The sequence below is a fragment of the Phodopus roborovskii genome, unplaced genomic scaffold (assembly GCF_943737965.1).
Source record: "Phodopus roborovskii unplaced genomic scaffold, PHOROB, whole genome shotgun sequence".
NCBI classification, from domain to species: Eukaryota; Metazoa; Chordata; class Mammalia; order Rodentia; family Cricetidae; genus Phodopus; species Phodopus roborovskii.
In genome coordinates this window covers 1-67,741 of record NW_026126552.1, presented here as the reverse complement: position 1 = coordinate 67,741, position 67,741 = coordinate 1, and the positions used below count along the sequence as shown (strand labels likewise).

The following is a 67,741-nucleotide window of genomic DNA, read 5'->3' as shown; positions in this document are numbered from 1 at the left end:
AGTCAACCTGATCTGTATAATGGGTTCTAGACCAGCCAGAACTATAGTCAAACCCCTGTCTCAAATACTTCCTGGCCTTTTTGCTTCAACTTCCACATTACAATTTTTGCATGACTTAAACAATCATGCATGTTGATTAATAGTGTTGCACATTAGGCCATATACTCAGTAGATACGAAGGAACACCATTGAATTCATCAGTGGTTATAAACTGCATTTCCTTTATAATTCTCTGTTCTCTGGCAGGCTTCTTTGCCAGGACAGGTTCCTTAGATTTGACTGGCTCTTTCGATCCAGATCGGATTTGTCAATCCTACAGAGTAGACATAAACACACATACACACATGGGTAATTGATAGGAGTGTTCTCCACACCATACTTTTTTTTCTTCAACCTGGTTTAATAATTTTTATAATATGACTTTTTTTTTAGTAGCCCCTACCCATTGGTAATGAATATCAAAATTGTAGAAAGAGACTGAGAAAATTAAATTCTGCTTAAATCTTCAGAGTATGTCTATATTCACTTATACACCCAAAACCATGTCATTCACAAAATATGCATTACACACCTTCACCAGTATTTGTTCCCATTTAGCTTCTCCAAAGTTAACATATGCCAAAGCTAGACTAAACTCCAACCAGCTTCCTTCTTTAATTCCCTAGTTCAAGAGCTAGAAACAGCAGCCATCTTTAAACCCTATCCTGGTGTATTCTGTTAGTTGTTACTATTAGCCACTACCTAGCCCAGACTCTTACAGCAAGTGGGTCTAGAAACAGGTTGTGTGTTTTAGACTAACTGCCAAGGCAAGAAGAGACATCTGTTCCAACAGTGGCTGAAATGTTTCAAGAAAGACAACAGATCAGAAATCTATGGGTTCAACACAAAATCAGTTAAGAGAATTCCCCAGAAAAGAGAGCAGCAGGGACCAGACCCAGAACACAGCAATTGTGAAGAAACATGGGCTGTCAATAAATCTGAAACACTATCTTGGCTGTGTAGTATAATTATGAGTAAGTACAAATAAGCAAACAGTGAGTGGTGCATACTGTGAATGCTAATGTGACCTCCATCACTAAACTGGCCAACTCTTCCATGTACACAATTTCTTTTCTCATGTTCTATTCCTGATCATGTGATAAGTATGCTGATAAACTCCTGAATGTCAAGCTCACTGTATCCTCAATAAACATCTTCAACATGATGACTCCCGATACTGACTCACTGTATCAACCAAAACATCTTTAACCTATTTCAAACTGCTTTGACCTAGCCCTGGACAACCAAGGCTGTGGCCTACAAGTCTGTTCATGGCCATTCCTCTGGATATCCAATGTCCATCTCCACTCCTATATTCCTGACTAATAACTTAGGAGACCTGCTTTCCCTAATATTTACTTGCTGACTTTCCTTGTGATCTATTCTGTGAGAAATCCTACAACATTCTGGTGGGAATGAGCCTTTATACCTTCTAGGAAGGTCTGCATCACAGAGTGTTTTATGGTACTGGTATTATACTGTTTCTAAATTTGACTCCTTACATACAGGATGCCTGACTATTCTTCAGTTTTACATATACTACTATAATCACTTTTCTATACGATACACTAAAAATTAAGTTGACCATAGGAATATTTGTACATATTGAAAACACCTTTTAGAAACACAATTTTGGTGTCAGGATTGGAGAGGCTGAGGCAGGCACAGCCATGGGAACTCTAAAAAAAAAAAAAAAAGATCTCATTTCAGAGCCAGGCAATGGGAACAAGGAAATGAAAAGACCACCTGAGAGACATGCTGGACACAGCTGAAGTAGCTAGAGATCAAAGCCCTGTCCCCCAAGGCAATTAAAAAAGCAAAAACAAAAAACAAAACAAACAAGTAAAGGCGATTTGGATTGGATACATATACAGGCAATAAAGAGAGTTTTCTAGATTCAGCCTTGGACCTGGGTTTGAGACAAACAGCTCTTCATCAAAGATTTCAGGCAGGCCACCAGGAGAACACTTCCAGATTAAGTTAAGACAAAGAACTGGACATTTCGGAGCACACAATACCAGAGTCAGGAGGTTTTATCTTTCATGGGAAGGGGAGGGGGAGAAGGAAGGCAGCCACATCAGGAGCACAGGACTACAGCCAGGAAGCTTGGGGAGCAGCATGGACTAACACCAAGAAACAAAGTGTGCAATCGAGGAACACAGACATGGAACCAGAGGACAAACTCTAAAACCTTCAAGTCATCGTTTGTACAAGAGTAGTAGCAGAGATAGCTAAAAGCCAGGCATGAGGGCCTCTGGGAGAATGGCAAGTGTAAAGCTGATGGTTCACTGTGCCAAGCTTACCCTAAAGGCAGAGTGGTTTCCCTGGCTCCCAAAATTAATGGAGATACTACAGAGAGTCAAAATCTTGATGTTCGGAGGACATGAGACTGGTATATAGTGGAAGGAGACAGTGATGCTACTAAATACTCTATTCTCAAAGCAAAATGTTCTGGTCAAAACCCCAGAAAGTCTAAGATGAAGGGGGAATTATGTAGGGTGTGGAGGGTTGCAGGAGCCTTGCTTGGGAGAGGGACTGTTCCTCAGAGGTGTAGAGTGAGGAAACTGGAGAGACAGATTAAGTGTGGTTTGGACACCCAGTCAAGCCCTGACAAAAAATTCAAGTACATGACAGAAGACAACTGAGGTGTTTGTTTCCACACAAACAACTCCAGGCAACAAGAATCAGAATGTACTTACAAGCTCTGATGAAGCTGTCACTTTACACGGCAAATGGAATGGGAATGTGTTCTTGAGATACTCTACATCTTAGAAATCCTCTTCAAGAGATACACAGAACTCCCTAAGTTTCCAGAAATGCTTGTGAGCATGGCTTCCTCCTCTACACATGGCACATCCATATGCATGAGCAAGTCAATTTACAAGCCACACTCACAGTCCGTGTAAGTGCTGAGAACACAGAATGCAGTGGAAAGCACGAAATGCAGCAATGGAAATGAACAAAATAATAATGAAGGACTTAAGAGGCTGAGGTGTAACTCACTGCACCCCCATAGCAAATGCTTGAGCCCTAGGCTTGATCTCTCAACACAAAGAAAATAAGGGGTGGGAGTTGGGCATGAAGGGGAGACCTGCCATATATTTCCAGAGTTTCTAGAAGACAATATTTTCTATTGGGATTTTTTCTTTTTCAGAGAACAAGTACTATAATCAATCATAGTACAAGTGTAGAGATTGGGTTGAAGTTTAAGTCTTTCCAAATGCTTCAGCAGCAGGAAGCAACTAAGAAACAGATGAGATATCAATGCTTTTCAGTCCCCCAATAAACTGCTCTTATTGAGTTAGCTCATGTTTCCAATTGCTGCCTGACAAACACTGGCGAATAGCTGGAGTCCAACCCAGACAAAGAGATGTTTGTTTGGTGCAAGTATGTCTCTCTAGTCTCTCTCTCTCTAAATGTGTGTGTGTGTGTGTGTGTGTGTGTGTACAGTGTGAGGAGAATTATATATAATTCTGTGCTGTCTCTGTACCACGTGTATTGTTTTATTTAACTTCTACTAGAACATGGAAATTTAATGAACTCATGTAATTTTAATTCAGGGAAAAAATAGTCTATGTTTTGGGTTCTTGATACCTGGTCAGCCATAATGTGAATAGACTTCATGCTCTCAGAGTGATGAACACTCTCATGTAACCCTGCATATTCTGCACAGATGGAAACTGATAGAGACAATACTGTTTTCCATTTTGAACCTATGACATCTTTCATTTCAAAAACTAAATTATGCTCATGGCCACTCTTTATTTTAGGCTGGGGATAAGTAGTCCCTAGAGCTGAAAGTCTTCTCAGACTGTGGAGACTACAGGCTGAAGGACCTTGGAGGCTACCTCTTTCCATCCTCATTGAACACTACAATGGCGCCAACAAGACATAGCTTGGGTGATTCGATTGTTTACCTTGATAGAAAGTACACAAACTCCTATTGGTTGAAGTTAATTAGGAGCCTCATTTAGAACAAAAAGAGTTCAAGCTCTACTCAAATGAATTGTTATATTCTTTGATAGAGCCAAAACAGACAGAAAGCAGCTAAGAAATAGTCTTTTCAGTTTTCTGTTACCCTTTAAAAGAGGATAAGAGACCTCAAGAGGTAAATTGGCTTTCTCGGCCTGGAAGGGAGCACCCAGGGCACCCAAGGTAAAGAAACCTACTACCTCGCCAGCAGGTCTTCTCCACTCAGCATTCCTCCGGGCATCATTTGTTTACACTAAACCACCATAAAAAATTCTTTTAGAAACTTTCCTTCTAGTAAAAGTTCTATGCTATTGGCCATTAGCACAGAAAAGTTGGCATTCGGTAACCAAAATTCTTTTTAGACTAATTTTACAAAGGTGAGAATCTTGCAAACAAAGGATCCTTAAAATGATCTGGTGATTAGGAGTCTGTATTTACTGCCTTCAGTTTTCCAGTTAGGGAAGCATTAGCCTTAAGTGACTTGTTGTTTTAGTTCTGATTTTGAATTTTCAACTCAAGATTATTGAGAAATTCATTTACTGTAATGAATCCTCATCTCCTATCTTTACGCCAAGGTGGTCTTCAAGGAAGGTGCTTGGCCTGTTATAAAGAGGAAATGGGAAAACAAAGTATATAAACCAAAACAGGTACCTGCTCTGTATTTATGTTGGACTTAGATGTTTTGGTTTCTATCTCTGGTTGAAGGTTTTGAGGAGTAGAGATGGTGCAAATATGAACTCCAAGCTTTTCTTGCCTTAGTCTTGGAGCTCTATACAAAGCAGCACTTGGAGTAGTCTAAGCATGAGTTCATTGCCCTGGAGCTTCAAGGTTTTCAGGTCAATCTTTAATAATGTGTCCTCCGGCAGGGTAACAGCCTCTCTTGAGATTTTTTCATTTCTGTCACCCTGTGGTTTGAGGCCTCAGTTATTGGCTCTTGTCTTCAGTAAAGTCAAGGGTAGGTGGATCCCTGAGACCAGAACCTCCTCTCTAGCATTCTTTCACTTTTCAGTGGGATACTTGTCTTACCAAGTACCCCGATCTCACCCAGTGTCTGTGAGTCATTTCATGTCAGCTGGAAAACCTAACCTCTCCCCCTCACCAGATAACATACAGTTGCTTGTATTTCTGGTGTTTTGTTATAGTGAAAGGACTTGCCAAAAATAAAAGCAGCAGGAAACACTTTATGTACTTGCTTTTATCCTCCTTTCTTCCTTTTCTTTAAAATGAAAATTCGTCAGGCCTGGTGGCCCATACATGTAAGCCCTGCATGACAAAAGAAAGCCAGGGCAGGAGATTTTAAGCTGAGAGGCAGCCCAGGCTACCACCTGAAAACTGCATAGCCAACAAAACAGGAACTTGTCCTTTCCAGCCCCAAATATTTTTCTAGAACAGAGCTGTCAGTTCCAATTTCCTTTTAGTTTTGTTTTAAGCAGAGTGTTTTCTACTTGAGTCCTGGCTGCCCTAAAGATATGTCAATGCATTGGCTGATCTTGAACTCACTGAATTCACCTGTGCCTGCAAGTGCCTGCAAGGTGTTAGGATCACGGGTATGAATACTATATGATGAAAGACTTTTTTTTTAAATAAATGTGGCATATGAGTGGAGAGATACGAAGTGGGAATTGAGACCGAGAACCACCTGAGTGTTCAGGAGCTGGAGTCTTGGTCTCCCTGATGTAAAATATCAGAGAGGCTTGCTAGCAGCAATTAAGACTGAGAGCCATCATCCTACACAGCGTGTTCAAACTCTGGATGATTTGTTGAACCTCTTCCGAGATTGTGATTTCCCCTGAGAATAAAATGAGAGGCTTGTGTTGAGTTCACAGATAACTTTCTATAGAGTGTGAACCATGAGCCACAGTAGGATTTTTTCTTTTAATAGGAGTTTCCAAGTAAGGACTGAACAATTCGAAATTCTGGGAGATGTCGAACACATTTCATAAAAAGGTAAAATACATCACAAACTACAGCAAAATCTCTGATACTCAAAAGAGAAACAGCTCTGTCCACTGAAGAGGCTTTAAACTCTACTGGACAAAGCCAGGAAACTGATTTTAAAAAACATTTAGACTTCCCATTAAGATTATCTGTTTGACTTCCGCCTTAACAATTTTATTTCAACTATCTGTTCCACCATGATACAAGGACCATTCCTCTAAACATTAAATGCTGGTGACAGAGCACTGCTTCACTTTTTCCTTGATCTTTTCATTAAATTTTTAATTTATTGGTTCGTTTTATTTTATTTTTATTTCCAGTTAGCTCTAGAACCATGGATAATACATCCCCTTCAAAGCCTTACTCACAATTGGACTAATGTCCAGAAAAAAGTAGTAAAGTTAAATGTTCATCCATTATTTAATAATAGAGCTCCCAAATTTATTGAAACAAAATTCACTACACAAATCTAATTACCTTACTAGAAGACATTCACAACAAGAATAATCAAAGAAGTAAAGGTGTGTGCCCAAAGCAATTGATGGAGGTCCAATGTCAGCTTACGTTCTTATAGTGAGAATTTCTTAATATTGTCAATCTTCTCATTAGTAAGAGCAAAACTGTATTCTAGATCCCAGGAGGCAATCATTAAGCGTCTGGAATAAAACACATGAAAGCAGCTTTCTAAAAAAACGTTACAAAAATTAATTTCTATTCACTTTTCAAACTACAAATAGTAAACAACAACATTGTTTTGAAAAAAAACACAAATTCGAGGCATTTTTTTTTTTTTTTTTTTTTTTTTTTTTTTTGGTAACATGTCTTGGAGGCTCCTGCTGAATGTCCAGACACCATAAATAAACCAGAGCCACCATCTTCCTCCGGGCTGAATGTGGGAGTCGCGGCCTCACGTCTGGGCGTGAGATAAACGAAAATCCATAGCGAAAAGTCCTCGTAAGGGTGAGTGAAGATGCCGATCTGAGCAAGCGTGTCCAATCTTTTGACATTTGGCCGTCAGCGTCAAGTTCAGCCAGATCCAGGACAGCTGCGCCTGTTTGGAAGCCTAAGTGGGAAGACGGAGCCGATCCTCCGCGCCGCCGGTGCGCTCACATACCAAACGATGCTTCGGGCAGCTTCCGGGTCAAGGACCTCTTGGCGGTTCTGGGAGCGAAGACTCTCCACTACTGGCTGGAAGAGTGATCGCAAAGGAGCTACCGCAAAGACGCCAAACCATGAAAGAAGTGCTGCACGCACTAAAATTCAAATTGTCTGCGGGGTTGGCGCTAACGCAAGCTATATGACAACTTCTCGCTGCGCAGACTCAATTGCTGACGAGTTTCAACTCTACTCAGCGACGTCTGGGCGGGGCCTAGAGGGCGGGAAGCAGGGGAGCAGAACCTAGGACAGAGTTGGCTCGCTTCCAGTATGGAAGAGCTGCGTTTTGAATCTGGCTGGAGCTTGTTTTCCCAAACGAGCTGTTCCAGTAGTTCGAATTTGCACACAGTTCATCAGACAACCTTTACAAATATCAGTGACTGTGCGGAAATCTTGAGCTCGAGCCCGGTCAGAACATGTTTTTAAAATGCTCCGGTAAAAAGATTCCAAAAGCAGCCGGATTGAGTGAGAGCTCAAGAATTCTGCAGATATGGTGTTGCTGTTTACCTATAAGGTCAATATTTTAAAGCATTAAACATTTATGATATGAGATACTAGGAGGTAGGGGTTGAGTGGGGATGGGGAGGAAATTAAGAAGAATTAATTATAACCAGTAAGTATATATGAAATGACATTAAAATATTGCTACTTTACATTCTAAGTTTAATCTTCCTGCTGAAAAGGAAGAAAGTGTTCATAAGTTGAGGATACTAACTCCACAGTCGTCAAATACCCAAGTTCTTTCATCGCCTGGAACAGCACAACATCGGTCATCAAGCTTTTGTCCCAGGCAATGAGAGGGATGAGATAGGGGTGAGACTCACCCCAAACCCCCACCCTCACACCCCTGGCACCTTTAAGGTATTTTCCTGGATCTTGAAACTAGCAATGAGCATTATTGGTGTTAAGGAGCAGGAAAAGAAAAACAAGACCTAATGGCCTGCCAGTTACACTGTATGCAGACTTCTCAACAAGTGATGGAGTCTGAAGGAAGGCAAAGGAAAATCTTGCATGTCCCAACCTCGGACTGAAGATTCCTAGGGGAAAGAAGTAAAGCCACAACACCCTGAGAGGTTTCGACAAACAATGACCCAAAGGAGTGAGACCTGCACAGATATAGAGGCAAGATGTTGTGGTTGAATAGAAAAGTGTCCCACCCCCACTTTCATTCATGTTCATGAAGTTTAAATACTTACACTACCACTACTGGGTCTGAAGCTGGTAGCACTGTTGGGGAGAAATTTCAGAACCACATCTTTAGGGACAAAGCATCACTATGGGAAGTGGGTGACTTGGAGCAGTCACTGAGGTTTCTGAATGTATGATTTCTGCTTTTCTGGTCTGTGGAAGTGTGAAGGATTCCAGCTACTCACTCCTGCTTGGTGGCTTCTGTCAGGTATTATTCTTGTTATGTGGAAAGGATCTAAAACAACCACTTAATAAATGGTAGAATCCGAAAGCAGTAGTCTCTAATAGCGGTTAGGAAGTAGGACAACCCATGTGAGAGGCAATCAGGCAAAAAGAACATAAGATCACTGTTCTATGTCCTTTGAATCTACCACCACTTTAATCAGGGAAAGTGTAGCCCAGAATAAAGGTGGGTCTTCCAACTAGAGATGATTTGAGTTAGAATATTGCAGCCTATTCTAAAGAGCCTGTTCATAGGACAGGATCCAAAAACAATATGAGAAAACGCTGTCTTGAAAAACAAACAAAAAAATCGTAAGGTGTACCCAGTTTTGTTTGTTTAATTTTTGTTTCGTTTTGTTTATTCTGGAATTGATCCGATTGACAGCCAGAACAGTCATCAAAAGCTAATAAACTAAGTTGTCCAAAATCAAGAGATCTACACCCAGTTAAACGCTTTTTGCTGTTTAACCCCAATTTGAAGTATGTTTCCGTGTCTGTGTGAGTCTGTGCATTGACTCCACGTGCCAGGAAAAGCCAGAACAGGTTATCAGAGTCTCTGTTACAAAGAAAGCATTTAACTGGACTTGTACACATTCAGATGCTCAGTGCATTATCATCCACTATGAGGGGGGGTGGCATAACACAGGCAGACATGGTGACTGAGAGACCCACACATCTGGATCTGGAGGCAGCAGGAGGGGAGCAGGATTGGCCTTGGAATGGGCTTTTTGTGAAACACTTGGCCACCTCGAGTGACATACTAACTCCAACAAGACCACACTTCCTAATACTTTCCCAGCTAGTTGCAAATACCTGGTGACTAAGCATTCAAATGGCAGACCTACAGGGGAGCCATTCTCAGCCAAACCATCAGGATCCCACAGTCTGGAGGTTATAGGTTATTGCAAGGCACCAAACAAAGTCTGCAGAGATGTATTGAACTAACTGAACAAGACCACCATGGGTAGATAAAGTTTATTTGGGGAGCAAAACTGTGGGCTATCTCCAGAGTGAAGACAGCAGCTTGACAGAAGAAGCTAAAATGGGTTTTATGGGTTCCTTAAGGTTGAGGGCAGATCCCTCCTCTCTGGGAATTTTTCCTGTCTTGGTTAGTTCAGGGTCCCTGAGCCAAAGGCCTGCTGGAGGAATCTCTGCCTGCACACATCAAGCCGGGTTAGAGACATTAGATATCCTGTGTACAATGGCTGATGGCGCTAAAGGAAGCAATGGCCAAAGCTTGTGTATCTGATAAACAAGATTCCTGAGACACAAGATGTCCCAAAAGTCTTATAACAACTTCGACTGAAGCAGATCTATCTGAAAAGGAAAAATTCTCAATTGAGAAAATGGCTCCAGAAGATCCAGCTCATGAGAACCATTGTTGGGGATATTTAGTCACAACTATGAACAAAAGCTTGCATTTTGCTTTGAGTAAATAAAATTAACTTGTCAGGAGGTTGAGTTCTTAATTCATTGACAGAAAGTAACTGTAGAGCATCAGAAGGCATCTGGAATATATGGAGGAATACACTGAAGTAGTGGGATAGGATTTGTAGTGGAGTGTTTTTTTTTTTGTTTTGTTTTGTTTTGTTTTGTTTTGTTTGTTTTGTAAAAGAACCAACTAACTTTGGAGACACCAAACAGGAAGGGTTGTCAGTTTGCTATTCAACCTCTTTGAGCTAGCAGGTTTTCACTCTCAGCCTTTCAATTTCAAGTCTTATTTATAAATAGAATGATTGAGATTTAATTCTAAAGCTCTCAGGACAGCAGCAGCAGACCCAGTGCCTAGGGGAATAGGGAATTATTCTGGGCTACTGGGGAATACATTGTGAAAATTGTGTGTGTGTGTGTGTGTGTTTGTGATAGATAGGGCAAGATATTTCAGAGCAAAATGTGGTTGGGATAATTTAAAATAGGGAAAACACTAGAAACAAGCCAAGCTAAGGCCAGGCATTCACTGTTTAATAATAAGACTCTGTGTGTGATTTATTTGGAACAACACCCCCAAAAGCCCAAAGGTAAAACACCCAACACAATCAAAGAAGCATGTAGTTACTGCTTTTATTGTTTGAGGCATCTCCTTTAAGTCTTAGGGTTTTAAGACAGACATAGATGCCATCCATAGATGGAAAAACAGTTGAGCAACCACTGTCACTGTGAACTAACTATACAATGGAGATTATAACAAATGCATTGATTAGGCTGGGCATGCATGTGCATGCCTTTAATCTTAGCACTCAGGAAGCAGAGTTGTGGGGTGCAAGCCAGCCTGTTCTATAGTAAGTCCCAGGCGATTAAGTTATATGAGTGAACTAATATTCATCCCTATCCTATCTATCCATCTATCATCTATCTATCTGTCTATCATTCATATATCTTTCCCTATATTTGCTTAGTTATGTGATCTGTATTATTGGTAGTTCAAGCAAATAACCAAAAACAGAAATCTGCAAAGTTTCTTTAGGTTTTTTTTTAATTTTGCAAACTCTAAGAGGTTCTCAGGTCAGGAATAAGTATGAACCTATGTTAACTCTTGTTGCAGTTTTATTTAAAATATCATTTGAAAATTTTCACATACTGGAAACTCAGAGTCTCACGCAATAGTTGTGAAAAAAAAGATTATCAGAACCCACACAGTTGTTTGTGTGATCTTCTTTCCCAGTTGTTGTTATACAAAGATTAGTCACTGGATTGGTTCAATAAAAGACTGAGCCCAGCCAATAACTAGAGCAGGATGTTCAGACAGACAGAATTGCTGGGAAAGAAGAGATGCCTGGACATACAGAGCAAAATGAATGGGGTGAAAGTAGATGATGCTGACAAGCCTTGGGGCAGCAAATGAATGAAAAAAAATGGGTTAATTTAAGCTGTAAAAAGCTAGTTAGCTTCTTGCGCTTATTTATCAACATATTACACAATTAATAAGGATCCTTGTGTAATAATTTTAGGATCTGGAGGAACAGAAAAATCACCCTACACTTATTATGAAGTTAGCCAAGGAAAAACACCAATTTTAGGTGATCAGATTAAGTGAGAAATGGCAATCTCACACACACACACACACACACACACACACACACACAGAGAGAGAGAGAGAGAGAGAGAGAGAGAGAGAGACAGAGAGAGAAATTGAGAGGAGATTACAACAAATTTGTTGTATAGCTGGTCATTGCACCCCCTGTTTCTGCCCAGACCAGGGGTATTGTTTTCTTTCATAAGTTCCTTCCTTCCCCTGCTGCTCCCAAGAGCCTTTTCAAAAAGTCTATATTCATTTTCCAATTTACCAAAGTCAATAGCCCCCAGTAGACCAGCAGGCCAGAACTGGCTCCTGATCACTGGCAAAATGGATCAAGGCTTTTAATTTGGTCAGTAGATCTCAGCCAAATATTGGATATGAACTGATCCGGTACATAAAAAAAAAATGTGAGACTTTACCTGATGTAGAGGTGAATTTTTCTCTCCGTGGTCCTCAAATATTGTTTTCCTCCGGTGGCCCCTTGTACCCAAGCTGTTTGGTACTCAGTGGACCATCCTTTTCGGTGAGAGCAGAGTGTTGAGCTCAAGTGTCTGGGAAGATGACTGGTTGTCCCCGACTCTTAAGGTTAGCCTGGGCTGAGAGGCACTCTAAGCCCTGACCGCCCTAGTCTTCATCTAGGGCTAGAATACACGATTGGTCTCCGAGAACCATCTCACCATCAGGATTCCTGGGTCTCTTAGGGCAATCTTTGACCCAATGACCCTATTTTTGCAGTAGACACATTGGTCTCTCTACCTGGGGGCTTCCTTATATCTCCTTTTCTTTCCTGACTTCCTAGACAATGCTGCTATTATCACAAAGAACTCGGTGGCCAGGATTTTTAACTAAACTCTCTCCAGTTCATATGATCTCTTTCTTTTTCTCTTTCCTCTAGCTCTTTCTTTAATTTGTCCTCTCTTTTTCCTCACCGCTTTCTAAATCTTTCTTCTTTTTCTTAAGGTGTCTCTCTCTTATTCAAGATCTTTTCTGCTTCACTTTACAAGATCGTGTGAGCCACAATCTGGTAAATTATTCCAGCCTTTGCAGTTTGGTCCTGATGTCGGAACTAGCTGCCATATAAAACCATGGAAATTTTGCCTCTGTTTCGTTACTATCAGGATCAAAGAGGGTGTATATACTCATTGAAGCTTCTGCTTTTAGCCTCTCCAAAAATATGATCAGAGTTTCCTCCTGATCGTTGGGATTGTTGTCTTACCTGAGCCAAAATGGTAGGAGCTGGCGTCCCAGCAGAAGGCCCATTATGAGTAACTGGCGATAAGAAGACATGAGTGTCCCCTACCTGTGGGCGGTGTTAAAGTCTTAATCAGGATGATTTAAAGGAGAAAAAATTCCTCAATTTCATTAGGTAACTGTGCTTGGTCTCCCGTGGTCCCCCCAAGAGCGTTCTTCCAGGCTGGAAGAAGACACATTTGATTTTCTTCGAGGTGAGGAGGACCACCATAGAAGCTATTAATAATGTCAAGTAGGTTGATGGGTTATTATGGATTCAATTATGGGTTAGAGAGCTACAGGGTCTTTGAGAAGAGTTTGTTGGACTTGATGATGCCATAAAGGTCGGATGACGAAGGCCAGTATTGAGTGGCCTCAAACCCCAAATAAGCAAGCGGAAAGTTCTACCTTCCATGGCTGGTTCCCTTAAACCAAGAGTCAGACTGACTACCGGGGAGTCCCCTACAGTCCTCTTCTTCCCCATCAACCTGACTGATTGGTAAAAAGCGACTCTGTACCTCATTCAAATGATCTGATTATTTAAGGGGGTGGTTAAAGATTGCTCCCATATTTTCTTTAAAATATAGAATCAGACAGATGAACAAGACAGACAAAACATAATAGACAGCAGCACAAAACCAGACTTAGCGATGTTTTAAGTGATAAAACAAAAACAAATACTGAGATGGAGGCAGGAGGTTATGGAGTCCGATCTCTGACAAACATTCTTGAATCCACTCAGATTAGTTTTGCGAAGACAGAAAAATGGACTCCCCAATCCCTGGGGTGGCGGGGGAGAAGTCTGAGCCCGTCAGTTGGGGTGGCAAGAAGCTGGCTTACAAAAGCAGAAGCATGGTTACAGGGATTTCTTTCTTTCTTTTACTTATTTATTTATTTACTTATTTATTTTTTATAACCAAGTCCATTTATTAGAAAACAAACATTTATAGACAATATTTGGGAATTTAGGTTTGTGTTCTTTCAAAACTACTTCCTGCTGGTAAGGGGTGCTGTCATAGAGGATTCTAAGAAGATGCAGAAGTCCTGGCTGTAGTCTGCAGGTTGCTTTGTCCAGCTGTTTTGAATGGATTTACAAGGGATTTATTGGTTCATCTAAATGGCGATTGTAGCTTGGTTAACCAAGGACAAGAGTTGTTTGTGGGTTAGGCACAAAAATTCAAAGTTCATGACTATCTCAGCATTCTGAGTAAGTGCCGATAAAAATGCTTACAGGACCTTCTGTTTCCCGGGATATCATCTTGCTGACCTTGCTTTGGTCGAAGCTGCGGACCACAGATATCTGGTTTGGTGTCCAGATGAGAGGAACATCTGGTTCCTCCTGTACTTTCCTATAACTTGATCTTGGCAAGTTGGCAAAAACAGCTCGGAAGCGGGCAATATGCACATGGGGTCTGCTGTTGGCGAGGCAAAAGCAGATGGTTATGAGTTAGAGCGAGCCTGGTCTACACAACGAGTTAAGGACTGCCCAGAGATGAACCCTTTAGAAGCATTAAACAAAACAAAACGGAAAAATAAAACAAAAGGAAAATGAAGTCAGATCTGGCTGAAAAATATGAAGGCGAGAGGGTAAAAAGTGGACAACAACTTTGCGACACTGGCGGCGTTTACGGCTGTTTTATGCACGGGCCTGGCATCCCATTGATAAATGTCGAAGGGTAAAATAATTGGATGGAAGAATGAATGAGACATGATCATGAGCAGTAACGAAGTTATCCTGTCGGTGGCAACGGCACCCAACCTACCAGTCAACTATCAAGAAGGCCCACGCCCAGCGGCGCTTAAGCCCAAGCTGCCGCTCTGGTGCGCCTGAGCCCGCCCGACGCAGAGCGTAAACAAGCTGATGACGTCGCATCGCGCCGAAGCAAACGCGGAAGCCGTATTGCCCTCTGGCAGCCACAATACGGACTTTGACTGGGAGGTGGCGGCGCGCTCGGAGGATCTGCATTCTGGGCGCAGCCATACTCCCGGAACGTGCGCTGTTCGCTACACTTACCCGGACTCGATGATTCGGAATGGCGGCGCCTGGACGACGTTCGCCGCTGTCGGTGGGCGACCTGTTCATCACCGGCTGAGCGGTCGTCCCCAGGCGAAGGACCGAAGAGTGCAGTTACTGGCGAAGCGGGACGGGAGAGCAGATGGTTCGTGGGCGCCTTTACCACCGCCGCGAAAGCTGCCCAGGGGCTCGTTCGGTTCGCGGGAGTGCTGCCAGAGGTCCAGAGGCAGCTGCGCTTTTGCGAGCGGAGATATAAGTTGTGAGTGCCAGGCGACGGGGCAGGGGGCCGGCAGGGTTGGCAGCACCCTGCTGCCTGTTGGCGAGGCCCCATGGGTTTCTGCTGAGCTGAGCTGAGGAGGACTATGGCGAAAGGTCAACGGGTTTGAACGAACCGTCTGTGAGTTCTTTGATGAACCGTTATAGGGGGTCCACAGTATTCTCAGACAGCAGATTGCTTTATAACACACCCCACGTGAGGGTCTGAGTCAGAGAGATGATTTGGCCACATGAGTGTTACACGGGCTCATGGAGAACAAATCTGTGGGGGTAGAGGTGGGGGTGGGGTCTGTGAACAAACCCAGGCGGAGGCCAGGATGGGGACAGCAGCAGAATAGATCAAGTTGCTTCTGGGTGAACTCTTGAAGGTGACAATGCAGTAGTCAATGTTTGTGATGAAGCGGTGAGTGACTTGGATGCCCGTCAGTGAGGTAAATGTGAGGCCTGCGCAGTATAAGCCAAAGTAATGAGGCCCAGGTTTGATGATGAGGATCTGGGTGAACAGTGGTGAGAGGCACAGTGGGAAAGCTATGAGAGAGGGACGTCAAAAGGCAAAGTGGAACCTATAATTGAAATAGTGCAGAACCCAAGTAGGAATTAAGGAGTTGTCGTTGGGGGGTGGGTCTCACAGCAAGGAAGCGGTTCAGACCTCAGGCCTTGAGACCTTTAGGAGGACAGCAAGTCTGAGAATGGGGAGAATACTCCTGTCTACACATCTGCGCCAAACCAGACATCATTTTCTTCATGATGTGACCTAAGGAGAAGGCGGAGCTGGCGAGCGAGCTGATGCCTGTGAGGGTTGGGATCCTGAAGAAGTACACCCCTCATGTCTCTTCCACCTCCGTTATCTGGGTGGATGTGACAAAAGCTGCAATGAATGGTTCATGGGGACTACATCCGGATCACTGAGAGATGGCCAGGCCATCAAAGATGCATTATTAAAGCCAGGATTACGAGGGTGAGCCCAATGTCTGGGCGAGGGAAGGCAGGTGAGCCCAAGAGATGAAAAGAAGAGAGGAACCATAGTAGGAGGGATCATGGATAATCAAGGTGTCCTCTGTGGACTGCGTGATTGTTGGTCTCTGTGGTGAATTGGAATGCCATCAGCAGGTAAATCAATAATGGAGGACCCACAAGAAGGAAGGGGCAGCTCTCTCTTATAGCATGAGCAGGAAGAGAAGCTGAGGGTGGGAACAGAGAAGAAAGAAGGGTTCTGGGATCATTTCATATTCCTCCTGTAAATCCACTGGTCTTTCTCTTTGCCTCGCGAGGAAGGAAGGGACCCGGGGAAGCTGGAATTAGGTGCTCGGGCACAAGAAGTCCCGAGAAAGCGGGATTGCAGTGGCGGGCCGGCAGTGAAGCGGGCAGGCAGTGAGCCCCGGGACGAGGAGGGAGAGCGAAGAGGGCCTGCTTCTGGTCCCGGTTTGCAGCGCCGGGCAGGGAGGGAAGGGGGTTGGGACCATACTTGCTTTCAGGGCTCACTGCTTAGCTAAAAAATCCTCATTACAGCCCTTAGTGGTGGCTACACCTGTCCAGGTAAGAGTGGCCTAAGGTGGTTGGGGTAGCTGAGAAATTCTGCTCCGGCCTCCATTTGGGTTCTGATCTCTACTCTGACCAACACTGTTTCTGTATCTTGAGCAACAGCAGCAGCAGCAACAGCTAAAACAAATAAACTTGGTCAGCCACGTGTGTGGTGAGAGTTGAGGCGTGCCGGCCTTTAAGACTGTAGCCACTGTGACTTCTGCCGTGACTGGCAGAAAGTTCGGGGCCCCAGCAAGATCCGGCAAGTGCAGAAACAGCAGTGTCAGCTGAGCGAGGTGAGTATGGACAAACCAGGCAGATTCAGGTGGAGAGGCATGGCTGGGGAGGCTGAAATGGGACTACTTGAGCTATGGATGAAAAGATACAGGTGGGTGCAGGTCTTCCATTATATCCGAATGAGTGGGAGAGGACCTAACATGTTCAGGTGAATGCCACACCAGCCTGTAACTATGGCTGGCAGGGACATAGAATTTTTAGGTAGTCAAGCATGCCAGGATACAAGAGGTAAGGGCTGAGCATACTCTCTGAGGTGAGGAGGGGATAAAACTACATTTGGCGAAGGTCAGGCAAGGATGAGGTAGTTGGGGAGATGGGACAGGGTGATCCTCCACTTTCCTGGGGCTGACCCTGGGCAACCTCCCTCCTGCGCTAGGGAATTGCATTACAAGTACTTCCGGCCTCGGTGAGTCCAGCCCCCAGAGCGAAACCAGACATCTTGACAGGGCGGTCAGAATGATCCTGAGATTCTACCCGCAGCTCTACTTGATGGACGCCCTCAGAGCCCTGCAAGGCCCATGACCACCACCCCACTCAACAGCAGCCACAGCCATCTCCAGAAGCTGGGCAGCATCCTGCATTGTTGAAGATGAGGAGACAGTGTTGTCATCGATGAGTCAGAGCTAGAGACTACAGCAACTTTTGACCCACTTTCAGATGAGGACCTGCCATTGGACCCTGATCTGTACCAGGACTTCTGTGCCGGAGCCTTTGATGATCATGGCTAGTGAGTAGCAGGAACATCCTGGTCGGAAAATAGGATAAAAGTGAAGTCACAGCATGGGAAAAGCAGTGGAGGGCATAAGGCTGCTTTGAAGAAATGAGTAGGTAGGGGCTGTTGTCCTGAGTTGTCAGGTGGGTCAGTACATGCCATGCTGCAGCCCTGGATGGTGACCTTGAAAGTCCCCATTCCTGGACCACTGCACTGAGGAAACGGGCCGTGAAAAGTAGCTGCCGTGAAGCGTCGAGGAAAGTCTGAGAAGAAAGGTGATGGAGGAGAGAGATAGATTGTTAAAGGAGAAGGATGGGAGGCCAGGAAGAATGGAAAGTTAGGGGCTGAGGGAGGCAGAAAGGATGGGTGGAGAATGGAAGGCCGAAGGGAGCTAGCCTCCCTGCTGCCGCAAGACCATGACATGTCTTTCCCCTTAGAAGGAGGGGCGATATAAAGCGACATAGAACTGAAGCAGAAGCATAAAGACAAATGGAAACACCCAGAGAGGGCTGATGCAAAGGACCCTGCATCACTGCCACGAGGTGATCCTTCTGGGGGGCCCGACTGTGCGTGCTGCCCAGCCTGGTTCCAAATATTGCTCAGATGACTGTGGCATGAAGCTGGCGGCCAAGTGGAGGTTTTCCTGGGGCACTGAGAGTCAGGAAGTAGAACAAGAACATGACCCAGACTTTCTCTCCAGTTGGCGATCTATGTACTGTGCAATCAAAGCCCCATAGCCATATGAACCCACACCATTCAGTCACCATCTGCCACTTCCCCTGCCACTGCCCACTCATCATTGTACGGAGTTTCATTGTCACAACCCTTGCTCACCCCCACTTAAACTGCTTTTGGTGCTTCCTGCACCTCACTGTCTCCTGCAGCCGAATCCTGCAAGATCCTCCATGAAAGCGCTCATGACAGAGCCAAAGCCCCTGCATTGCCTGAAAAGCTCAGGCGAAAGCTCCTTGAGCAGCATCACTTGGCCAAACAGCACAGTGCCCTTGCTCGTCTTCAGAAAATGTTATGGATTCCACAGAGCTTGAAAGCCTGTATTCTTCGTGCTTTAAGCAGCAGGCTGGCGTGAGATGAGAGGAAGTAAAGATGTATAGCCATGCCATCAGCCTTGGAGCGGAACCAGAATGCCTTGCCCTGCTTGGCCTCATCTGTTCTTTCCCATATAGAACAATGAGAATGACAGTGACGACCTGGTCTGCAGATCTTCTGTGTCTCCTAAGGAGCATCCCATCCAGCCCCGTGTTATGCGCCACATAGGAGGCGTTGCTAAAGCGAGTCAGAGCCATTCTAAAGGAAGTGGATGGGGTGGAGATATCGAGAAATGACCCAAGGCCCACCAGATTGATACCATAGGAGTGAGTATCTTAAGGGGCACCCAAAGTCCTTTTATTTGTGCTCATCCTTCGAGTATGAAATGGAACATCCTTCGGTCCATGTGCCCCAGCATTGAAGGGTGAGTAAGGCGCCATATAGTGTTAGGAGAGATTGGTTAAGGCCGAGGAGTTGAAATGGGATTATGTGTGGAACTTGAAGTGGTCAAGGAGCTATTCAAAGGCTACCCTCCTGTTAATCTCTTTCTTAGACTACCATTTCTTCTGTAGCGTCTACAATCCCCAGAAATAAAACATACTGCTAAGCGGCTCAGGTGCTATGCCCTGTAAGGCACTCACGGGACCCCAAAGTAAGATTTTCCTTCAGTTGTCTGCATCCCTGCCCTACCCTGCCTCCAAGTCACACATCCATGTGTTCCTTTATCCTCCTTTTCTCCTCTTTTTTTTTTTTTTTTTTTTTCTGTGAACTTCATTTCACTCTCTTTCCCTGTTAGTCATCTCCAGGCCATCAGTGACCCCTCACTCTCTTTCAAATTCTCCATTCTTCCTCTTTGTCTCTACCCTTATTTTGCCCCACACTCCCAGGCACCTGCTGATGAGGTCTGTGAGTGTCCACTTGTGCGTGATGTCTTTGAGGCTCACAGGAGTGACTTCTGCCGCCTGCCTAGCGCCAGTGCAATAAGTCATTACTGCTGGGAGAAGCTCCAGTGACCTTGAAAGTGGACTTAGGCGCGTGCGGTGGTGGGTTTTATGGCAGCGTGACTGTGGTCAGCCTGAGCTCTGGCGCTGTGCTTCTCATGCCTCCTTCCTCTTCCTTGGCAGTGGTACAAGCTGGATGAGCTGTTTGAGCAGGGCGTATTACTTTGGGGCCATGACCAACTTGAGCAGGATTGCCATGATGCTGCACCAAGCGATCCCTTCACGACCCACTCACTGCCATGACTTCGATCTAGTGCTGACCGCTGAGCTTCACCCAGCCTAGAGCCCTCACCCTGCATTCCCAGTTAGGGGAGCGGCCCTGCGCATCTGGCTTTTTGTTCCTCCACTCATTTGTTTATTCCAGTAATCCTTAGTTATCCCTGTGCCCATCTACATTTTGACTTCATCTGTCCCTCTCCATATTTAGTGCTGGGGTGAGACTGTGGAGTTTACTCATCCTTGTCGATACCCATCCCCTAAGCAAACCGGGTTTGTTAATAAAAATTTTGAACAACCAACAAGGATAGCTCTTGACAGTCTTGTTCTTCTATTTTCAGTTGTAGGCCCAGCCCCTGGACAAGGTGGGATATCTGTCCTCAGGAGAGGCTATGGTAAATGAGCAGGCTGGGATGTTTGACAGACTCTTGCTCCCCCTAGGCTGTGGAGTGTGACCTGTTGAAATTCCAGGGGATCTGTACTCATGCTCCTGTCATGTCTTGTCATCATTATCTGTGCTCCTTTGTGTGTGTGTACATGCGTGGCAGGCATGGTGAAAACCATGTTTTTGGACCAGAGAGCATGTGTGTTCCACAGAACTTAGTTTCCCAGAGATCTCTGGCATTCTGCCCTATGCTTTGTTCCAGTGTGCAGCATCAAATTCTGTGTATTTGGGTTCTAAAGCTTATCTTTCTTGATTTTTATGCTTCTAACTAGCTCTTATAACACAAATTAACCAGTTTCTAAAAATCTACTTTCTGCCTCACTGAAGTTTAGGACTTCATTTCTGTACTGTCCATCCTGCTTGTTCTATCTCCTGGCAATTTCCATCCTTCTTCTGGGCATCACTCTGTGCCTAGAAATCATAACTATTGGCTGTTTAGCTCTTCATTAAATCAATCACATTGACACATCTTCACAATTTATTTAAAAATTATCCCACTACAAAAAACCCTCTTAAAGTCTGAGCTTTTTGTTGTTATTTTGTTTGTTTGGTTTTGTGAGCTGACAACCCAAAGAAAAACCAACTTCTACTGACAAACTTTCATTTTTTCTAGTAGGGAACTTAAAAATAACCTCTTCTTCTAAACTTTAACATATTTTCACTTCCCATTTTGAAGGTAATGCATTTTTAAAAAGTAGGTTGGTTTAATTTAACAGTTTTCATAATCCAATATCTTTCAGCAGCTATTGCTTGCTCATCAGCAATCAAGGCTAACAAATCAGTAAGGCACCATATAGGATCCAGACCCACTCTGTGTATATTCTAGCTTTGTGTGTCTTAATATAATAATAAAATATTATTTTATTCTTTCTTCAAAGACTACCTTATTATTTATAAACTTATTTTTTCTATGATTGCCTATACACGTTTTCTTCTTTAAGCTTATACATATTTTTTAAACACACTAACCTGTTTAGAGGTGTTTTTCCATCAGGATCTGTCTTTACGGAGTGTCAGCAGCATTCTCACTGTGTGAGACAAGAGTTAACTACCATGTCAAAGCCACCATGCAGCTCAGCTTAGTACATGGTGCTGGCATGTAGCACTGCCCAGCTGGCTGAACTCCACAGGCAATAGACAGGAGCCAGTCCCTAAAATATGTCCCACTGGGCCTGAGAGACCATGGTCATCAGGACTAAATGTCTGAATATGTGTTCCAAACTTTTCTTTAAGCTTTCTCAGTCTGTATTACAACGCTGTGTGTAATTCGTAAATGGATTAGGGGCAGGGGCTACAAACGGCTCAAAAATGAGATGGAAACTTAATTCCCAGCTCAGCTGTAGAGCTTAAACTTGTTTTGAAAATAGCTCTTAAATTAATCCATTTATATTCATCAATGTGCTGACATGTTGGCTAGTAGCCCAAACCCTCTCCTCCTACATATCTTTGCCCCCTCTACTTGTCTGACTGGTGACACCACCTTTCTTCTTAGGACCGCCTGTCCAGAGGCCCCACCTATACCTCCTGCCTATATGTGGCTATTTAGCTTTTTTATTACAAAGATCACAGTGACATGTCTTTACACAGTGTAATCAAATATCTTTTAGAAACAGAGAATGGCCTGCATACCCAATACCTTTGGTTCCCCCCTTCACCGAGTTGACCTGAGCATGGAAGGCAGAGGGAAGACTAGCCAGATAAAGTTAGTTTTGATCTATTATTTAAAGATAGTGTCTCAGTTTGGTGGCATCTGGGTGAGTACCCGATGTAGTTGTGGTCTCCCAAGCAGGTGTCTGAAGGCTGGAGAGAAGGATGATCTGGAACCAACAGGGTCAAATCCCCAGGGTCCCTTTTGTACACCTAAGAATGGTACTGCCTTCTCTCTGTGTGTATGTAGGCTGAGGGGAAAATACTGGGTCCAAAAAAACATTCGGGCAGAATGATGCATGGCTGGGGGGGGCTAGGGATCCTTGGTTATCAAATATCCAACCTTTTTGATGATCCCTACGAGTGTATGGCCCTACTATTTCCTTGGGGAGACAGCCTTAAGGAGAGCTAGGTTTTCCTTTTGTTTTGATGGTTTTCCTCCCACAACTAGGACGCCTTTAACATATAGAATGTGGCATGGACATGAAGGCTGGTGAAGAAATTTTCGGCCTTTGATGATATTTACCGAGCTACTAACCTTCTAGAGAGAAGCCTAGGAAAAGATCAAACAGTGCAGTCTTGTGAGCTTGAAGGTGCCCAGGGACAGGTCCTGGGTGAAAATATGCTGGGTGGTTACAGTAGGTCTTGCCCTTTGAGCCGATTCATTGTGAGACTGCCTCCCACCTGTAAACAAGTCAATGTCAGCCTCAGGCAAGAGAGAAGTTTCCCTACAAGGTGGAGATGGGGTCTGGGAAGAATATCCAGCAGATCCTCACAGGTGTTTAAGAGTACCTTCAGGTCACTCACTCAATCTAGTGTGCTGATACTGGAGATGAGACTTTGAACAGTTGTAACAGGAAATGGGGCTGATGGAGAAGCAGGCTCTGTTTAAGGAACATAGTCATTTGATGTTCATCAGTCGCATTGGTCCCTGGAAGAGGATCTCCATAAGAAGCAGTAAGCCATGGCCTGAGGTGGCTTCAGCTCCTTTGCCAATGGGGCTGGTAACTTAAATGACACACAGTTGGGGTGGCCATTCCGAACTAGGCATTCAGATAGGTAATACTGGGCCTCTGCTGGAGTCCATAGGTCTGGGTAAGCACACCCTTGTAATCCCAGAACTCATGAACAAAGGGAGGATGGAGTGGTTTTGTCACATCTGGTAAGGCCTGAGCTGGAGGCCGAATTAGAGTATCCTTATACCCCTAAAGGTTCAGTTTTCTATACTCAGTCCATTTTCATGGTTGGTAAGCTGTAGTGGTCAAACAAAGGCCTTGCTTTCTTGGCAAGACCAAAGATCCAAAGACAGCATGAACTTTTAACCCCCCAACCCCACCCCACACCCGAGTTAGCATAGCTGTTTTGATCTAGGGGGAATGGGGATCTGCGGGTGGGCCTTTTTGAGCTGCAGTGAGGTACTCTTTCCACTCAGAATTATATCTTGGGTAGGAAACCTTTGATGGGAGATGTCATTCTGTAAAGTATGTTTCTCTTATTGATTTAATGAATAAAGCACTGTTGGCCAGCCTGGGAGAAAACAAGGTCAATGGGATGGGGAGAAAGGAAGATTCAGGAAGTAGTAGGGGAGGAGATTCAACATGTGGAAGCTTGAGAAGAACAGAGTCCGGATCCTCTTTTGGTAAAGATGAGACCACATGGAAATACTCAGATTGATAGAAATGAGTTAGTGTTAAGGACAGAGCTAGCCAATAAGAAACACTAGCCTCAAAGCTAGGGAACAAAGTTGAATCTGAGGTGTAGTTACTGAACCCTTAGAGAAGGGAGGAAGACAAATCCTATTTGTTCTGTATACATGATGCCATGACTTACTTTTGAGATTAAGGATATAAAGTGCTGGCAGGCCCTTCAGTGGCATTTCAACGTACCCAACTGAAACTGCCCTATTGATTTTATTCTGTCTTTTCTTTATCCTCCATGCAAGCTAGCCTTTCCCTCATCCCCACCCCCACACACAGGTAAGAACTTGGGGCTGCTTGGCTGGTTTAGCTTGCAGCCCCAAAGACAGCTTCTGACACCTCCCAATAAATCTCTTGAGTGAGGATTGTTTCTGTGAATTGTGACTCAGTGTCCCTGGACTCTCCCTGACTGCTGAAACAACTTTGCCCTCAGAGCTGTAAAACTTCTTCCACTGGGCACCTCTTGTGCAGCAAGAATAATAAAATCCAGAGCAGATATTGGGACTAAAGCTGAAGAGCAGAAATGATAGCCAGCATGAGGATGCCTCACCTCCACCAGTACTTACCTGAAGGGGAGTGATCCTGTCCCTCAGATTGCATCTCCATACTGCGGTGCTCTCCACCAAACCTCTGACTGCAATGAGCTCCTGTCTCCCTCTGCCCAGGCCCATCATTCCCTGTCTCTGCCTCCCCAGGTGCCTGGGATTAAGAGTGTGATCTAGGCACAGGATCAAGGTGCCAGGCTGCTGTTTCTGGTTGGTGTCACGGTTCATTCACATATGTAGTCAGAGGTGTAGCCTCTGTCTCCTGAGTGCCAGGATTAAAGGTGTGTGCCACTGCCTGGCCTTTATGGCTGTGGCTAGCTTTGCCTCTGATTTTTAATTTATTTTATATAACAGTCCAATTAAATGAAAACAAACATTCAAAAAAATATTTGGGAATTTGGGCGTCATTTCTTTTAAAACTACTATGCTGGTAAAGCTGTCTTGGGGATTAGAAGAAAGATTCAGATATCACAAAACAGTCTGTGAGGCTGTTTGTCCAGCTTGTTTTGGTCATAGGATCAGCTTGTACTCTGTGCCAGGCGGTCTCGTAGTCAAACCGGTAGTCTGGAAGAGATCTACATCTTTTCATTTTCTATGAAACAAAAATAGAAATACTTTTCCCCAGTAACTTGTCCTTCAATTTAAATTTTGGAGTCAAACATTTTTTTTTTTAGTTTAATATATTTATTTTATATGTCGATCCGAGTTCCATCTCTATCCTTTCCTCACTCACTCCCTCCCCCCAGCCCTCTAGTCCCTCCCCTTCCCTCTCTTTTTACTGCCCTCTCTGCCCTCCACCTTAACTCTAAACACCACCCTCCCCCTCCATCCCCATCCCAATTTCATATGTAGAAAGTGCCACATCTGATTGGGGTCCTTGTAGATCTGACAGATCCTGTGATGGGGACGGGGAAACTCTCTCCTGTCTCTAGATTAAGGCAGTTATCCCTCCATGGGATATGTTGTAAAGTTCTTTGTAATGAGGGATACATCCTCTCAGCTCCATGTCTGAGGTCTCTTAGACTGCTCAGTCCTTCCTGGCTGAGACCCATAATGGGGGCTGAGTCAGTCCGATGCTGGCTTCCCAGCTATCAGTCTGGTATTCCTTCAAGCTCCTCCTTGGTTCAGGTAGAGCTGACTCTGTGTGTTTCTGTGGCCTGGTCTTGTCCTGTCTCTGTGCATCACAGGTTCTAAATCAGACTCAGTGTTTATGTATGGGTGGTTTGATCCTGTTTCCAACAGGCATTAGTTGAGGAGCTCCATGGAAAGTTAGTTGTTGATCTCACTCTCCAGGAAGGGCGGCACCATGATAGCCTTTCCACGTAAGCTCAACTTGTTGGTTAGGAACAGTCTGCATAGTTCTCCCGACCTAACTTTGTGTTCCAATTTTATCTTTAAATACAATATTGGCTCCCTCTCTTTTTATGTGCTCTCTCTCTCTCTCTCTTTCCCTGTCTTCCTATTCCCCTAACTCCAGGCTCAGCAATATTCATAATTGGCATATTTTCCTTTTCCTCCCCTCTGTTTTCTCCTACTTCTCTCTCTACATGAGCTGTCCTCCCCACTTCCACGTGACCTCTGAGACACTTAACCAATCCCAGTTCAATGAGGGACTTTATATGAATCTAATAGAATACACCTTATATCCTAGTTCATATGGTGATGTGAATTATAAGCTGGTGATCCTTTAGTCTGGGTCTAAAATCCATATATGGGTGAATATATGCTGTCAGATGATTTTCTTCTTTTGTGATTAGGTTACACTCATTCCAGCTTGTTTCTTCAAGTACCATCCCACTTTCATAAGAATTTCAAGATACAATTATTTTTTTAAGAAAGTAGTATTCCATTGTGTGGAAATGTGCCACATCTTCATGTAAAGTTCTTCAATTGAGGAGCATCTAGGTTGCTTCCAGGTTCTTGCTATTACAAATGGTGATGCTAAGAACATAGTTGAACAGATGTCTTTGTTGCATGGATGAAAATCCTTTGGGTATATGCCCTAAGAGGAATTGAGTCATGTGGTAAACTAATTCCTATTTTCCTGAGGAACAAGCCATACCAAGTCTCTCCAAAATGGCTGTATGAGTTTGCACACTCACCAGCAGTGGGAGAAGGTTTCCACTTTCTCCCCTGCATCCTCTCCAACATGAGTCATTTTCATTTCATCTAAGAAAGTCTTTCTTCAGTTTTTTAATTTTATTTTGTGGTGTTTGGTGTTTTGTTGACTAGTTTCTTTAGTTCTTTGTATATTTTGGAGAATCAGCCCTTTGTAGGATACCAGTTGGTAGAAATCTTTTTCCCAGTCTGTGGGCTGCAGTTTGAATCTTGTCCACTGTGTCTTTGCCTTACACAGCTATTGCAGTTTGAAGGTCCCATTTATTAATTGTTTCTCTCTGATCTCTGTGCCCATGCAATTATATTAAAGCTGGATGTCATATACAAATTTGTTCAAAGGTACTCTCTTTTTTCTCTTTTAAGAGGTTCAATGTGGCTGGATTGATGTTGAGGTCTTCAATCCCATTTGGACTTGAGAGTTTTGTGAATGGCAACAGACATGGGTCTGTCTTGAGTCTTGAACACACCATCATCCAATTTATTTGTCTGCACGGTTTCATTGAAGATGTGTCCTAAAAAAATTGTTAACATAATTTTAGCTGTTTTGTAAAATCAGGTGTTCCCATGGGTGTGGTGGAGGTTGATATCAGGTTTTCCAATTAGGTTCCATTGGTCTACCTATATGTTGCAATACAAATACCAGGCTGTTTTTAGAACTAAGCTCTGTAGTAAGAGACTTAAGAACCAGAATAGTGAGTGCCTCCTGAAGTTCTTTTATTGTATAGGGTTGTTTTAGCTATCCTGGGTCTTTTTTTTTCCATATAAAGTTGTTTTCTCCTTTAAAGTCAGTGAAGAATTATGGTGGAAGGATTTAATGAAGATTGCATTAATCTGTAGATACTTTTTAGCAAGATTGCCATTGCCTTCTGTTTGTTTTTCATCCAAGAGCACTTAGGAGAGATCTTTCCATTTTCCCAGTATCTTTTTTAATTTCTTTCTTTAAGAGCCACAAAGTTCTAACTTATTATATGGGTTTTTACTTGTTTGGTAAGCGTTACACCAAGATACTTTATGTTGCCTGTAGCTGTTGTAAGGGGTGATGTTTCTCTGATTTCTTTCTCCTCTTTTGTAAGTCTAAAAAAATTCATTTTTTGGTTTTGGAGTTTATCTTGTATCCTGCTAGTTTGCTGAAGGTGTTTATCAGCTGCAGGAGTTCCATAGTGAAGTTGATTAGGTGCAGCTTATGTAAACTATCCCATATCATCTGCAAATAGAACTGGTTTGACTTCTTATATGCTGATTTGGATCCCCTTGATCTCCTTTGTTGTCTTATGCATTAATGAGAACAGAGTACGATGTAGAAGAGAATATGGAGAGGGAGGAAGCCTAAATCTTGTTCCTGATTTAAGAGAAATTGGTTCAAGTTCTCTCAATTTAGGTTTGATGTTGGCAGTTGGTTTGCTGTATATTGCACATATATGTTTAGGTACGTTCCTGGTATCCCTGACCTCACCAAGACCTTTATCATGAAGAGTGTTGAATTTTTTATCAAAGAGCTTTTTCCCATTAAGGAGATAATCATGGTTTTCTTTTTCTGTTTGTTTATATGGTGGATTACATTGATAGATTTTAAGTATGTTAAACCATCCCTACATTTCAGGGATGAAGCCTACTGGTCATGGTGGATGATTTCTCTGATGTATTCTTGAATTCGGTTTGCCAGTATTTTATTGAGTATTTTTGCATCGATGTTTCATCAGGGATATTGGTCTGTGGTTTTCTTTCTTGGTTGTGTCTTTGGAGGTTTGGGTGCCAAAGTTATTGTGGCCTCACAAAAGAGTTTGGCAATAAATATTCTGTTTCTATCTTGTGGAACAGTTTGAGGAGAAGTAGTGTATAGTTACTTCTTGAATTTTGGTAGAATTCTGCACTGAATCCATCTTGCCCTGGACTTTTTTGGTTGGAAGGCTTTCAAAGTTGCTTCTATTTCATTGTGGGTTATAGGTCTATTTAAGTTGTTTGTCTGTTCTTGATTTAATTTTGGTAAGTGATGGTTGTCAAGAAACTTGTCCAGCTCCTTTGAATTTTTAATTTTTGTGGACACAGGTTTTCAAAGTATGACCTGAAAATTGTCTGGATTTCCTCTGTATCTGTTGTTATGTTTCCATTTCCTTTCTGATTTTGTTAATTTGCCTTTCTGTCTCGCTTTTTCGTTAATTTGGATAAAGGTTTGTCTGTCTTGTTGATTTTCTCAAAAAACCAACTCTTCGTAATTTTTAGTTTTTTCCTGGTTTCTATTTTGTTGATTTTAGCCCCTCAAGTTGATTATTTCCTGGCGTCTACTCCTACAGGGTGAATTCACTTCTCTCGTTCTAAGGCTTTCAGTTGCGGTCTTAATTCTCTTATGTGATTATCCTCTGTTTTTCTTCATGGGCACTTAGTGCAGTGAACTTCCCTCTGCATTTTCTTTCAAGGTGTCCCATAAGTTTGGGTATGTTGTATCTCATTCTCGTTGAATATTACAAGTCTTTGATTTTTTTTTTTATTTTTTCTTTGACCCAGAGTGGTGCAATTGCACTTGTTCAGTTTGCATGAGTTTGCTGGTTTTCTGCTATTTGTGTTGTTGTTAAATCCCAATTGTAAAGCATGGTGGTCTATAAGATACAGGGGACTATTCCTATTCTCTTGTATCTGTTGAGTTTGTTATGTCACCTAGTATGTGGTCGATTTTAGAGAAGGTTCTATGTGGGGCAGAGAAGAAGGTATATTCTTTTGTCTTTGGATGGAATGTTCTATAGATGTCTGTTAACCCCAGTTGAGACATAACTTCTGTTAATTCTGTTGTTTCTTTGTTGAGTTTCTGATTTGTGGTCTTGTCTAGTGTTTAGGTGGTGTAGGAAGTCTCCCACTATAAGTGTGTGAGGTTTTATATGGGCTTTGAGTTTTAGTAGTGTTTACTTTTACGAATGTGGGTGACTTTGTATTAGGGGCACAGATGTTCAGAGCTGAGACTTTGTGTTGATGGATTTCTCCTGATATGAATAGCAAATGACCGTCTTCATCTCTTTTGACTAATTTTGGTTTGAAGTCTAACTTGTTAGATATTGAGGATAGCTACACTTGCTTAGCTTCTTATTTCCATTTGATTGGAAAATCTTTCAGCCCTATACCCTGAGGGTAATGTCTATCTTTGAAGCTAAAGATGTGTTTCTTGTATGCAGCAGAAAGGTTGGATTCTGTCTTCGTATCCATTCTATTGTCCAGTGTCTTTTTATGGGTGAGTTAAGACCATTAATGTTGAGGGTGAGTAAGGACCATTGATTGTTGATGCTTGGTGCATTTAGGTTTGATGTTGGCAGTGGTATTGTGAATATATTAGTTCTGCTTCACCCTTGGTGTCTGGTGTAGTTGGATTATCTGTTGCCTACATTTTTCTAGGCATGGTGCCTTCCTAGGGTTGGAGTTTTCCTTCAATACTTTCTGTAGGGCTAGATTTGTGGATGCATATTGGGAAAAATCTGGTTTTGTCATTAAATATCTTGTTCTCTCCATCTATATTGATTGAGAGTTTTGCTGGATATAGTAGCCTAAGCTAGCATCCGTGTTCTCTTAATACTTGTAGAACATATATCCAGGACCTTCTGGCCTTAAGGGTTTCCATGGAGAAGTCAGGTGTAATTTTGATAGGTCTGCCTTTATATGTTACCTGTCCTTTTTCCTTTGCTGCTCTTAATATTCTTTCTTTATTCTGTATGCTAGGTGTTTTAGTTATTATATGTCAAGGCTTCTTTTTTCTTTGGTCCAGCCTATTTGGGGTTCGGTGTGCTTCTTGTGCTTTCATGGCCATGTCCTTCTTCAGATTTGGAAAGTTTTCTTGGGTATTTTGTTGAATATCTTTTCGGGACCTTTGAGCTGGGTTTCCTCACCTTCGATCTAAACCTATTATTCTTAGGTTTGGCCTTTTCATGGTGTCCCACATTTCCTGGATGTTTCATGTTAAGGATTTGTTGGATTTATGATTTTCTTTGGTCGATGTATCTATTTCTTCTAGTTTATCTTCTGTGCCTGAGATTCTCTCTTCCATCTCTTGAATTCTATTGGTTATGCTTGTGTCCGTCGTTGCCGATTTTTGCCCAGCTTTTCAATTTCCAGCATTCCTTCCACTTGTGTTGCCTTTATTTTCTCAATTTCAGTTTTCAAGTCTTAGGCAATTTCTCTTTACCTGTTAATTGCTTTTTCTTGGCTTTCTGTACTTTCCTTAAGGAATTTGTTCATTTCTTCCACTTTTTTGTTTGTTTTTTCCTCCATGTCTTTAGGGATTTTCTCCATCTTCTTTGAGGGCCTCTATCATTTTTATGAGGTAATTTTTAAATCAGTACCCTTCTTCTTCCTCTGCTTTGTTGTTGTGTTCCATTCTAGTTGGTCTAGATTCCTAGATTCTGGTGGTGTCATGCTTGTCTTTCTGTTCTTAGGTGTTCTCTTGTATTACCTTCATGCCTGCTTCTTCCAGTAGATGTTGGTGGTGTCTCCCCCCTCTCTCTATAGTACGGCCCCGTGAGCTTATGTGAGTCTGAGATTCAATGTTTGTGGCTCGCCTGTGGTCCAAGCTCTCTAGGAGGTTTCTCCGCAGACAGGGATCCAGGGATGGGGTCAAGGATGAGGATCCGAGAAGATGCCAGCAGGTACTCACAGTGGACCTCTGGCCAATAGCTCTGGCCAATGAACCGGCAGAAGAGGGCAGGGGGCTGAGCTGGAACTTGAGAACCCTTTTGCGGTGGTGGGATATCAGTGGAAACTGGCACTCTCCAGCTGAGACCTTGTTCTTTGGCAGAGGCCAGGATTTGGGGGTCAAGGATATTGCCCTTGCAAGAGCTCCAAGTGGACTAAAAAGAGATCTCTGGGAGGGGGCCGGGACTCCAGCAGAGGGACTGGGGGCGGGTCAGGGACCAAGCAGGTGGAAATGCGGTGGTCCGTGTGGATAGTCAGGTCTCCTTTGTTCAGAGGTTGCTCGGAGGAGTGTCCAAAGTAGGAGGCGGACTATTGACTCCACCCTCTGTCCCAGTGCTCAACCAGAGCGAGGGCAGGACTGTGGGTGGGTAGGGGCACAGCATAGGTGGGGGGTAGGCTGGCGGGTGGGGATGGGTGGGGGTGTATCAGAGCTCCAAGGGTGCTCACGATTGGGACTGGAGACAGGAGCAACATGGATCAGGGCTGCACTCTGATCTTGATGGAAGCTTAATTTGTTATCATAAACAAAACATCACCTTACTCCTGCTCTCCTCCCCCACCCGGTGACTGATAGGGTATTCAATATAAACAGGAGGGTGGTCTCAGCCATTCTCACTCCCCATCCTAGAAGGGCAGGAATAATAGGGTCAACAGCTTTAAGGAATCAGAGCCTTCAAATTCTAAGATCTCAAGTAGACCAAGATTTAGGCGACCTTTGAATCTCCATAGACCAGATAAAAAAACAAGTAGGTCCTGAGATGTTATTACAAAGAGGATAGGATGTTTTACTCTAAAGATCTTTGGTGAAAAACTGCTATTTTTAATGCTAATAACTCAGGAGTTGTGAAGGGGGACTGGTCCAGGTAAAACAAAATCTAGATCAGAGCTACCAGAGGAAGTCCTCAAACTGGTATCAATCAATCAATCAATCAATCAATCAATCAATCAATCAATCAATCAATTTTCTTCTGGTCCTTTGGCTCACTACCTAACTGCAGGACTATTCCTCTTGTTACCTCTTGATGTCACCATAGGCCTTGTATTATATCATGAACTTTCTAATTACATATACAAAAATCTATCACTGTGGTTAAGATGTTGGCTCTACCAGTCCAATATCAATATACAGCTCAACAATAGTATGAGTCAGTGATTTGATCCACATGATCCAGAGACAGTGGAGGATGCAGTGGCCTAAACAATTCATTTTACCCAAGATATGCCATCTGAGTACAGTCTATCAGCAGAATCTGGTGAGGATTCCCCAAATTCTAACTATTATAGTTTCTTTACCTGTTTTTAGTAATATGAACTGCTGGAAAAGATTAGCTGCTTGCACAGACTTCTGTAGCACTTCTGTGTGTATGAGACAAAGTACACATCACTATAAATTCTTCAGAAATGAAGTAGTGTGGTTTGCCAGTAAAGCTCCTCCCCTTTTAGCCTGGGCTGCAGTCTTTTATCCCAATGTGGAGTCGATGCTGAGGTCCATGGGCCAACCAAAGAGGGCCCCAAACTCAGTAGTATGCAAAAACAAAGAACATTTATTCTTTAGTGTAATTCAACATGCAGGGTCCACAATTGCACAAATGATGACCCTGGGGGCAGCAGCGACTTCATAAGCATAGCTGGGGGAATTTCAGGTTGGGACATATTAGCTATAATTGGTTAACCAGGCAGCAGTATATTATATTCCGGTATATTTTTGACTGTCGGGGTTTTAGTTTTTTTAATCATTGGGTATACTTGGCCAGTTTTGAGGGGGCTGTAAGGACTATCATTAGTGATCATTGCTTTGATATATTGTGGGGGCTGACCAGGAGCTCCTGCTGTCTGGGATGTTGTTGTGTTGTACCTGGGATGAGGGACCACCACAGAACCAGTATCGATGCAAACACACAGGGGCTTATTAAAAACTGACTAGAGCTTGGGCAGTCCAGCAGTACTCCCCAGAAGCAGGTGAGGGTGAGAACAGCCCCAAACCAGCACAGGAGTGAGCTTATAGAGGGGAAAACTCAAGAAAGCAAGGGGAGTGTAAACTTGGCATTTTCTGATTGGTTCATGGGGGATGCTTCCTAGGTTGATTGGCCCTGAGGTTAAGTAAGGATTTAGACATTTTGGTTAGAGCATTTGGTGACCATGATAAGATGTCTGTTTCCTCAGTTCAGGCTGATCCAGCGGGATGTGGGGGCCCTGGAACAGACTTTTAGCTATTTGTGGTTTTTCCAGCAACTGGGTTCACTGTCTGGCCATCAGCTTCTTAAGATAGTGTCCAGCCTAAAATGGCATTAATCTTGCCTGGTGGTGTTTGGCCTCTCAGTTGATTAATAGCCCTTTGTTTAAGAAACTGAATTTTAGACCTAGCTTGTAAAGCAATAGAAATTCAACAAATTGGATTTGATTGAGTCTGAATGGTCTTTCCTATTAGTTTGCAGTCCCCTAACACTACAACACAGCAGGGCTGAGGAGCCATTGGGTGGAGTGGAGCTTAAAGCAAAATAAGTTACCTTGGTCAGTTCACCATCTTATTGGCCATTGGAAGGTATGGGCAAGCTCTCACTTAAGTTTCCTCTCAAGTGACAGGTAATGCATCAAGCCCTCCTTCCTGGTTCCCAAGGAAGAAAACTAGTCGGATGTAGTGCCCCTGGGAAGTGCCAGGAAGTAGTGAGTACCAATCCTGAAGAAGGTAGTCACAGGAACAAAGTGTGTGTGTGTGTGTGTGTGTGTGTGTGTGTGTGTGTGTGTGTCCTAGGAAGGAAGTGGACAGACACTGTGAGGGAAATGAATAACTAAAACCTACGGGACTCGTGGCAAGAAGGGAAAACCAGTAAGAGACAAGTGCTTCTGCCAATAGATATAGATAACTCCCTGACTGAGTGCATTCTCCGCCCCCCCATTATCTTAAGGACAAGGCCACTGAGCCTGCTGGTCCTAGAGAAAAGAAACCCCCTAACTTTGCAGGTGTACTAAACAATCCCGCCTTTGTAAACACTTTGTACTCTATGAAATCTCTGTAACCTTGGAAACCTTATGGGCTGAGACTAGCAATCTCAAACCCATCCCCTTCCCTTTAAAAACACCACAATTATAAGGGGCACCTTACTCTTCTGATAGAGTGAGGTCCCAGCTGGTTTGGTTCTTAGCAATAAACCCTTTGGCTTTTACAGTCAGGAGTCCTTCCTTGGAGGTTGAGGAAACCGGTAGGGCACAACATTTGGGGGGCTTGTCTTGGATTTCCCCCAGCCTCCCAGGACCCCCTGACCCTGAAAGGTTGGCTCCTGGCCAGGGTGAGTGTTCTATGTCTGTCTGTCTAAAAATATATAGAGGAAGGCTCTCATTCTGGTCCAGCAGTGGACATCTGTATCTGTATACAGGTCAATGGCACCTCAGTGGACGCACTAAAAGGGGTCATAACTGGAGAATTTGGGGGACGCCTCAAGTTCTCATCTGGGCAGGGATCAGCCAAGAATTGGGTTAACCTGACATCTGAGGGTGAAGACCGGTCAAGGGACCTAGTCACCCTACTGGGGAGGCTACCTACCATCCATACTGTGTTTGGCATTATAGACCCTCTGATAAGCGGGGGAGTCAGGCCATCTGAATCCAAGAGAACCTAGTGTATATAAGTCTCTGTGGTGGGCCCTTTGTCTACTTATGGTGTTCATTTGTGTGGTGTATTTTTCCTTTGTCTTTCCCCTATGGACACTACTCCAGACAAAAATTAACATAGGACAGACTCCTTCCTCCTCTGTGTAAAATCATACAATTTCCTGCCGCATCCCCCGGAAGTTACAGCCCGGTGGCAATGCAGAATACCAGGGTAAACAGCACCCAGCCCCTCCCTCCCCTCGCAGTGCAAGCAATACAGGTACAGGGGGTGGTGGGGGGGGTGGGAGGTTGAGGGGGATGACTTTGATAAATATTTTTATGTCAACTAAAAAATTAAGACTAACAAAATAAATGGAATATAGATTTAATGACTATGTAAAGACTTGGTACAGTCTAATACAAAGAAGACAAAATATAGTAAAACAATGGATGTAAGTCAAATGGGGCTACAAATTCAGAGGTCCATAAAACACACCAAAGCAGCACAGAGAACATCAGAAGGAGCTTTAAAAGTATAACTCTACTTCTCTGGGCAATAAAAGATAAAACAAACAAACAAACAAACAAAGGATTGACCACCCCCCCAAATCATCATCATAATAGGAGGCTAGTAAACCCCAACAAAAGTCAACAGTTGAAAAAATGGAGGGTTCAGAGAGGCTCAAATTTTCTGGTATAAATGGTAAGCTTTGTTACAAATATAGAGTTAAAAACAAAAATGGTTTAAATATTTTTATTGTCTAATGCAAACAACAGTCATTTATGGATATAGCTTAAAATTTATCTCTGAGCTCTGGTCATTACATTCAGATAAAACTGTTTTATGTTTAAATCTGTTAAAAATTAAAACTAAAAGGTTAAAACTTGTAACACTGAGAATTGATACATAAATTTAACAGTCATCCAGGTAATAATGGTTTTAAAAACATAAAGGGTACTTTATTTTTGATATTATAAAAAAATATTAGTGACCCCCCCTTATAAATAAACTGTTGGTTATAGTCAAGGTTAAGTATTAATAATTAATAATGGAGATAAACCTTACTCAGTCACCTGTATATGTTTTCAAAGGTTAAGCTTAAAACAAGTAACCAAAAACAAAGTTGTCTGTTTAGATCTACCTAGGCAGACTTCTAATACCTACAGAGATCTACAGAATATGGCATTTACAATGTTAACTTAAAAGCTTATATCAGAGAATCCCAGATCCTGACAGTAACCTAAGGTCTCTAGAAAAGATTATGGGGTACCATGGATTGTGACAACACTGACCAGTGAGCAAGATGCTCAAATGTGATGCCTGCTGCCAGAGCCCAGGTTAGACTGTGGACAAGCTGCAGGGTACTGGAAAATTGATTGCCATGTCCCTCTTCCAGAGAGAGAGAGAGAGAGAGAGAGAGAGAGAGAGAGAGAGAGAGAGAGAGAGAGAGAAAGCCCTCTCACTTTATGGACCTGGTGAAGACTTACTTCTGCCCCCCAACTCTAGAGAGACTTGTTTATGGCTAACTGTATATGGACTGGTCCATTGTCATTTTTAAATAGATTCAAAAGTTACACAATTTATCCTTCTCAGATCTCTGATAGTATTGATGGCTGGGCTAGCCATAACCTTTGTCAGCCTGACAATATTCGGCTGCCTTAATATAGCTCTAAATAAAAAATCTAAAAATATAAGGACATATAAGTCTTAAAGATATAAAATAATTTAAAATATAAAATTTCAGAACTTAACATTTAATAAAGTTCTGATAAGCTAATAGAGTGGTGACTACCTGCTGTCAGTCACAAGCTCAAAAGTTTTATAATTTATTTTGGTTTCATCTAACTATAAATATAAAGGGCTTTTCATAGGCCTAAGGCACTGCTGTCCAATCTATACCTGGCTCTCTCTAGACAAAAGAAAAGTACAAGCTTCTAACCAAAATCTGTAGTTTTTGCTAGGACTCAGGGTAGTATTCTTGTGTTTTATAGACATCCACTATCCACTTTTCTACAATATGGATTTCAGTACAGATTGGTAATGGTAATATATCTAAAACATTTATATTCCCTTTTATATAATTAAGTTCATATAGACTTCAGAGGATCAAAAGTCATAAAACTTGGATCCACTTCTCACAGGGTCAAAAAGGACTCCAGATAAGTACAGCTTATCTCCTGAGGATGGGATTTTCTCCCTGGTCTTGGGACTCCCCTGTCCTTCTTGATCACTAAAATTTTGGGTCTAGAGTTCCCATTAAATATATAGTTTTTAACCTGTTCCCAGTTTAAACATGTCTCCACAGATTTCTGCTTCTGGCTGGTGAGCATCAGTTACTAACTACAGCCCCCTCCAAAAGACTGCTAGCCCCAGACTTGCTGTGGATGTGAACCAGCTCAGCCGATGTGAATCTTCAGAAGAGTCTACGAACTAATGCCCTCTGATAAATGTTCCATTTCCTAAATCCCCCCACCTTTTCTTTTACCTTTGACTAGCATTTCAGCCTTCTAGAGCCCCAGACAACACCCCAAAAAGTCAGCAGGAAGTAGCACTAAGAAAGAATATGTGCCCCTTTCCTGGTTGAGAGGCTAACATATATAGGGGACAAAATGACCAACCTGTACCCTAAAACCCACAGAAGTCTTTTAACTACTAGAGACCCAAGATTGGGCCTCTGAAGTTCCTAGAAAGGGGGAATGTGGGCAAAAATTAGTAACTAAAAATGCGGGACTCATGGCAAGAAGAGAAACCAGTGAGAACAAGTGCTTCTGCCAATAGCTATAGATAACTCCCTGACTGGAGAGTACATTCTCCCTGCACCCCCCCCCCATTATCTTAAGGACAAGGCCACTGAGCCTGCTGGTCCTAGAGAAGACCCCCTAACTTTGCAGGTGTACTAAACAATCCTGCCTTGTAAACATTTTGTACTCTATTGGAAACCTTAAAAACGACTTTAATTTTAAGTGGCACCTTACTCTTCTGATGAGTGAGGGTCCCAGCAGGTTCTCAGCAATAAAAACCTTTTGCTTTTACAATTGGGAGTACTTCCTGAAGGTAGAGGAACCCGGTAGGCACAACAACACAAGCTCGGTGATCGTGAGCCTGATACTTGTGGAGACAAAAAGAAAAATAAGAGCCGGCTGAGCTGGCCAGGGTGTCCACTCCCCCTTGTGTTGGGACCGGACATCGCCGACCCTCACGGACAAGCAGAGTGGAAAAGGGGAGCACTGACTTGGAAAGCTAGGAGCGCAGGCGCACAGGCTGTGCGGGGATGCGGATGTTGTCAGCGCGCAGGCGTAGCAGATCCCTGGGGAAACCCGCGCCCCTGGAAAGTCACAGTACGCAAGCGCTGGAGCCTCCCCACTCAGGGCAGGCTTCGTCAAGACTGCACACAGGTGTGGGGTCCTGTTCGGAGCCCAAAAGGCGGCCCGTGGGTTTCCGGTTCCGGGAGTAATCAACTGCCGCAGAGGCTACAAAACTAGTGCTTTGGTGGAGCCTGCGTTGGAGGAGGAGGAGGAAGAGTGGACCAGGCGGGGCGCCCGGGGCGGGGATCGTCCCCATGGGTCCACGGGCCTAGCGCGGTGGAAGCTAAGGGCCTCTGTCCTGCTGGTGAGACAGCCTGGGCGTGGAGTGTTGGGAGCTCAGGAGGAGCTGGGGGAGGGAATTGAGGGGCTCGAACGGGCGGGGGGACACGAAGGGCCTGAGGCTAGGAGGAGGAATGGCGTCTTCTGTGAATTGAAAAGCACTGGGAAACTGGACGAGGGCAGGAAGGGAAGGGATGTATGTGGTTCACGGCCTTGACAGCAATGTCGAGGTTCTGGGACGAGGATGGAGAGGAATGGAAGGAAATCAGAACGTTCAGAGACGTCAGGCCTCCATGTTAACGGGATAGGACGGGGTGAACCCAACGGCTGATAGGTGAGAACACGGGGCCTGAGACAGGTCACAGGAGAAATACCAGCGTTAGAATTATGAGGGACTAGAGACTCGTGGAGGGGACGAAAAGAGGAATGTCAGAAGACTGACACGGGTGGTATTGTCCCCGATCAGAAACAGAAATTGAGAGGCAGGAACAAGGGAAGTTTTCACAGGATAAGAGAAATGGAGTAGCAAACGCTGGCTGTAAAGCGGTGAGGGATGAGGCTGGAAAGGAATTGTGGGCCAGAAAAATGAGGGAAAATCAGTTTTGGGGAGGAAGCTCTTGGACTTGAGGGGGAGATTGCAGGCTGAGGAATGAAAAGAAATGAGAGGACTGATATATGGAGGAGTTGAGCACTCATGCATATAAATGCAGCTGAAACACTGAAAGATATTGGAAGCTCAGATCAAGAGAAAAATGTAGATTAAGTTAAATTGAAGTAGGGGGCTGAGGACAAGAGGCATAGGGACCAGATTGTAGTATATATGTTTGGAGGGTGACAAAGAGGAGGGATGGCAAGCAAATACTTACACTTGTCTAGGGCAAGTATTAAAGTCAACACCTGACTTTTATGGCCTGGAGAACAGGTTGCCACTAATTTCTTCCATCCCTTACCTACTTCCAGTCCTCCTAGGCGTTTCTTCATTTCTGAAGTACCTATGGCTGAGGACTGGCAGGGCTGCCAGCCCTGGGGCCCTGGTTGGAAGCGACGTGAGGCCTTTCGAAAATCAGGGGCCTCTTGTGGACGCTCAGACATCTATTATCAGAGGTAATGGGAGGGTTGTGGACAGTGTTCAATGGAGTCATTACTAACTCGTTGTTAGTAATTAAACAGGTTTGTTTAAATCTATGGATGAAGTTAAAATTGTGCACATAGTCAGTCCTTTATTAAAAGTTTTGTGTTTTCATAATCACCCATTCTTAATAAAGTTTATTTGACCAAAGTCAATATTCACAGTGCATTTGTGATTATTCACAGACATGCATGGGGGCAGCCAGAACATTTGAATTGTCTAGTGCTTGCATTCCCAGTAAGCTGAACAAGAACTTTTTGTTTCAAATCGAGATCCTTTCCATGATCTATTTAGTGCCATATTTTTGTTGCCAAATTTGTTGTTTAAAAAATCTCCCCAAATAAAGTGCTGAAGTGTCTTCTCAGTATTCCCAGTGCAAGAAGAAGGCATGTGCTTTTTCTCCTTGTCAGATAAAGCTTCTTCCACTGAATTGCATGTACTATCTGCTTGAGTTACAATGTTAAAGAATCAGAAATGGTACATCCCGAAAGAGAAGAGGAAACTTGCTGAGGGCATTGTATAAGGCTGCTCTGGAAAGAACAAAAATTAACATATGTAGTACTTGATGATGCTCAGAGAAGTTGGGAAAGCAGCTAAATCTGTAGATTCATGAACTGATGGACAGTAAAGCATAATGAACATCATTGTTATGAAGAAAGCCAAAGTCATATTGGTCAGCATTAGGAAAATGTAAACCATTTAAGCTATTTCTGTCTGACTTGCATGTTTCAGAAGGTGATATGGTATGAAAAACATTGCCAAACTTGGGATGTACATTCTGTATATCAGAAAAACAAGACTAAAAAACACTGGCAGATAAACCTAGACAAAACATCCCCTGAAGCCAGTGTGGCCCCTTAGTTATTAACCAATCATGAAGTCATTTATAAGAAATAAATGTTACAGGGTCTTTAAACAGAAACATATAAAACAAGACTATGATTGATCAGCTGTTGAAAATGTGACAGGCTTGCTGGAACTCACCTGTGTATTTCCTGTAGGACCAACAAGAACCTTGTTGCATGAATTCAAGATTTGTAGAACTTCATAATACATGATTACTACATATAATGAGAATTGACGATAAATACATTAACATTAAAATTCCTAAGTGTTGTGGCCAGCCGACCTGTCAAAAGTCCCTGAAAAGGAGAGTGAGGATTTAGAAAGAGACAAAAAGACAGGATAGAGTCCGGAGGGCTTTCAGTGAATATTACAACAATCCAGAATTTTTCTCATAGTCATTTTATACCCCAAAACAAAAGGGGAGGGCAAAAGACTTCCTTAACCATGGTTCAAGGAAAAGACAAGCATAATCATCTCCTTAATTCTCAAAACATCAAGTAACCACACCTTTGGTCAAACATCCCTGTTATTTGGCCATGAGGGAGCAAGAATAGGCTTGAAATCTGTGGCCTTAAATCAAGATGGAATAGAGTCACTGTGGGCTCCCACAGACAAGCAGGTATTTTTGATACAGCTACTAACATTTCTATACCCTTCCTGTTTATCTAAGTTGTCATTTCCCTAGTAGAATATCATAAAATTTCAGATATTTCTCCTCATTATGTTTTTAACTTTCTTCACATATGAAATTTCAAAACGTAAAGTAATTGGCAAAAGATATGTATTTATCAGACTAGTAAATGGGTTTGTTAGTTTTGTGGATGCTGGTAGGAAGTGATACTTCTGGATCAGAGATAATAAAATTTCTCACAGTAGTATCAGAATCTAAAATATCTGTTTTTAACATATCCCAGAATCCCAATTCCCATAGGATGACATGGAAAGGGCTAATTAGCATATGTGCTGGCACTGTATATAGGAAAGGCAGCCTGTGTATTTGAGTTTAGATAATCAAGTATCAGTATGATAAGCACCCCTGAAAGGGGACTTTTTCAAAAGTTACCTGTTTTTGCAAACCAGTGAGAAGGTAGTTTGTTATTTCAGGAGATAATGAATACCTCTGATGACGCTTTGCAGAAGTGGGAAAAGACCTGGAGTGTCATCCCTCAACATTAACTACTTATACTTTGTATTGAATATAGTTTCATTTTGATGTTTTAAAACATAGTTTTGTTATAAGCTTTTATGATCATGCATTGGTATGTAATGCATAACATTTAAGTACTGGGCCCTTGTCTAGTGTTCATGGAGCCTTGAGTTTGATTTCCAGCACTACCTAAACTAAGTGTGATGGTACACTTCTGAAACCTTAGCGCTGGGATGGAAGAGGCAGGAGGTATCCAAAGTTCTAGGTCATCTTTCTTTATACTAGTTTCCAAAGCCCTTTGGATTAAAGTGATATCCCATCTCCAAAGTAAAACAAACCAAAGAGCATATTTATATGTTACGCACTTAGTAAGTATTTCATGTTGAGTTTTATTCATTTTCAACACTAATGGTGTTACATCTTATAGGATGTTTATGTGTCTTCATTTTTATTTATTTTAGAGCAGGGTCTCTCTCTCTACAGAGCCCTGGCTATACTGGAACTGATTGTATAAACGGAAGCTGGCCTTAAACTCAGAGATCCCCACCACATTTGCCTCCCCAGTACTGGGATTAAGGCATGTGCACAGTGTCTTGCCTGTTTATATGTCTATACTACAGTTGCCAATAGTAATACAAGTCTGAGAAATACACAAACTCAGGTGATGTATATATTACACTATACATCTAAGTTAAATATTCATATGGTCATACATTGCTTACTGGGTATTGATACATTCTGAAACACATGTTATTTAATGATTTTTCATGTTAAATTCATAGATTATACAGCTAGAATGTGATGTCATTAGACAATATAATCTTAGGGAATGTCATGTATATGCAGTTGGTTATTGATGAGAACATCATTGGATACCACATAACTGTATATGGTATAGAATATGCTCCTCCACTGAATAAAAATTCCGAGATTAAATCAAACACAAGAGAGAATTAGGAAGTCAAGAGAAGCAGTAATCCCACTTAATTATATTAGGTTACTAATAATCTGTTGGTGCCTATAAAGATGGCTGCACACCATTTGGCTCAAAGGGCAGAGGTTCAAAACTGTCCTCAGCAAGTCATAAGACCTAAAGGTCAATGGTGTAGCTACAGTAGGGTGTTTGATGTTGGACTTGTCTGTCTCATTCTAAATAACAACAGACCTGGTCTGAAGTGTGGCTACTCCTGAGCCTAAAGGCTAGGGAACAAGAAGTTGTATTTGAGGTGTGGTTCCTGAACCCTTAGAGAAAGGAGGAAGATAAATCTGTTTGTTGTATTATATACATAATACCATGTTTCCCTTTTTGGATAAGGTGTATATAGAGTGGTGGAAAATAAACTGGTGGCATTTCAGTATTAACTGGATCTGCCCTCCTGATTTTATTCTGTGTCTCTGTCTTTTCTTTTATCGTCTATAGCTAGCCTTTCCCTCATCCATACACCCCCACTCAGGTATGAACTTGGGGCTGCTCAGCTGGTTCTGATTGCAGCCCCACAAAGCCAACTTCAAGATTAAATCAAACACAAATAGAAGTCAAGGAAAGCGTGGTATTTAATTGTATGAGATTACTATTAGTCTAACATTGCAGCTTCACAGTACATTAACTCTTTTCATATGTAGGACTCCTAAAATGATAAAACACACTAAAGTTCATAACCAGTGATTGTAATTATTATTAATCAAGTACTATATGTCAATGTGCTATAGGTATTACACTAGGTTTGTTTACAATAACCCCAATACAGGTGCTGTATAACGTTATGTGAAGTGACATTAAAATTATTACAGTATTGCCAGATGTTAGAATTTCCCCTTATTATAATTTTATGGGATTATTATAGAATATGTGATGGCGTGGATCAAAATGAGGTTCACAGCTGAATTATTTATTAACATTTGTATGCATGCTGGTATTTATATTCATATCTTGTATTCTTGTTACTTATACAGAGGTAGGACTTGGGTGGGGCTCACAGGCTGTGAGGGGATCACCAGATCTGTGGGTATGTTGTGTAGGTGGGCATGACATTAGCTCCCTCTTGGGCCAACTCATTGTGGTTCACTCTCAGCCCCACAGGAGATAAGATCCGAAGCAAAGTTGAGCTCCACTCGATACATAGGCCCGCCGTATGATCTTACCCTCTTTGACTTCAGACAAGGCATCTTGTGCCTATCCAGCTCCCAAGGTACTTCCCAATGTCCAGTGTCTATGCCAGGGTAACTGTGTCACATGATACCCATGTGCTGATCCACACTCCCTGTCTTCATCTCTAGACCCATCCTGTGGCTGTCCCCAGCAAGAAGAAGAAGAATAAGAATAAGAAGAAGCAGCAGCAGCAGCCTTCTACACCAGCCAAGGCTAAGAAATGTCAGGTTGGACCCCAGAAGAGTGAGGTCAGGAAGGAGACCCAACGGGATGGGAATAAGGCTGGCACTGGCACTGGCACTGGCACTGGTACAGCTCAGCTTCATTACCTGCTCCTGGGTGAGTGTTGGCTTAAGGTGAGCCAGGTTACTGAGGCTTGGGATTGTGAGTACATGGGTTCTGCTCTTTTCGTTTTAGGGTGCTGTGAAATTGTGGAATCCACTTCTCATGGGATATCCAAAAGGCAGAGGCTCAAGGCATTGTGCAAAGACTGCCGAGGTAAGACAAGACCCTAGGGATTAGGGAGACCAGGCCACATATTAGACCCAGTGCCAGGCTAAACTGGAGGTTGTATGGTACAGGTCAGGACAGAGGCTTTGGGTGTATGTGGGAATCCACCTGGGATCCCACTCTCTGGAGCATAGGTAGAATGGTGAGAGTCAGGGTCAAGGAAGTAGCTGAAGCTGTGTGTCTGTGTCTGTTGCTTCCTTTTCCTTTCTCACTATTCTTCTTCTTTCATCAACACAGTGTGCCTTCAACCGAGAACAGAGAATGTTTAGGGTAAGAACAGTTTGTTTTTTGCAGCCTACAGGAGAGCAGAGTGTCCTAGCATTAATGGAGGGGTTCGGAGTCATGACAGGCCTACAAGGCATGATGGGTTGGTGTTTTTGTTTCTGTTGTTTTTTTTTTAAGTGAGACCTGGCTGTTGGTTTGTTTGCAGATGCAATAATGGGGAATTAATGGGTTATCCAGTAAACACAGGGATTAATTTAACAGAGTACTGGTAGAAGGCATAGTAGTGGCCTTGGTATTGATAAGCTAGTCACTAGTTTATTAGCTAGTAAGGAAGCTAATTGGGAGACTATTAAGCATGGGTAACATTTGGAAGGATAGTGGTCCTCGGGTCCCCTACCTAGACTTCTAATCTTACCCCATCCATATCTGACAGAGAGTTAGCTGTGGAGAGTGTACAGCTTGCCTGGTAAAAGAAGACTGTGGGACTTGCTCCATCTGCCGTCTGCAGCTACCCTGATGTGGCATCAGGACTCTTCTGCAAGTGTGAGCAGAGGCGCTGCCTCACGGATTGTGGAGAAGGTGAGTCAGTTAGATGAGGTGGGCCCAAGGCTTTCCTCAGTCCCTGGCCTTCTAGGCCCCTGACTCCACCAGTCACAACTCTGTTCCCCACCTCCCCACACAGAGCTAGGGTGTGGGTGGTGTCGGGGTTGTCAGACCCAAGAGACTGTGGCTGTTGCCGTGTCTGCCTTCGCCCTTCCCCGCCCTGGTGTCAGGCGCCAGTGGAGGTGTATGCAGCGCCGCTGCTTTTGGGTGAGTCAGCTCAGCGATCACTGCTGCTGGGAGCAAAGGCTGGGCCAGGGATCATACACTGCTATTGCTTCCACCCAATCTGGCTTTGCCTGCTCATGTCTTGTTTTCTTTTCTGTCCCATGCTCACCTCCTTGGTTCTGCCTACCTGCCTTTCTCTGCCAGCACTTTGCTCATCCTTCCCAGTGACCACCCTCAAGGATGTCACCGAGCACCCTCCCCAGGTTGTGGTTGCCCCCACTGTGAGTGTCTGACCACACATTTCACCTGACCAGTCAATGCATGCTTTCTGCTCCCTGGGGGTCCAGTGTTCTACCTGGTACCACCAAGCCTGAGCTGGTTTTTGACTTCTAGGGTAATCATAAGTGCCGTAAGAGTGGCTCGAAGGTGGCTGCCCAGAATGACTCCCAAGCTCAGCCACTGCCTCCACTTCCTGCATCCCAGCCGCCCACAGCCCACCAGACTGGTAAGGCCCTGGTGGGCAGGGGGAAGCACAACCCTAAACTCACTCAGCACCTGCCCTGACCCCAGCACATTTGCCTCTGCAGCACATCAGCGACCTAGCGCCCACATCACCTGCTGAGTTCATCTATTACTGTGTAGACGGGACGAGCTAGTGAGTGGTCCCACCTTACCTGGATAAACCTAGACACTCCTGATGCTTCTGCAACCCCAAGGAAGCAGATGCTGTAATGGGACTAGTAGGGAGTAATAGTTTGTACCAAGGTGGATAGGCAATTACTGGGAAAGAAGGGTTAGCAGTGTGGTGCTTACTATCAGGTGATCCAACATCAATGTCTGGTGCATGACAAACATGCTGAATGGTGACATAAGGGTGCAGGTAAATACGTTTGTGTGGAGTAACTAGTCAACCCAGCTGGCAGTGATGAGGATAATGGAAGGTCAGCCAAGTCCTGATGGAGGTGAGGACCAAAGACATTGTCCTGATAGCAGGTGCTCTGTGATACAGTAATGATGCAGTCTCAATCCTAATGGTCTTGGAGGCCAGCAGGCATAGTGATTGTGGCTTATTTTGCCATCGCAAATGCTGAGGAGAGGTTGCAGGCTGAGCCTCATGTGTAGCGCTCCTCCAGGGCTTGAGGGAGTACCAGGAATGGCACTGAAGTGGGTGCTGAGGATGGCCTCTCCTAGTCTTAGTGACAGTAGCACCATTCCCTCCCACCCCAGCAGCACTACCGAATCACCGGCGACCTAAGTGCGGGCCTGTGCAACCTGCCCTGCGGCGAATGGACTGTAGCCCCTGCGATTTCTGCTGCGACAAGCCCAAATTGGGGCAGCAACCAGAAGGCGCCAGAAGTGTCGTTGGCGCCAGTGCCTGCAATTTGCCATGGTGGGTGGGGCAGGAAGGGTTAGGCGGATTGGGCTAGATTGGGCCTGGCCCACCCCCGTGTTTGGGGGTGGTGGGCAGGCCTGGTAGATGGGTGGGTGGTGTAGTGATTCCCGTTGAGAATTTGCAGATAGTGTGTTGGGGTGAGTCCAGCTCTCCTGCCATTGCTAACAGGAGATTGATTAGCAGGCTCAGTGATGAGAGCTCATGTTAGCAGCAGGGTCTCTGATGGGACATTAGCAGGCACATTGGAGTAGGGCAGGGTGGGGGGTGAAAATTGGATGGCACCAGGGTGACCACAGCACTCAATCTTTTTTCTCACAGAAGCGGCTGCTGCCCAGTACTGGGTCAGGGTCTGAGGAGGGAACAGTATCACCTCCACATCACCGTTTGTCGAAGGAGGCCCGTTCTTCTGGACAAATGCATGCGAGCCCTTCCTTAAAAGCACCTTTGCCTGCTCGTACCAGCCCCACCAGGCCCTGCCCAGGTTTCAGCCAGGCAGCGAGCAGGTGGAGACTCTGTGCTGCCCCCACCTGACACAGACCTTGTGTTTTACGAGAAGGTGCCAGCAGTCCTTTGGGTGGTGCCCTGCTGCAGCTTCCTCAGAAGCTCCATTACAGGTGGATCTCCCCTTGCCCCACTCTTCTAGGCCCCACCCAGCTTTGTGCCATGGAGCTGAGACCAAGTCTGTTGCCCTCCTTTCTTATGCAGGAGGCCCAGTGCTCTGCCCAGAGTTGGGCTGTGGCCTTGCCCTCAGGTGAAGCAAGAGAAGGCCGATGCTCCAGAGGAGTGGGCAGCAGGCACAGCCTTTCTGACTCCATCCACCATGCAGCCTGGCTGCCTAGCAAGGTTGGGGAGGTAATGGGTGTCTTATGGGTGCCATACAGGTGGTCTATAAACAGAATTATAGTGAGGCCATGATGGTGGCACTGAATAGCTAATGGTATGCTGATGATGACCAATCTGTTGGTGAATTATCCAGCACATCTAGCAGGTGCCTTATTCTCCATAGGCAACTAAGTTTGCTTGCCATACTGCCCAGCTCATAGGAGCCTCAAGATGTTGAGGAATGGCAGAGAGATGGCATTTCTTAGTTATAAGTGAGATCTGTCTGCATAATGGGTTGGCTAGTTAAAAACAAAAATAAAAACTTGCCTCAGGCTGGCCCTGTCTTAACTACAGCCCTTCCTCATTCTCCTAGGTAGTAGGACCCAGATCTTGTACCCTGTGAAACCAGAGCCCCCTGGCCCTGAGGAGGATAGAGAAAACAGAGAAGATTGTGTCTCTGCATCAACCCCAGAGGGAGGAGATAGGAGGGGTTGGCACACCAGTGGTCAGTGCTGGGGGGCGTTCCCACCCCTACCTGACCTTGCTTTCTCTCCTGTCATGTTGACCCATAATATTATTATTCTTTCCTAGATCACAGAGATTTTCAGCCTGGGTGGAACCCGCTTCCGGATGCAGCAGCCTGGTTGCCAAGGTGTGCCCCATTCAGTTAGGTGTCGGGATGGGGGTGGTTGCCAGCCAGATGTGGGCCCTGAGATTTAAACCTAGGGTCAGCAGTTTGATTAGGTGCAGAGGACATAAAGGCCTGCAACAGTAAGGTAGTGTTTTGTGCTGCACTGTGAAGATTGCTTTTGAGATCCAGCCTGTTGGTATTCTAGTGCTCTCCTCTTGGGAAAGGAACAGAAGGGTTGATGCACCATGAGACTAGAAAGAAGACAGATAAAGTGAGGCTGCTCTCCTTTTAAGAGTCAGACTTGACATAAGCATTCTTATTCAGAAGATCACCATTCATTATCTTGAAGGCCTTAGATGCCCCCAAGAGCTCGTTATTGGGTGAGCTGTTTCACAGTGATGGGAAGAATGTGTGTCACACAGATGACATTGGACTTTCCCAAGCAGTGGGAATTAGGGGATTGGGCTTTAAGTGGCTGTGTGGGCTGAGTCTGTGTGTAGCTGTGTGATCTCAAGTGGATCCCCCAGTTCCCTGAGTAGCCTCTGTGGGTAGATTTGGGCTTTGTGTCCCAAACCTTTTCTGTTGAGTTTATCGTTTCAGATACTGTGTAGAACTGTCCCCAAGTCTAGTAACAGAGGTGAGGAGAGATGCCATTGTAGTAGGAGGGGGGACCCACCCCAAGGTTAAAAAAATCTTCTAGGCCAACTATCTGGATCCCATTGTTCCCATACATCAGTTTTTAATCGGTAGGAAACCTGCTAGAGTACCTTGTAGATAGCAGCTGGAATGTGAGAGACCATGCCTGGTGTATGGCAGATAGGGACTTCCATTAGCCATGATTCTGCAGGCTGTAAGGCTTACCATGAGGAGATAGGATCCCTCTTAACAGATAAGTTCCTGTACTGTTTACTTTGCTAGTCTGTAGAAGAAAGGAAAGTGACTGTAAGTAAATAAGGAGAAATGGATGCAGATGCAGAACAGTAGGAAATGGTTTGTGTGGATACTCTTTTTTTATACATGGCAAACCTCATTCAACAGACAGACCTGCTCCCTCTTCCCCTAGGTCCAAGGACCTTAAAAAAACCTGAAGCTAAAATGCAGTAGACTGGAGGCTTCTGCTGACTGTAGGACTGGAGGTGATATTTGCAGACCGGCTCTATGAGAAAGAACCTTGATCTACCAGGTGCTGGGCCCTGGCCTGGTTACAGAGTTTGTTTGTGAATCAACCCTAAGAGAAAAACCTACAAGCACAATCGAGGAACAGGCTGCTCAGTCCTTGAAGCTTAGAGGAAGCAAACTGGAAAGCAAGAAAGTGTAGAAGGATGAAAGAACATCTGCTCCTCCCAAGATCTCAGTGCAATGAAAAGCTGGATGTAGGGGTAGGGAAGGATATAATTGAAACCACTACAAACCATTCAAAAAAAACCATCTTCTTAACACTTGGTTGGTGGCTTCTGGATGACACCTGGCAGTGTGTCTGAGCATTTCTCGAGGGAAACAGCAATTCAGATGCTACAGAATAAAGGAGGAGAAGGCATTGCTGTTTGGTGTGCTCCTCTTTGGAGCCACTTCCCTGAGACCTCCCCCAGTGGCCCTTAGGAAGCCTGAGTGATAACTGTGCACTTTTGCAGGTGGGTAAACAGATTCAGAAGAGATGAACCCAGTGTTAGACAGCTAGTGTTGGTAGAGTCTAGAAATACACCAGGCTATAAAAAGCTTTTGTTCTTTAATCCACATAAACTGTAATCTGCAGTCTTTTGTGCAATAATGTATATTGTACATAACAGTTTTAGTGACTTTGAAAATATCAGTGGATCACTATGAACATCTGCAAGATATCCTTTACACTTTTCCTCTATTGTGGTTTAGGGAATGCTGAGGCTATGGATGGATGGGGTCACCTTCTTGTCAGGGCATTGGCTCATCTAGGAATCTAGGTTCCCTAGGCCTAGAGGCTGCATAGGATCCTCAACCCAGAAATTGTGCTTTCTTCCCCACTGCTGCTGACAATTTGCTTGGAGCCCAAGTGGTCTCACTTTGGCCAGAGCAGTACTTGGAAACAAGCTGCCAGCCTGGACCGTCTTTTCCTGGCAGCATCTTTCTCTGATGACCTTTATGTTTATTTCCTGCCCCTAGCTCAAATGTTTGTTAGGAGGCTGAATTAACTTATGTACTGAGTCCTGCCCATGGGCTGATCTTGGCTCAGCCTTACCTCACTTTCCATACTTAAATGCCAAAAAGAAATATAATTGGTTACTTAGCCAGCTTTACTGGGCCAGGACTGAGCGCCTCGTCATACTTTGTGTCCTGTGTGGCCCGCTTGCTGTAGCCTAGCCCCAGCCCTGCTGCTTTAGGCGATTTCAGATGTGGATTTCTCATTTCTTATTTCCAACTGAGAGGCACAGCTCTTGGCAGCTTCTACTCTTCCTTTGGCCCTGATTCGCCTTCCACTTCTGTCCTGGAGTCATATTGCTTTTAACCTCTAGAGCACACCACTTGTCCCTAGTATTCTGGCAATTCTGCTGGTGTTCTAAGGGTAACAATGTCTCTGGTTGGCATTTGACCTGTGAACAAAGATTGTGGTCACTATGTGACTAGGGTGTGATCAAAAATCAGAACCACTCACAACAAAGAATAGTGTATGTGTTTTAAGGGAGTTTTGGGAGACATTTTACACAATTTTGGGAGATCGTTCAGAAGCCTCCTAAGGCTGTCATTTGTATGTAGCTAGAACTTAAAGTATTCAGGAGAGGCAGTCGAAGGGAAGGTGGATGGACACATGGGAGCTCAAGAACAAGAGTTGAAATTCAAGAAGATGACTTTGGAACTATGTCAGTGTCTAACCACCTCCAGCTTCGATGACATTTGTGTCTACTTAGAAGAAGCTAGTGTCCTTCATCTGAGTTTAGTAACATCTTGCCTGGAACTAGAGAAGCTGAAGGAAGAGTCAGGGAAGTAGCAGCTAGGCCTGGCTGCAGGACTTGCTATTCCCACACCAAGGTGAGACAGCAGATTAATGACTGCTTGTGTGGAACTGCAACATGCCTGGCATCCCTGCACCAACTTCCCAACAGCCTGCTGCCGCTTCACTTCTGCTAACCACAATGTTTCTGTGGATTTTCTTAACTAGAAGTCTATGGGGAAGGATTCTAGAAGCATAGTCTAGTCAAAGGTGACATGTTAGAAAGCCACCCTGTTTGCATGATTCAGCTCCCAAAGGTCTCACCACCACCCAGGATAACCCGGACAAACCCATTGCTGAAAAATGTAAAGCTGAAGACCATGGATTTCATGAGGTCCCAGCAAGCAAGGAAACCCTGTCAAGCTCATCCCTAACAGTCTTGCTGGTCTCAGCTGTTAGCTAAATCACTCATCCAGTTATTGAAAACTTGGCCCATAGTTATCACTGTACATGATACCATGATCCAGAAATAATTTTATAAACTGCATCAATAGTATATCTCAGGTGATAAAAAGATCTCCAGTTTATTATGGACCTGATGCTCAAATATAGGATCTAGTATACTATGGAGAAGCCAGCCCTTGTTTGAGGTTTTGAGAGCTATAGAAGTAGGAACTTGAATCATTTCTATTTCTAAGCTGTTCTATTTTAAAATTATTTTAAAACAATTTTCTTGTTCTATTTACTGTTTTTTTTTTTTTTTTTTTTTTTTTTTTTTTTTAGCACCTGCACTACTGCATTACCCACATCGGTGGCGAGGGGCTGAGGATTTAAAGAAAATAAGACAGCAGGTCTCATGCCCCAAGAGAATGCCGTTTATTGAAGGAACAGGGGAGCCTTATACAGGCTTACAGCACAGTGGAAAACCAGGGTTGGAAGTTCCAGTTCTGATAAGCAGGAGGCGTCTCAGCTGGGGGGTGGAAAGAGGAACTTATGGTTAGGTCATCTTGGAAGGAGGGTTGCAAGATGTTCTAGCTCAATCGCACTGATCAAGTTGGTCAGCAGATCCCCGGGGTAGGGCCCAACAGTTTTATGTGTTACTGTTTCTTAGAGAACTATTTGGTGGTGGTAACAGTGTTGTTTACTGTGGAAAAATTGGGATTGTGGGTGGCCAGATGAAGGTCAGTCGGGTCCTTTCTCTAGGCTTCAGACTGGGGTGATTGCAGGCTGAGGTAATGTGCGTGCTACTCATCTACTTTGCAGCCGCTAATGTTCCTCCAGGCCTAGGCTGTTTGAGAAGACCATTGGGTAGCTTACGTGCCAGGCACCCTGGGACAGAGCCTGTACCAGCAGTACCTCCTAGTGTACACAGAAGCCAGCTCCACTCTTCAGAGGATGGTGAGAGTCCAAACTGGGAGTTTCCTTCCCAGGCCTAACTCCTTCCCAGTGCTCTGAGCTCAGGATGGTTTTGAGCTGCCTGCAGGCAGCTGGTGACTGTCTCCAAGGGTCAGTTTCCCCAGGCTGCCCCAAACTCACCAACAGGTCCTCTGATCTACACAAATCTCAAGGGTGTGGGCTAGGCAGGCCCCAATCTGGTGTCTTTCACAAACCCTCTTGGAGGGCTTCTTTCCCTTCTGTGGAATGTGTGCTGGGGGTGAGGGAAACTGCCAAAGCCGCACTTAGAGCCACTCAGATGAAGGAGCTGCCCCTCGGACATTGTCGGGAAAACCAGACATCCTCTAAATTTTTTCTTTTTTGTTGTTTCAGGCTACATAAACTGTTAGCAGTAAATGAAAATGAGTATTTTACTGAACTGCAGTTGAAAGAAGAAGTACTGTAGGAGAGAAAACAATTATTATTAAGAGAAGAAAGACATTCTTTTGTGGCTGAAAAGCTGAACCCGAATTCAGGGAAATGGAATCCAAATCTAGAGATGTACCATAGGAGAACATCTGAAGTGCTAGGGTCCAAATAATTAAGCATGCAAATTTGAAGAAAGCCGACCTTAAGAGGGTATGGACACATGAGTTACATCTAGATTATTAGTGTCTGTCAGTGGCTGACCTTTGTGTACTGCCCTCCCCATCTACTTTTCTGTTCTTCTGCCCACCACTTAAAAATGGGTACCAAAGTAGCTTCAACATTGTAACTCTATCTTACTACCAATGGGAACTACAGCTCTGGTTCCCATGTGTGCTGAGGACCATCCATTTCCCTGGACTATGTTGCCAGTTTTGCCTGGGATCTGATGTTCAAGGATTGAGTAGCTGACCTTGTGACCCACAGTCCAGGTCCCCACTGATGCCTCCATTAAGACTTTATTGTGAGTCAACCTCTAAGACTACTTAACTGCCCCACCAGTACATTTGACCTGCTTGTTTCCTGTGTTCACCTAAAGTCTAAGCCCTGTTTTCTGTTCAGTGCAGTGGGAAGATGCTGTTCACAGATAGTACGGGTTGTGTGGCTCTATATAGCACTTAAGCTCTTTGAGTTTTAATGGACTTCACTGTAAAATAAAGCTAATGATACCTTCAGGTCTTTCAACCTTGTAAGATTGTTGTCAGCCTCAAAGGTTGTTTCTGGAAAATACTTTTCAAAATTGTAAGAAAAACCCAAACCACGACTCCAAGCATAAGGTTGCCATGTGATTATCACCACTATCAAGATTAAGGTTGTGAAAATTTTTAACCTTTCCACTCACAGCCCACTAACCTTTCTCATGCTTTTAGGTCAGTTACAGGCGATAGATAACTAGCAAAACCCACTGGATTGTGTTTTGACCCTTCAGTTAGAGTGGTGTGTTGGCCTTGTTCCTCCCCACTCCCACCTTCTGACTAGCCCTCGGAGATAATGGAGGTGGGTGGAGGTGTAGATGCCAGGGCTTGGGCAATGGTTGGGCGGAGTGATAACAACAGAGTGCTCTTATGGGCCAGTAACCAGGCACTTCCGCTTGACCCGCCCACCTTCACTAGCAGCTCGCGGGGAGGGTTGGCTCACCATGGCAACCGACCTCTGTGTCTGGGAAGCAGACTCCTCTGGACTTTGCTGTTCCTGGTCGTCTCCATCCCAAGCAGACTTCAAAATGTTACGCCAGCGGTTTGGTACTGTCCCAAGAGAATTTTAAGGGTCCCCACTCCCAAGGCGGTGATCATAGTGAGTATAGGACGTTTGCGTGGGGGAAACTTAAAACTTTTTTTTTTTTTTTTTTTTTTTTTTTTTTTTTAATCTCTGGGTGGAGCCCGACCTGTCAGGGTTCCTTCACCTGGGAAGCAGGTTCCTCATGCCGCGGGTTTTGAGGAAGAAAAAGGTTGTTGCTCTCCTATCATTCTGCCCATACCCAACCCAATCTTTCCACTCTTACCCAGCTACAATCACTACTTGGGAATTTTGTGTGTGTGTGTGTGTGTGTGTGTGTGTGTGTGTGTGTGTGTGTGTAATCACTACTTGGGAATTTTGTGTGTGTGTGTGTGTGTGTGTGTGTGTGTGTGTGTGTGTGTTTTCCCCCAAACGAAAAGGGCTGACCCCTTGCATGGGCTGGGTGTGGGAAGGTTCTGAGCCAAGAGGCAGATTCTGGATCTGTGCCAGCTACAGTTCAGCCAGGTACAAACTTGGGTTGATGTTGTGACCCTATGAAAAGTCTATAGAAAGGGAATTGGGCTTTGAATGCTGTGTGTGATAATGGAATGTTTCCCTGTGTGTTGAACAAAAGTGTCCCTAAAAAACCCGGAAATCAGCCTCTAGGGTAGGCCAGTAATGGTAGCCCATAAGAAAGTAGTTTAATGCCTTTTGCTAGGAATCCAGGCACTCCTCATCCATGCATCTGGGTTCCTTTATTCCTGCAAGCTAGTTTCTACACACCAGAAAATCTGCCATAATTCAGAGTCCTAGCTGGAACCTCTAATGGGTGTGCAACGCTAAAGAATATACAGGGGGCAAATCCAGTGAGTTCCCCTCCATTAAAAGCCCCATCCACAAGGCAAAGAAACAGCTTCCTCCTAAATAAGCCATTAAAGGCAGGTAATAAGTTATGTTCTCTGTGGTGGCAACTTGTGGAAGGAAGAAGATTTGGGCTAATCAAGAATACAGTTATGTATGGTCCATAGGGAATGTGCCACATTTTGTTCACTTACAGACCTCCCTCTTCTCTAGGCTGAAGGACTATAGGATCTGGACTTGGAAAAAGTAGTCTGGAAACTGCTAAGGGCTTTAAGGGCTCAAGAAAACTTCATGAAGGACAGAATCAGAACACTTTAGGATCACATATCTCAATGCAGCACTTGGGATCCAAGCCATTTGTTGATGACTATTATTTATGCCAATAACCAATAAAGAACAGGAAAAAAAAAAAAAAAAAAAAAAAACCAGACTGCTAAAGCAGAAGCAGGCCACTGAATTCTGTCTTCTTACAGGAAAAACATAGAGCCAAAAGAAGTCAGAGTTATTTCTTCTTCTCTGGTGTCTAAGTGTGTGATAAGAAACACAGACATGAGTGGTATCAGAATTGGTGAAGCTTGGACCCTCAGAAATTCTCTAGGAAAAAGCAATAAGAACAAGCAATCATGTGAGCAGCCACTAGCACATTTCTTATTTGACAAAGGAGAAACCCCTAGACTTGAAACCTAGAAAAACCCTAGAGTCTTTCACAGAGTCAAACTCAGATAAAGCCATTGTTCTTTAAAACAGGAACCTGAGATGTTATGGTAGCAAAGGCTTTCCTAGGTCATCACAAATCCTCTTTGCTCATCTTTTAGTGTGGTCAGAGCATCAGTGTCATTATTGTAGTTACTGGCCACACGTAACTTTCCACTTCTGGAAATGTGTTGAAAATGCTGAATCACTCATTGAAAGATAGTGTTCTGGGTATACTCGAGAAATATGTTATCAAAAGTAATTTCTATTTACTGAACTAATTCATTTACAAGAAAAACTTAGTGTCTGTTTTGCATTATATTTCTATTGAACAGTGTGGATTTGGTCAGTGACAAACCTGTTCCTCAACTAGCATCACCTATTCCTTTTTAGATAACTCAAGGTCCAACCTTGATCATCCAGAAAACCAGGGACTCAGCTAGATGTAGTGACCCAAGTCTGTAACTACAACACTTGGGAGGAGATAGGGGGCAGATGATCAGTTAAAGAGAGGTCTGAGCCAGCCTGAGCTGCATGACACTGTCTTACAGGGCTTCCCAGGTGTGGCTACCACTCATGCTGTTTCTCACCAACTCTTTCCCTTGTTCCTCTCTTTTGTCAGTGTATCCTGAGTCTTGATTCCTGTCACAACCAGCTGGCAACAATTTCTTGTAGTTGGCCTGTGTGTTGTACTCAGCCCACAATCAAAAAGCCTAAAGGCTACCACTGTGTCCCCTGCCAAAGAGCCCTGCCCTACTTCACTGTTACAGAATGTGTGCTCATAACATACCAGGAATGTTCACGAACAGTTGCTTAATTGGATGACTCTAGACTCCAAATAATTTTAATGTGGATTTGCTTCTCGATGATACACTTCCTGCTCTTGGGTCTCCCATTTCACAAGGATGTTTCAGCTGCATCCAGGTACCACTTTGTGTACCCCAAGTCTGAAACATTCCATCTGTTTGTGTTTGGATGCTGTGTTTGTTTGACTCTCAAGTGCTTTAAAATTATCAAACCGAGTATCCGGTAATCTTAGCACTGATGTTCTAAATGTAATTCAGCAGAAGAATCTGCCTTGTGCCTTCTGGGTTTATTATTATGAATGAGCACTGACCTGCCACAATTCACCCAAGGATGACTTAGTAAAACTAATACTGAAAACACCAAGTTCCAAGACTATTGATTTCTTGGTGGCACCAGGAGGTGCGGACACTGTATCAAGACCATCAGGAAATGCTTGCTCATTCATATTGAGAGAGGCTAATTCTGGGAAAAGTGTGCTCAGCGCTAGCAATACAGAAATGATAAAGATATAGTCAAGGAGATTTCATTTAATGTGTTGATATATAGTCAAAATGTGCACACATGTCCAACTTTTGAGTGCCCATTATGCAATAAGCATCATTTAAAGAAATTGAAACTGTGCCAGCATTGTCCATGGCATAGGCCTTGCATTCAAACTTTTAAAAATGAAGCAAATCAGCCCCTCCTTCATCGTTCTTTCCTTTTTTTTTTTTTTCATTGAAAGTATTTTGATGCTAATAACTGGTTAGAAACCATGTTTGGACAGTAGGTCACAAAGAGAGCAGGTTTGAAAGCCCTAACTCTTACTATCCAGGCCCATCTATTTAAAGCATGTTGAGCATAGCACTTACATGTCTGGTTGACTAAATCATTTTTCTAGAACCTGGTCTGTTAAATTTTTATCGGTCTGCCTGTCCTGTCTGCCTGTCCATCCATCCATATTAGTTTTTGAGAGAGTTTCCCAGTTCCATGCCTGTTTGCTTGTATTGCCAAACTCTTCTCCTTATCCACCCTTCCTTTCATACTCACCCAACTTGAATCCTTTTTTCTTTTTTAACCCTTTAAGACCAGTTTATGCTGCCCCCATATGCTTGGATGTGGGTCTTCTAATGAGTGTGGTCAACTTGCCAGGGGATACACTCTGAGGAAAACCAACTCTCTCTCAGCTAACAGTTGTTGCCATTCACTCCATAGCTACTGATTGGATTGTTTGCCCAGCCTCCCTCTCCATGCTGGGATGCTGTCGGCTGGGCTTGCAAAGGTTTGTGCTGTTACAATCACTGTGAGTTCATATGTGCAGCTGCCCTCCTGTGTCCAAAGCTTTTTTTTTTTTTTTTTTTTTTTTTTTTTTTTTTTTTTTTTTTTTTTTGTCATTGCCACTCCTGGCTGTTCATGCAATGATCTCTGAGCCTTAAAGTGGGTGGGAACTGGGGTACAGTATTTATGTTTCCTTTGGAGCATCATGTGGGCTATTATTCTATGACTTTGGCCCATTGTGGTTGTTAGGGTTAATCACCACCTACTAAAAATAGAAGTTTCTGGTGAGGACTGAGGTATGTGTTGACCTGGTGGGAATATGAGAAAAGTATTGCAAAAATCTGTTCAAATTTTAATTTTAATAATTATGTTTACTTTTAATCAAAGGGACCTTTTAAGGAAATTAGATGATCTATAACTCATGATTTGACTTACTTTTTTATGATGGTGCAAAAATGATAGGCATTCAGTATGTTATGCTTTAAAATGTGAATTTGGATCTTTTCATGGACTAGCAATATAAAGTAAGGTTACTCTCAGGGTCTTGGCTAGGACAGTGAGGTTAAGCTTACATCAGGCTTAGACGAGAGCGTGAGGCCAAATGATAGATATGTTTGTGTTTGTTATGCTTGGTGTGTGTTAAATGCATTTTTACTAACAGTATCTCATCTTTACAATAGGTTTTCAGGATGCATGCCATTAGAAGCCAAAGACTCCATACTTGAGGCTGGGTGATGAATATCAAACTCAGAGACAAACAAGTTAGCCATTAGAGGCTTAAGCTGCTTTTGGTTGTAACAGCAAGACTGTGTGTGTGTGTGTGTGTACACACCTAAGTTTTAGATGCTTTTGGTTGTAATAGCACACACACATTTTTTTCTTTCCACAGTCAGTCTTTTGATTTTTGCTTATTGTGACAGCTGTCCTTTGTTTTTAGGGCAAGCACTCCCAAGGCTCAAAGGGCTGAGCAACATCTGAAAGAATCCAGCATGGCTTCTACAAAATGCCATACTACTTTGGCTTCCATTAAGTCGAATGAGCAGGATGTACATGAGCCTGACTGGATTGAGCACAATGACATAGAGTACTTTGACGGTCTTGTACAAGCAAGAGTCAAGGATGCCATGAAGCTTCATCAAACACACTGAGGAGAGGCAGAATAAGTAAGGCTCACAGACCTGGTACCCAGGCATCAAAAGAACCCCAGAGCATTTTATTTCCTTTGAGCATTGGGGATCAAGCCCAGGGCCTCTATTATCCTAGGCAAGTTCTCTGACATTTTGTTAGAATCCTCCACTCATAAGCGTTTAGCCGAGTACGCGAAACAATCAGGTCAAATAAAGGCCATGGCTAAGTGTGCCATAATCCGACCAATAACTATTGTTGGTTATTATCTTTATTTATGTTAGCTACATTTTGACGGAGAAAGAATATACTGCTTTATGGTTTATTCTTTAATTAAAATATTTAATAAAGATGTATTGACTTTGCCACTTTTTGAAGATAAGCATTTCATATTTTATCTGTATATTTCCAAATAAACTATGGTAATATAGATATTAAGATCTTATTTTATGGAGAACCACGGTGATTTTTTTTAAACATTATTTATCGCGGGAAAGTGTGTGTCATTGTGCAAGTGGAGGTCAGGGAACAATTTTTGTTTTTTTTCTTTCACTCAGGGTCGAACTCAGGTCATCAGCCTACTCTTCTTTTAGTCTTTGAGCGTGGCTTCTGGGAACAAAACCCATGTTTTACTGGAAAGTATTTTCCTGTATTTCCTCAACTGCCTTATTGTGATTTTATTTTCTTTTAAAATGTTTTTCTTGTTTTACATGTCAATCCCAGTTCACTCTCCTCCTTCCTCTCACCCCCACCTCTACCCTCCCCAGTCCACAGGGAGGGTGATGCCTTCCAGGAGGATCAACAAATATCTGTGAAGTCATTTTAGATGAGAGGACTAGGCCACTCCCTCACTGCCTCTAGGTTAGGGAGTATCCATTCCATTAGAATGTTGCTCCCAAAGTCCTTTTGATGCATGCAGGGCCTATAGACTGCCTGGGCCTTCAAAAACCTGGTCAAGGGGACACCCATGTTCAGGGGGTCACTGAGTCTGTCCAATGCTGGTTTTCTAGCTATCAGGTCTGAGGGTCCATGAGCTCCCCCTTGTTCAGGTCAGTTGTCTCTATGGGCTTCTATAGCCTGGTCCAAAAATTGTCCCCATTTTCTTATCACTCTCCCTGATCTGCAATCTGGATTCCAGTATCAAAGCTCCAGTGTTTAGCCAAAAAAATGGAAAGTATCTGCTCTAAAGTTTCCATCAGACTACTAGATGAGGCTCTATGATGGTAGGTAAGTTAGATCAATCAATCTCATTATCAGGGAAAAGACAGGCATTTAAAAAGTAGACTTTCCACTGTTGCTCAGACATTGTTAGTTGGGGGGTCATCCTTGTAATGTTGTAGTGGGGAGTTTTTCCGCCGGCACTGGTCGCACTGCTGCTCGAGCCCCAAATAGCACAGAGATGCTGCATTGATATAAAGCTGTAGGCCAAGTTACTAGTTTCTTATTAGCTAAGCTAACTGTCTTCAATATTAACCCATTTCTATTAATCTAAGTATTTTTCACATGGTATAACATTTTACCAGAGAGAGAGACTGGCGTTTTTCTCTCTCTCCGTCCTCCATCTTCAAGATCTACCTCCCTACCACTTTTCACTCTCTCCTCATCTCTGAGTCCTGCTATCTTGCTTTCCTATTGACCAACAGTATTTTATTCATTAACCAATATGAGAAACATATTTACAAAATGACATCTCCTATCATTGTAGGACTATGGACATTTCTATCTAGAGTAGTTTTCTCTTCAAACCTATGGTATAATTACTCCCTTATATATGGATTTTAGACATAGAGCAAGGATCACCAGCCTATAATTCACACTGCCAGAGAAACTAGGAAAAGGAGGAACCTAAAAGATTCATGCAAGGTCCCATACAGAAGGGGAAAGGAACAAGATCTCCTGAGCATATTGGGAGTTGGGGGACAGTGGTGGAGAGAGGTTAGGAGAAAGGGGAGGAGAGGAGAGCATGTGGGACTAGGAAGATTGAGTCAGGGAGAAATAGACAATATCAAGAGAGAAAGAGAGAGAAGATACCATAAAAGAGAGGCATTATGGGTTTGAAGATTTTCTTATATTTTTGGTTGTGAGTATAGCCTTTAACCACTGGGAATGTCCCTCAGCTTAATCTCTTTATTTCTTAAAAAATTATCAGACACTAAGCAGCAGAACAAAGTTAGTTAGAATGATAATTTTAAAGAGTAAATAACTTAGTTGTTTTTCATTCATTTGTTTCAGGCTACGTGAAATTTTAGCATCAGAAGAAAATGAGTATTTTACAGAACTACAATCAAAAGGAGAAACCATTAAAGAGAGGAAAAAGACAGAATGAGAGAGAGAACCAAACTATTAAGAGAAGAAGGAAAAGAGGCAGGGATTTTGTAGCTGAAAAATTAGACAGCAATTCAGGTAATAAATTGGAAGAGCATACAGGCAGATTGTGAACATAGGATTGTTACCTAGACTATTAAAGGGACAAAGCAGCTGCCCTTAGCCAAGGGAAGAAGCAGACCCATAGTTCCCATAGAATAGTGCTTTACTGGGAGAAAGAACTTCAGGACCATGATGGATCCTTGAGATGGAGAAGGGCATTAGACAGAAAGTGGTGCAGTATGTTAGGAACACACCATGGGGCCACTTAATGGGGAGGGTGAGGGGAAGGAGGGAGAGGAGAGAAGAAAGGTATGGGAAGGAGATGGAGTGGAGGAAGGCCCCTCTCCCCTTCACTGGAGCACCTGGGATGGGTGGGGGTTGAGCTCAGAAAGTCTCCAGAGCAGCCTCATGAACAAAGAAAGTACCAGATTTTATAACTGTTGGGAGGCTGGTGGAAGTTTAACATTGGTGATTTCAGTTCAGCATAACAGTCATGACAAAGGGCTGGAATAAATTAAGAACTATCAGGTCTTTAGCAATTCTCTCTATGCACTGGAGGTGGCTGTGGGGAGGGTGGCTCGACTTCTTTGGGTTCTGGAGTCTTTTAAGAGTGACCACTATCTTAAAGGGACAATCCTGCATTCCAGCTGGTATATTAAAAATGGTTTAGGAACATCAACTTACAGTAAGTTGAGGAGCCTTAGACAGGTGTACACTGTAATCATATGTCAAATCTTGGTAATCACTTAAAATGCATACATTAAATACATAGGTCACTTAAAACACAAGTGCCCAGTTTGTCTCAAAATCCTGCTCTCGTGCTTTGTGCTTGCCTCCCAAGGACAGAAATGCCAGAGTGAGGGTTGTGTTCCAACTTCTGTTCCCATTTACTATGGTCTATGATTGGACTTGTGGCCATTTCTGATCACCTGGACTTGTGATCTGCTTTCTGTCACAGACTGCAGAGACCCTGCTGGTCTTCCCTGAGTCAGTCTAACTCTCTGGTTGTCTCTAGGTCTCTTCTCATTTTGCCTTTCCATCTTGGGATGTCCTGAATCTGTGCTGATTTCATGGAACATTTTGAAGGAAATACCCCCTTCTCTGAAACGACCTATTGTGGCAGCTGCTTTTAACTTCATAGACTAAGACACATTCCTTACCTTTAAAAGAAAGTGTGTGTGTGTGTGTGTGTGTGTGTGTGTGTGTGTGTGTGTGTGTGTGTATGTGTCCTAGGTGGCTTCCACTATCAACCTGACACAGCCTAGAGATTTCTGAGAGAAGCCTCAATTGAGGGATGGCCAGATCAGATTTCCCTCTGTCTGTGTCTGTGAGGAATTGTCTTGAATGATGATTGATGTGAGAGGTCCTAGGCTACTGTGGGTAGTGTCCACCCTTGTAGACAAATGGCCTGGAGCTCTTTGTCTTAAGAAAGCTAGCAGAGCTATGGAAGGGGAATGTCTCATAACGCAAGCAAATAATTACAGGCAACTAAGGAATGTTGAGTGTAAGAAATAGTCTTCAGGGGTGAGCTTCTTGGTTAGTTTTTACAGTGCTGAGTGATCAGTCCTGAAATCCCACATACATTAAATCATTGGACATACTCAGCAGATTGTATTTATATATATATATATATATATATATATACATATATATATATATATATGCTCTTATATATTCCCCAGCCCTAATGCAAAGATACTTGGTAAAGTCCCTATGATTTCTGTTTCTTCCTAGGACTATAGTTGCCAGAGGAAGAACCTATTTATAACTAATTTATTATTCTGTGGTTGTATTTTCCCTGTCTCTCATACTTCTGGAGGTGAACATTAAGGACATTGCTGTCAGGGGGTTAGAGCTGTGTACTGCTTTTGCAGAAGCTCCAGGATCTGGTGCCCCTCTTCTGGACTCCACTAGCATGTATACTCACATATGAGCAGAAACATATACACATAATTTAAAGAAGCAGAAACAAAACTTTAAGAAATTGCTATCATATTCTGGGTTGGTTTTCTTCATTTTACTCTCTTATTAAATTCAGGTTCTTCAAAAGTACGATTGTCATAGATGATTATGGGTTTTATATGTCTTAATTTTAGATTTTAATCTTCAGAAGGGATCTGAATTTTTTTTCCTGGAAATTATTTTTAAAACATGGCCTTTATCCTTTTAAAATTCACATTTAATAAATACACTTACTATGTTATATTTATGAACATTTTGCCTGCATGGGTGTAAAATATGCCATGTGTGTGCCTAGTGCCTGAAGGCCTTAGAACTGGAGGTGCAAACAACTGTGAGCTGCCATGTGGATACTGGCAAGGGCAACCAGTGTTTTAAGCGGCTGAGCCATGTCCCAGCCCAAATGCATTCATTTTTTAAATAAAGGTCTATTTGCTCAAAACTCAGGTGTAGTCTCCCAAGTGGTCAGACACTTACCACACCTGGCTTCGGTAAATATTTTGGGACATATATCAGACTCTTTGATGAATACAATGTTGACTGATGTAGGGAAAATGAATGTCAGTAAGGTTTTCAAGTCACTGACCACACGAGTCAGCAAAGGGATGTCTCTCGTTAAACTGCATTCAGATGGTCTCTGGGTAAGTTCTCCCTTAGCAGGAGAATACAAAGTTCATTTTCATTACACTTGCAAAACAGCAAAATTAGATGGAGGTGTGGTTCAGAGAACCATGCGATCTCTGTCACTGACAACAGTTCTGTAGACTTTCCATTAACAATACACACTTCCCTAATCCTTTGCTCTAGAACAGTTGTTCTCAACCTGTGAGTCTCGGAAAGCCTCTCTAGAGGTCGAACAACACTTCTTACTGATATCCTGCATATCAGATATTTACATTATGATTTTTTAAAAATTTTTTTAAGACAGGGGTTTCTTAGTACTGTGTTAGAGCCTATCCTGGAACTCATTCTGTAGACCAAGCTGACCTAGAACTCACAGAGATCTGACTGCCTCTGCCTCCTGAGTGCTGAGATCAAAGGTGTGAGCCACCAACACCCCGAACACATTATGATTTCTAACAGTAGCAAAATTACAGTTATGAAGTAGCAACAAAAGTAATTTTATGGTTGGAGGTCACACCACATGAGGAACTATATTGAAGGGTTGAAGCACTAGGAAGGGTGAAAACCACTGCACTAGATGCTAATCTGAAAATGCTTCTATAATGAGTTGGAACAGCTGGTAAAGTAAATTCAGACTGAAGAACCCAGAGAGAACAAGTTTATGGGTAGGTGTTTTAATGACAAGGCAACTGGCCCATGTAAGTTAATTCTTTCTGAGGCAGGGTCTATCTCACTATGTAACTCTGGTTGTCCCACAACTCACTCTGTAGACCAGACTGGCATGGATCTGCTTACCTCTGCCTCCTGAGTGCTGGAACTAAAGGCATCCAGTGTCACAGACGAAATAGCAGAGCAAGGAGCAAGGATTCAAGCTGATTCTGCCTGGTAGCAGCACCTGTATCTTAGCAGTACCCCCACCCCCTGACTTCCTCCCATTTCCTCTGTCCAGAAAGGTCTGCATCCAGCATCTGGATTGTGTTTTGGTTTTCCTTAATGCAGTGCATTACTGTGTGATATATGCCTAAAGACAGCACTGCCTCACAAAATGCTGGGGTCTGCTCTTTTCATTTCCCTTCCAGGGAGCACTGTGAGGGGAGCTCCGCAGTAAACTGGTTAGTATCCATAGAGAGGTGGTTGAGGAGCGGAAAGCACAGATTGAATTCAACCAGGAGCTGCAGGGCAGAAACTGGTGGAAGAGCAGTTGTATGCGAGGCTCTGGGAGGAAGACAGACTAGCCAAGGAAAACCGAGATGCTCAAGAAGAGAGGGACAGAAGAGCTGGTTAGAAACACGCCTGGGACTGGATGCTCAAGTCACCAGCCTCCAGGCGCAAAGGCAGGCTGCACAGCAGATGAAGGAAGAAGGCACGCCTCTTGGTGAGCCCTGTCAGGTGCCTGTGATGTAGTGATGGGCTCCATGGGTGTGGCATTTTCCATTTGGTTAATACAGTTTTCCGGATTGGAGTTTGGGGCTGGTCCATTAAGCACATTTCCACTTGGAAGTCTCATTGCTTCTTAATAACATACTAGATGTACAGGTGTGAATAGAAACGCAAAGCCTGGAAGAATGTGGGCTTGCATGTTGACTATGATGTGTAGTGGGGTCAAAGATCTTTTACATTTATTTTTTTAGGGGGTTTATTTTTGGACTTATACCCACTTATCACTTACTTCACAATCACACAGCAATCTCTACAAAGCTTTATTGTTGACTCAGCTATATTAAAAAGCTCCATTTCTACAATCCCCCTAAATGCTGCTGTGTGCCACAGTTCCAAGAAACCTCATGAGCTCACCATTTTAGAATTAAGGCATTAACTTACTTGCTTTGCTTAATGGTGCCCTTACGTTATTCCTCCTTAGGAGCAGAACAACGCACAGGTTAAACTAGAAGACGAACGAGAAGCTCCAGAAGCAGAAGACTAGCGGGAAACTAGGAACATTTTGCAGAGAAAGCCTAAAAGAGAATGAAGTCTATGCAGCAGGAGCACAGAGAGGAAGAGGACTTGAACATGAAACTCGTGGGAAGGGCCCTTCAAGACTTACAAGAGGAGGCAGATAAGAAGAAGCAAAGAAAGTAAGACATTTATTTAGTGCCCTGCTAAATGCTGGTCAGGATTGGCTGCTGAGTTGTCACTTTCTGTGTGCTTTATGGCTCAAAGCCCTGAGATCAATCTCCATTATCCAGGAAGGGAGGAAGGAAAGGCAGGAAGAAAAGAGTGAAGGAAGGGAGGAATGGGGAAGACTATAAAAGGTGCTATAGTCCCTTCAGCAATGCAGAAGCACTTCAGTTTCCCACACTCTCTTCAGCATTTGATATTGTCACTCTTTGCTTTATTATGGTACATGTTGACTAACATCACATATGACCTTTTCCCGTAATAGTTAATGCTGTTGCACAGTGTTTTGTGCTCTTATTTGCCTTCTCTACAATCCCTTAAGTGAAAGGTCTCCTTGTGGATTACTTGGGTCATTCCTGTTGAGTTCCAATCAACCCATTGTAGGGTAGCAGCATTCCCATTGACAGTGTGCTAGCACCTGCTTTAGGGAACTCTTTGAGAAAGTATTTGAACTAGCTTACTCAAAAATGTGTTGTCAGAAACATTTCAAACAGACATAATGGATGGTCTGAGACCCTTTGTATCCTTAACAAGCTTTAGCAAACTTCAACTAAAGTTCATTCTTGTCTTGTTTATGCCTACAAGCACTCCTGAGTTCTTCAAAGTAAATCCCAGACATAATACTGGATCAGTGAATACTTAAGTATATAGCACCATAGATTAGGATGGCACATTTTGGAAGACAGCACTGGGCTGCCCTGGGGTTAGAGCGAGATGGCTCATCAGGTAAAGGAGTCTATCAAGCCTGTTGATTTGAGATCTACCTAGGTAAAAAGACAGAACCTGTTACTAAACATTGTCTTGCTTCCCCTCTCCCCCAACACACAGGCATGTACTGCGTACACACACACCATGGCACATGTGTTTCAACCAACACCACATTACACTCCAGACATCAAATAAATAAATTACCATGTGTGATAGTTTGAATGTAATTGGTCCCCATAATCTCATAAGGGAGTGAGTTTGTTGGAGTGGTGGGTGGCTTTGTTAGAGACTTGTGTCACTGTGGGAGGTGAGCTTTGAGGTTTCCTATGCTTATGAAATTTCCCAGTGTGTTAGTTGACTTCCCTGTCGTCCTGCAAGATGCAATGCTCTCAGCTCTTGCTTGCAGCCATGCTCCCTGCCATGATGATAATGGACTGAATCTCTAGACTATGAAAATACCACAACAATTAAATGTTTTCCTTATAAGAGTTGCATGGTCATGGTGTCTCTTCACAGCAATAAAACCATAACTAAGACAACATATGTTTAAAAAATAATAAACTTACTTTTTAACGGTATGTTCTAATAACATGAATTATTTTTATGCCATGTAGGAAGACATGGGAAGAGAGCAGAAGATATACAATGACTATCTAATGCAGCGAGATATGGAAGAAAAAGCCCAGGAGAAAGAACTAGACAGAATACTGCTAGAAGACATAAAGGCAAGAAGTTGGCTGAGAAGGATCAGCAGCTGGCACTTGAAAGGGAGGCAAGGAAGCAACCCATGAAAGAAGTCATGTGTACAAGAAAACTCCAAGTGCAAGAAAAGAGTAAAGAACTGAATTATATCCATCTCATCTTTGCCTTTACTTTTTAAAAGTTAATTGTTTAGTTAGCATCGAATGATGGGTTTCACTGTGACATTTTAATTCATACTTATCATTATTTTGAACTCTCATTCACCCTTCTCCACCGTTCTTCTGTCCCCTCTTCCCCCATGCTCTTATTTTAACGACCAAAACATTTGAAGTATCCATCTGGGCAATGCCATGTATGTTGCAAGTATTAAGACCCCTGCTTTTGCAAATCATATACAATTTAGAATAGGAGGCATAAATGCACGAGAAACTTTATTATTCTAGCAGACACTGCCCAGTTCCAGGGAGTGGCTCTCAAGATGGAACAGTGTGTGTGTCTGAGCCTGTTCACCTTGATGATTATAAAAGACAGGGAAACACCCGCCTCTTTCTCCTCCCTTTCATCTGTCCCTCCTTTCTCTCTGAAGGTCTTTCTGTCCCTCTGTAACTTTGTACAAGTCAGTTTTAAACAGCCTGTAATGTGCTAAACCTTGAGAAATCCTAGGTGTCTGTTGGAATCAGCTCAAATGGCTCATTCACTCGAGGCTCTCTGTGTTCCCCCAAATAAAGTGTATCCTTCTCTCCAAGGATTTACCTTTACAATTTGATGACTGATGGGCCAAAAGGT

General features: G+C 43.4%; 3 pseudogenes; all 3 read left to right on the top strand.

The window, feature by feature from the left end:
* The first annotated feature begins 14,783 nt into the window (after window positions 1-14,783).
* Window positions 14,784-19,911, top strand: LOC127234388 (CXXC-type zinc finger protein 1-like; annotated as a pseudogene).
* A 19,220-nt stretch (window positions 19,912-39,131) lies between these two features.
* Window positions 39,132-49,233, top strand: LOC127234387 (methyl-CpG-binding domain protein 1-like; annotated as a pseudogene).
* Window positions 49,234-53,741: 4,508 nt separating this feature from the next.
* On the top strand, window positions 53,742-67,086 carry LOC127234389 (cilia- and flagella-associated protein 53-like; annotated as a pseudogene).
* Window positions 67,087-67,741: the final 655 nt, after the last annotated feature.